Below are 71609 nucleotides of genomic sequence, written 5' to 3'. Positions count from 1 at the left end.
TACAGTTAGTAGGGTACAGTTAGTAGGATACAGTTAGTAGGGTACAGTTATTTGGGTACAGTTAGTAGGTTATAGTTATTTGGGTACAGTTAGTAGGTTACAGTTAGTAGGGTACAGTTAGTCGGGTACAGTTAGTAGGATACAGTTAGTAGGATACAGTTAGTAGGATACAGTTAGTAGGTTACAATTATTTGGGTACAGTTAGTAGGATACAGTTAGTAGGATACAGTTAGTAGGTTACAGTTAGTAGGGTACAGTTAGTAGGTTACAGTTAGTAGGTTACAGTTAGTAGCATACAGTTAGTAGGTTACAGTTAGTAGGATACAGGTAGTAGGATACAGGTAGTAGGATACAGTTAGTAGGTTACAGTTAGTAGGACACAGTTAGTAGATTACAGTTAGTAGGATACAGTTAGTAGATTACATTTAGTTGGGTACAGTTAGTAGGGTACAGTTAGTAGATTACATTTAGTAGGGTACAGTTAGTAGGATACAGGTCGTAGGATACAGTTAGTAGGTTACAGTTATTTGGGTACAGTTAGTAGGTTACAGTCAGTAGGGTACAGTTAGTAGGATACAGTTAGTAGGGTACAGTTATTTGGGTACAGTTAGTAGGTTACAGTTAGTAGGTTACAGTTAGTAGGTTACAGTTATTTGGGTACAGTTAGTAGGATACAGTTAGTAGGTTACAGTTAGTATGTTACAGTTAGTAGGTTACAGTTAGTAGGATACAGTTAGTACGATACAGTTAGTAGGGTACAGTTAGTAGGGTACAGTTATTATGGTACAGTTAGTAGGGTACAGTTAGTAGGATACAGTTAGTAGGGTACAGTTAGTGGGTTACAGTTAGTAGGGTACAGTTAGTAGGATACAGTTAATAGGGTACAGTTAGTAGGATACAGTTAGTAGGATACAGTTAGTAGGTTACAGTTAGTAGGTTACAGTTAGTAGGGTACAGTTAGTAGGATACAGTTAGTAGGATACAGTTAGTAGGTTACAGTTAGTAGGTTACAGTTAGTAGGTTACAGTTAGTAGCATAGAGTTAGTAGGGTACAGTTAGTAGGTTACAGTTAGTAGGTTACAGTTAGTAGGTTACAGTTAGTAGGCTACAGTTAGTAGGCTACAGTTAGTAGGTTACAGTTATTTGGGTACAGTTAGTAGGTTACAGTTAGTAGGGTACAGTTAGTAGGATACAGTTAGTAGGATACAGTTAGTAGGTTACAGTTAGTAGGATACAGTTAGTAGGTTACAGTTAGTAGGTTACAGTTAGTAGGTTACAGTTAGTAGGATACAGTTAGTAGGTTACAGTTAGTAGGTTACAGTTAGTAGGTTACAGTTAGTAGGATACAGTTAGGTGGTTACAGTTAGTAGGTTACAGTTAGTAGGGTACAGTTAGTAGGATACAGTTAGTAGGTTACAGTTAGTAGGATACCGTTAGTAGGTTACAGTTAGTAGGTTACAGTTAGTAGGTTACAGTTATTTGGGTACAGTTAGTAGGATACAGTTAGTAGGTTACAGTTAGTAGGATACAGTTAGTAGGATACAGTTAGTAGGGTACAGTTAGTAGGATACAGTTAGTAGGGTACAGTTATTTGGGTACAGTTAGTAGGTTACAGTTATTTGGGTACAGTTAGTAGGTTACAGTTAGTAGGGTACAGTTAGTAGGGTACAGTTAGTAGGGTACAGTTAGTAGGATACAGTTAGTAGGATACAGTTAGTAGGTTACAGTTATTTGGGTACAGTTAGTAGGATACAGTTAGTAGGATACAGTTAGTAGGGTACAGTTAGTAGGATACAGATAGTAGGATACAGTTAGTAGGTTACAGTTAGTAGGATACAGTTAGTAGGTTACAGTTATTTGGGTACAGTTTGTAGGTTACAGTTAGTAGGATACAGTTGGTAGGATACATTTAGTAGGTTACAGTTAGTAGGTTACAGTTATTTGGGTACAGTTAGTAGGTTACAGTTAGTAGGTTACAGTTATTTGGGTACAGTTAGTAGGTTGTAAGTTAGTAGGGTACAGTTAGTAGGGTACAGTTAGTAGGATACAGTTAGTAGGTTACAGTTAGTAGGTTACAGTTAGTAGGATACAGTTAGTAGGTTACAGTTAGTAGGTTACAGTTAGTAGGATACAGTTAGTAGGATACAGTTAGTAGGTTACAGTTAGTAGGATACAGTTAGTAGGTTACAGTTATTTGGGTACAGTTAGTAGGATACAGTTAGTAGGTTACAGTTAGTAGGTTACAGTTATTTGGGTACAGTTAGTAGGATACAGTTAGTAGGTTACAGTTAGTAGGTTACAGTTAGTAGGATACAGTTAGTAGGGTACAGTTAGTAGGATACAGTTAGTAGGTTACAGTTAGTAGGTTACAGTTAGTAGGTTACAGTTAGTAGCATAGAGTTAGTAGGGTACAGTTAGTAGGTTACAGTTAGTAGGTTACAGTTAGTAGGTTACAGTTAGTAGGTTACAGTTAGTAGGCTACAGTTAGTAGGCTACAGTTAGTAGGTTACAGTTATTTGGGTACAGTTAGTAGGTTACAGTTAGTAGGGTACAGTTAGTAGGATACAGTTAGTAGGATACAGTTAGTAGGTTACAGTTAGTAGGATACAGTTAGTAGGTTACAGTTAGTAGGTTACAGTTAGTAGGTTACAGTTAGTAGGATACAGTTAGTAGGTTACAGTTAGTAGGTTACAGTTAGTAGGATACAGTTAGGTGGTTACAGTTAGTAGGTTACAGTTAGTAGGGTACAGTTAGTAGGATACAGTTAGTAGGTTACAGTTAGTAGGATACCGTTAGTAGGTTACAGTTAGTAGGTTACAGTTAGTAGGTTACAGTTATTTGGGTACAGTTAGTAGGATACAGTTAGTAGGTTACAGTTAGTAGGATACAGTTAGTAGGATACAGTTAGTAGGGTACAGTTAGTAGGGTACAGTTAGTAGGATACAGTTAGTAGGGTACAGTTAGTAGGTTACAGTTATTTGGGTACAGTTAGTAGGTTACAGTTAGTAGGGTACAGTTAGTAGGGTACAGTTAGTAGGGTACAGTTAGTAGGATACAGTTAGTAGGATACAGTTAGTAGGTTACAGTTATTTGGGTACAGTTAGTAGGATACAGTTAGTAGGATACAGTTAGTAGGGTACAGTTAGTAGGATACAGATAGTAGGATACAGTTAGTAGGTTACAGTTAGTAGGATACAGTTAGTAGGTTACAGTTATTTGGGTACAGTTTGTAGGTTACAGTTAGTAGGATACAGTTGGTAGGATACATTTAGTAGGTTACAGTTAGTAGGTTACAGTTATTTGGGTACAGTTAGTAGGTTACAGTTAGTAGGTTACAGTTATTTGGGTACAGTTAGTAGGTTGTAAGTTAGTAGGGTACAGTTAGTAGGGTACAGTTAGTAGGTTACAGTTAGTAGGTTACAGTTAGTAGGATACAGTTAGTAGGTTACAGTTAGTAGGTTACAGTTAGTAGGATACAGTTAGTAGGATACAGTTAGTAGGTTACAGTTAGTAGGATACAGTTAGTAGGTTACAGTTATTTGGGTACAGTTAGTAGGATACAGTTAGTAGGTTACAGTTAGTAGGTTACAGTTATTTGGGTACAGTTAGTAGGATACAGTTAGTAGGTTACAGTTAGTAGGTTACAGTTAGTAGGATACAGTTAGTAGGTTACAGTTAGTAGGATACAGTTAGTAGGTTACAGTTAGTAGGTTACAGTTAGTAGGGTACAGTTAGTAGGATACCGTTAGTAGGTTACAGTTAGTAGGTTACAGTTAGTAGGTTAGAGTTAGTAGGTTAGAGTTATTTGGGTACAGTTAGTAGGATACAGTTAGTAGGTTACAGTTAGTAGGGTACAGTTAGTAGGATACAGTTAGTAGGATACAGTTAGTAGGTTACAGTTAGTAGGTTACAGTTAGTAGGTTACAGTTAGTAGCATAGAGTTAGTAGGGTACAGTTAGTAGGTTACAGTTAGTAGGTTACAGTTAGTAGGTTACAGTTAGTAGGCTACAGTTAGTAGGCTACAGTTAGTAGGTTACAGTTATTTGGGTACAGTTAGTAGGTTACAGTTAGTAGGATACAGTTAGTAGGTTACAGTTAGTAGGTTACAGTTAGTAGGTTACAGTTAGTAGGTTACAGTTAGTAGGATACAGTTAGGTGGTTACAGTTAGTAGGTTACAGTTAGTAGGGTACAGTTAGTAGGATACAGTTAGTAGGTTACAGTTAGTAGGATACCGTTAGTAGGTTACAGTTAGTAGGTTACAGTTAGTAGGTTACAGTTATTTGGGTACAGTTAGTAGGATACAGTTAGTAGGTTACAGTTAGTAGGATACAGTTAGTAGGATACAGTTAGTAGGGTACAGTTAGTAGGATACAGTTAGTAGGGTACAGTTATTTGGGTACAGTTAGTAGGTTACAGTTATTTGGGTACAGTTAGTAGGTTACAGTTAGTAGGGTACAGTTAGTAGGGTACAGTTAGTAGGGTACAGTTAGTAGGATACAGTTAGTAGGATACAGTTAGTAGGTTACAGTTATTTGGGTACAGTTAGTAGGATACAGTTAGTAGGATACAGTTAGTAGGGTACAGTTAGTAGGATACAGATAGTAGGATACAGTTAGTAGGTTACAGTTAGTAGGATACAGTTAGTAGGTTACAGTTATTTGGGTACAGTTTGTAGGTTACAGTTAGTAGGATACAGTTGGTAGGATACATTTAGTAGGTTACAGTTAGTAGGTTACAGTTATTTGGGTACAGTTAGTAGGTTACAGTTAGTAGGTTACAGTTATTTGGGTACAGTTAGTAGGTTGTAAGTTAGTAGGGTACAGTTAGTAGGGTACAGTTAGTAGGATACAGTTAGTAGGTTACAGTTAGTAGGTTACAGTTAGTAGGATACAGTTAGTAGGTTACAGTTAGTAGGTTACAGTTAGTAGGATACAGTTAGTAGGATACAGTTAGTAGGTTACAGTTAGTAGGATACAGTTAGTAGGCTACAGTTAGTAGGTTACAGTTATTTGGGTACAGTTAGTAGGTTACAGTTAGTAGGGTACAGTTAGTAGGATACAGTTAGTAGGATACAGTTAGTAGGTTACAGTTAGTAGGATACAGTTAGTAGGTTACAGTTAGTAGGTTACAGTTAGTAGGTTACAGTTAGTAGGATACAGTTAGTAGGTTACAGTTAGTAGGTTACAGTTAGTAGGTTACAGTTAGTAGGATACAGTTAGGTGGTTACAGTTAGTAGGTTACAGTTAGTAGGGTACAGTTAGTAGGATACAGTTAGTAGGTTACAGTTAGTAGGATACCGTTAGTAGGTTACAGTTAGTAGGTTACAGTTAGTAGGTTACAGTTATTTGGGTACAGTTAGTAGGATACAGTTAGTAGGTTACAGTTAGTAGGATACAGTTAGTAGGATACAGTTAGTAGGGTACAGTTAGTAGGATACAGTTAGTAGGGTACAGTTATTTGGGTACAGTTAGTAGGTTACAGTTATTTGGGTACAGTTAGTAGGTTACAGTTAGTAGGGTACAGTTAGTAGGGTACAGTTAGTAGGGTACAGTTAGTAGGATACAGTTAGTAGGATACAGTTAGTAGGTTACAGTTATTTGGGTACAGTTAGTAGGATACAGTTAGTAGGATACAGTTAGTAGGGTACAGTTAGTAGGATACAGATAGTAGGATACAGTTAGTAGGTTACAGTTAGTAGGATACAGTTAGTAGGTTACAGTTATTTGGGTACAGTTTGTAGGTTACAGTTAGTAGGATACAGTTGGTAGGATACATTTAGTAGGTTACAGTTAGTAGGTTACAGTTATTTGGGTACAGTTAGTAGGTTACAGTTAGTAGGTTACAGTTATTTGGGTACAGTTAGTAGGTTGTAAGTTAGTAGGGTACAGTTAGTAGGGTACAGTTAGTAGGATACAGTTAGTAGGTTACAGTTAGTAGGTTACAGTTAGTAGGATACAGTTAGTAGGTTACAGTTAGTAGGTTACAGTTAGTAGGATACAGTTAGTAGGATACAGTTAGTAGGTTACAGTTAGTAGGATACAGTTAGTAGGTTACAGTTATTTGGGTACAGTTAGTAGGATACAGTTAGTAGGTTACAGTTAGTAGGTTACAGTTATTTGGGTACAGTTAGTAGGATACAGTTAGTAGGTTACAGTTAGTAGGTTACAGTTAGTAGGATACAGTTAGTAGGGTACAGTTAGTAGGATACAGTTAGTAGGTTACAGTTAGTAGGTTACAGTTAGTAGGTTACAGTTAGTAGCATAGAGTTAGTAGGGTACAGTTAGTAGGTTACAGTTAGTAGGTTACAGTTAGTAGGTTACAGTTAGTAGGTTACAGTTAGTAGGCTACAGTTAGTAGGCTACAGTTAGTAGGTTACAGTTATTTGGGTACAGTTAGTAGGTTACAGTTAGTAGGGTACAGTTAGTAGGATACAGTTAGTAGGATACAGTTAGTAGGTTACAGTTAGTAGGATACAGTTAGTAGGTTACAGTTAGTAGGTTACAGTTAGTAGGTTACAGTTAGTATGATACAGTTAGTAGGTTACAGTTAGTAGGTTACAGTTAGTAGGATACAGTTAGGTGGTTACAGTTAGTAGGTTACAGTTAGTAGGGTACAGTTAGTAGGATACAGTTAGTAGGTTACAGTTAGTAGGATACCGTTAGTAGGTTACAGTTAGTAGGTTACAGTTAGTAGGTTACAGTTATTTGGGTACAGTTAGTAGGATACAGTTAGTAGGTTACAGTTAGTAGGATACAGTTAGTAGGATACAGTTAGTAGGGTACAGTTAGTAGGGTACAGTTAGTAGGATACAGTTAGTAGGGTACAGTTAGTAGGTTACAGTTATTTGGGTACAGTTAGTAGGTTACAGTTAGTAGGGTACAGTTAGTAGGGTACAGTTAGTAGGGTACAGTTAGTAGGATACAGTTAGTAGGATACAGTTAGTAGGTTACAGTTATTTGGGTACAGTTAGTAGGATACAGTTAGTAGGATACAGTTAGTAGGGTACAGTTAGTAGGATACAGATAGTAGGATACAGTTAGTAGGTTACAGTTAGTAGGATACAGTTAGTAGGTTACAGTTATTTGGGTACAGTTTGTAGGTTACAGTTAGTAGGATACAGTTGGTAGGATACATTTAGTAGGTTACAGTTAGTAGGTTACAGTTATTTGGGTACAGTTAGTAGGTTACAGTTAGTAGGTTACAGTTATTTGGGTACAGTTAGTAGGTTGTAAGTTAGTAGGGTACAGTTAGTAGGGTACAGTTAGTAGGTTACAGTTAGTAGGTTACAGTTAGTAGGATACAGTTAGTAGGTTACAGTTAGTAGGTTACAGTTAGTAGGATACAGTTAGTAGGATACAGTTAGTAGGTTACAGTTAGTAGGATACAGTTAGTAGGTTACAGTTATTTGGGTACAGTTAGTAGGATACAGTTAGTAGGTTACAGTTAGTAGGTTACAGTTATTTGGGTACAGTTAGTAGGATACAGTTAGTAGGTTACAGTTAGTAGGTTACAGTTAGTAGGATACAGTTAGTAGGTTACAGTTAGTAGGATACAGTTAGTAGGTTACAGTTAGTAGGTTACAGTTAGTAGGGTACAGTTAGTAGGATACCGTTAGTAGGTTACAGTTAGTAGGTTACAGTTAGTAGTTTAGAGTTAGTAGGTTAGAGTTATTTGGGTACAGTTTGTAGGATACAGTTAGTAGGTTACAGTTAGTAGGGTACAGTTAGTAGGATACAGTTAGTAGGATACAGTTAGTAGGTTACAGTTAGTAGGTTACAGTTAGTAGGTTACAGTTAGTAGCATAGAGTTAGTAGGGTACAGTTAGTAGGTTACAGTTAGTAGGTTACAGTTAGTAGGTTACAGTTAGTAGGCTACAGTTAGTAGGCTACAGTTAGTAGGTTACAGTTATTTGGGTACAGTTAGTAGGTTACAGTTAGTAGGATACAGTTAGTAGGTTACAGTTAGTAGGTTACAGTTAGTAGGTTACAGTTAGTAGGATACAGTTAGTAGGTTACAGTTAGTAGGTTACAGTTAGTAGGTTACAGTTAGTAGGATACAGTTAGGTGGTTACAGTTAGTAGGTTACAGTTAGTAGGGTACAGTTAGTAGGATACAGTTAGTAGGTTACAGTTAGTAGGATACCGTTAGTAGGTTACAGTTAGTAGGTTACAGTTAGTAGGTTACAGTTATTTGGGTACAGTTAGTAGGATACAGTTAGTAGGTTACAGTTAGTAGGATACAGTTAGTAGGATACAGTTAGTAGGGTACAGTTAGTAGGATACAGTTAGTAGGGTACAGTTATTTGGGTACAGTTAGTAGGTTACAGTTATTTGGGTACAGTTAGTAGGTTACAGTTAGTAGGGTACAGTTAGTAGGGTACAGTTAGTAGGGTACAGTTAGTAGGATACAGTTAGTAGGATACAGTTAGTAGGTTACAGTTATTTGGGTACAGTTAGTAGGATACAGTTAGTAGGATACAGTTAGTAGGGTACAGTTAGTAGGATACAGATAGTAGGATACAGTTAGTAGGTTACAGTTAGTAGGATACAGTTAGTAGGTTACAGTTATTTGGGTACAGTTTGTAGGTTACAGTTAGTAGGATACAGTTGGTAGGATACATTTAGTAGGTTACAGTTAGTAGGTTACAGTTATTTGGGTACAGTTAGTAGGTTACAGTTAGTAGGTTACAGTTATTTGGGTACAGTTAGTAGGTTGTAAGTTAGTAGGGTACAGTTAGTAGGGTACAGTTAGTAGGATACAGTTAGTAGGTTACAGTTAGTAGGTTACAGTTAGTAGGATACAGTTAGTAGGTTACAGTTAGTAGGTTACAGTTAGTAGGATACAGTTAGTAGGATACAGTTAGTAGGTTACAGTTAGTAGGATACAGTTAGTAGGTTACAGTTATTTGGGTACAGTTAGTAGGATACAGTTAGTAGGTTACAGTTAGTAGGTTACAGTTATTTGGGTACAGTTAGTAGGATACAGTTAGTAGGTTACAGTTAGTAGGTTACAGTTAGTAGGATACAGTTAGTAGGGTACAGTTAGTAGGATACAGTTAGTAGGTTACAGTTAGTAGGTTACAGTTAGTAGGTTACAGTTAGTAGCATAGAGTTAGTAGGGTACAGTTAGTAGGTTACAGTTAGTAGGTTACAGTTAGTAGGTTACAGTTAGTAGGTTACAGTTAGTAGGCTACAGTTAGTAGGCTACAGTTAGTAGGTTACAGTTATTTGGGTACAGTTAGTAGGTTACAGTTACTAGGGTACAGTTAGTAGGATACAGTTAGTAGGATACAGTTAGTAGGTTACAGTTAGTAGGATACAGTTAGTAGGTTACAGTTAGTAGGTTACAGTTAGTAGGTTACAGTTAGTAGGATACAGTTAGTAGGTTACAGTTAGTAGGTTACAGTTAGTAGGATACAGTTAGGTGGTTACAGTTAGTAGGTTACAGTTAGTAGGGTACAGTTAGTAGGATACAGTTAGTAGGTTACAGTTAGTAGGATACCGTTAGTAGGTTACAGTTAGTAGGTTACAGTTAGTAGGTTACAGTTATTTGGGTACAGTTAGTAGGATACAGTTAGTAGGTTACAGTTAGTAGGATACAGTTAGTAGGATACAGTTAGTAGGGTACAGTTAGTAGGGTACAGTTAGTAGGATACAGTTAGTAGGGTACAGTTAGTAGGTTACAGTTATTTGGGTACAGTTAGTAGGTTACAGTTAGTAGGGTACAGTTAGTAGGGTACAGTTAGTAGGGTACAGTTAGTAGGATACAGTTAGTAGGATACAGTTAGTAGGTTACAGTTATTTGGGTACAGTTAGTAGGATACAGTTAGTAGGATACAGTTAGTAGGGTACAGTTAGTAGGATACAGATAGTAGGATACAGTTAGTAGGTTACAGTTAGTAGGATACAGTTAGTAGGTTACAGTTATTTGGGTACAGTTTGTAGGTTACAGTTAGTAGGATACAGTTGGTAGGATACATTTAGTAGGTTACAGTTAGTAGGTTACAGTTATTTGGGTACAGTTAGTAGGTTACAGTTAGTAGGTTACAGTTATTTGGGTACAGTTAGTAGGTTGTAAGTTAGTAGGGTACAGTTAGTAGGGTACAGTTAGTAGGATACAGTTAGTAGGTTACAGTTAGTAGGTTACAGTTAGTAGGATACAGTTAGTAGGTTACAGTTAGTAGGTTACAGTTAGTAGGATACAGTTAGTAGGATACAGTTAGTAGGTTACAGTTAGTAGGATACAGTTAGTAGGTTACAGTTATTTGGGTACAGTTAGTAGGATACAGTTAGTAGGTTACAGTTAGTAGGTTACAGTTATTTGGGTACAGTTAGTAGGATACAGTTAGTAGGTTACAGTTAGTAGGTTACAGTTAGTAGGATACAGTTAGTAGGTTACAGTTAGTAGGATACAGTTAGTAGGTTACAGTTAGTAGGTTACAGTTAGTAGGGTACAGTTAGTAGGATACCGTTAGTAGGTTACAGTTAGTAGGTTACAGTTAGTAGGTTAGAGTTAGTAGGTTAGAGTTATTTGGGTACAGTTAGTAGGATACAGTTAGTAGGTTACAGTTAGTAGGGTACAGTTAGTAGGATACAGTTAGTAGGATACAGTTAGTAGGTTACAGTTAGTAGGTTACAGTTAGTAGGTTACAGTTAGTAGCATAGAGTTAGTAGGGTACAGTTAGTAGGTTACAGTTAGTAGGTTACAGTTAGTAGGTTACAGTTAGTAGGCTACAGTTAGTAGGCTACAGTTAGTAGGTTACAGTTATTTGGGTACAGTTAGTAGGTTACAGTTAGTAGGGTACAGTTAGTAGGATACAGTTAGTAGGATACAGTTAGTAGGTTACAGTTAGTAGGATACAGTTAGTAGGTTACAGTTAGTAGGTTACAGTTAGTAGGTTACAGTTAGTAGGATACAGTTAGTAGGTTACAGTTAGTAGGTTACAGTTAGTAGGTTACAGTTAGTAGGATACAGTTAGGTGGTTACAGTTAGTAGGTTACAGTTAGTAGGGTACAGTTAGTAGGATACAGTTAGTAGGTTACAGTTAGTAGGTTACAGTTAGTAGGTTACAGTTAGTAGGTTACAGTTATTTGGGTACAGTTAGTAGGATACAGTTAGTAGGTTACAGTTAGTAGGATACAGTTAGTAGGATACAGTTAGTAGGGTACAGTTAGTAGGATACAGTTAGTAGGGTACAGTTATTTGGGTACAGTTAGTAGGTTACAGTTATTTGGGTACAGTTAGTAGGTTACAGTTAGTAGGGTACAGTTAGTAGGGTACAGTTAGTAGGGTACAGTTAGTAGGATACAGTTAGTAGGATACAGTTAGTAGGTTACAGTTATTTGGGTACAGTTAGTAGGATACAGTTAGTAGGATACAGTTAGTAGGGTACAGTTAGTAGGATACAGATAGTAGGATACAGTTAGTAGGTTACAGTTAGTAGGATACAGTTAGTAGGTTACAGTTATTTGGGTACAGTTTGTAGGTTACAGTTAGTAGGATACAGTTGGTAGGATACATTTAGTAGGTTACAGTTAGTAGGTTACAGTTATTTGGGTACAGTTAGTAGGTTACAGTTAGTAGGTTACAGTTATTTGGGTACAGTTAGTAGGTTGTAAGTTAGTAGGGTACAGTTAGTAGGGTACAGTTAGTAGGATACAGTTAGTAGGTTACAGTTAGTAGGTTACAGTTAGTAGGATACAGTTAGTAGGTTACAGTTAGTAGGTTAAAGTTAGTAGGATACAGTTAGTAGGATACAGTTAGTAGGTTACAGTTAGTAGGATACAGTTAGTAGGTTACAGTTATTTGGGTACAGTTAGTAGGATACAGTTAGTAGGTTACAGTTAGTAGGTTACTGTTATTTGGGTACAGTTAGTAGGATACAGTTAGTAGGTTACAGTTAGTAGGTTACAGTTAGTAGGATAGAGTTAGTAGGTTACAGTTAGTAGGATACAGTTAGTAGGATACAGTTAGTAGGTTACAGTTAGTAGGTTACAGTTAGTAGTATACCGTTAGTAGGTTACAGTTAGTAGGTTACAGTTAGTAGGTTAGAGTTAGTAGGTTAGAGTTATTTGGGTACAGTTAGTAGGATACAGTTAGTAGGTTACAGTTAGTAGGTTACAGTTAGTAGGTTACAGTTATTTGGTTACAGTTAGTAGGTTACAGTTAGTAGGTTACAGTTATTTGGGTACAGTTAGTAGGTTACAGTTAGTAGGGTACAGTTAGTAGGATACAGTTAGTAGGATGCATTTAGTAGGATACAGTTAGTAGGTTACAGTTAGTAGGATACAGTTAGTAGGGTATAGTTAGTGAGTTAGAGATAGTAGGGTACAGTTAGTAGGTTACAGTTGTTTGGGTACAGTTAGTAGGATACAGTTAGTAGGATACAGTTAGTAGGATACAGTTAGTAGGGTACAGTTAGTAGGTTACAGTTAGTAGGTAACAGTAGGATACAGTTAGTAGGGTACAGTTAGTAGGTTACAGTAATTTGGGTACAGTTAGTAGGATACAGTTAGTAGGATACAGTTAGTAGGTTACAGTTAGTAGGTTACAGTTAGTAGGATACAGTTAGTAGGATACAGTTAGTAGGGTACAGTCAGTAGGATACAGTTAGTAGGGTACAGTTATTTGGGTACAGTTAGTAGGTTACAGTTATTTGGGTACAGTTAGTAGGTTACAGTTAGTAGGGTACAGTTAGTAGGGTACAGTTAGTAGGACACAGTTAGTAGGTTACAGTTATTTGGGTACAGTTAGTAGGATACAGTTAGTAAGTTACAGTTAGTAGGATACAGTTAGTATGTTACAGTTAGTAGGTTACAGTTAGTAGGATACAGTTAGTAGGATACAGTTAGTAGGTTACAGTTAGTAGGATACAGTTAGTAGGTTACAGTTATTTGGGTACAGTTAGTAGGATACAGTTAGTAGGTTACAGTTAGTAGGTTACAGTTAGTAGGTTACAGTTCTTTGGGTACAGTTAGTAGGATACAGTTAGTAGGTTACAGTTAGTAGGTTACAGTTAGTAGGATACAGTTAGTAGGTTACAGTTAGTAGGTTACAGTTAGTAGGATACAGTTAGTAGGTTACAGTTAGTAGGTTACAGTTAGTAGGGTACAGTTAGTAGGATACCGTTAGTAGGTTACAGTTAGTAGGATACAGTTAGTAGGTTACAGTTATTTGGGTACAGTTAGTAGGTTACAGTTAGTAGGGTACAGTTAGTAGGATACAGTTAGTAGGTTACAGTTATTTGGGTACAGTTATTTGGGTACAGTTAGTAGGTTACAGTTAGTAGGTTACAGTTATTTGGGTACAGTTAGTAGGTTACAGTTAGTAGGATACAGTTAGTAGGATACAGTTAGTAGGTTACAGTTAGTAGGTTACAGTTAGTAGGTTACAGTTAGTAGGGTACAGTTAGTAGGATACAGTTAGTAGGTTACAGTTAGTAGGATACAGTTAGTAGGGTACAGTTAGTAGGTTACAGTTAGTAGGATACAGTCAGTAGGGTACAGTTAGTAGGGTACAGTTAGTAGGGTACAGTTAGTGGGTTACAGTTAGTAGGGTACAGTTAGTAGGATACAGTTAATAGGGTACAGTTAGTAGCGTACAGTTAGTGGGTTACAGTTAGTAGGGTACAGTTGGTAGGGTACAGTTGGTAGGGTACAGTTGGTAGGATACAGTTAGTAGGATACAGTTAGTAGGTTACAGTTAGTAGGATAGAGTTAGTAGGTTACAGTTAGTAGGTTACAGTTAGTAGGTTACAGTTAGTAGGTTACAGTTAGTAGGGTACAGTTAGTAGGATACAGTTAGTAGGGTACAGTTAGTAGGGTACAGTTAGTAGGGTACAGTTAGTAGGTTACAGTTAGTAGCGTACAGTTAGTAGGTTACAGTTAGTAGGTTACAGTTAGTAGGTTACAGTTAGTAGGATACAGTTAGTAGGATACAGTTAGTAGGGTACAGTTAGTAGGGTAGAGTTAGTAGGATACAGTTAGTAGGGTACAGTTAGTAGGTTACAGTTATTTGGGTACAGTTAGTAGGTTACAGTTAGTAGGGTACAGTTAGTAGGGTACAGTTAGTAGGGTACAGTTAGTAGGATACAGTTAGTAGGATACAGTTAGTAGGTTACAGTTATTTGGGTACAGTTAGTAGGATACAGTTAGTAGGATACAGTTAGTAGGGTACAGTTAGTAGGATACAGATAGTAGGATACAGTTAGTAGGTTACAGTTAGTAGGATACAGTTAGTAGGTTACAGTTATTTGGGTACAGTTTGTAGGTTACAGTTAGTAGGATACAGTTGGTAGGATACATTTAGTAGGTTACAGTTAGTAGGTTACAGTTATTTGGGTACAGTTAGTAGGTTACAGTTAGTAGGTTACAGTTATTTGGGTACAGTTAGTAGGTTGTAAGTTAGTAGGGTACAGTTAGTAGGGTACAGTTAGTAGGATACAGTTAGTAGGTTACAGTTAGTAGGTTACAGTTAGTAGGATACAGTTAGTAGGTTACAGTTAGTAGGTTACAGTTAGTAGGATACAGTTAGTAGGATACAGTTAGTAGGTTACAGTTAGTAGGATACAGTTAGTAGGTTACAGTTATTTGGGTACAGTTAGTAGGATACAGTTAGTAGGTTACAGTTAGTAGGTTACAGTTATTTGGGTACAGTTAGTAGGATACAGTTAGTAGGTTACAGTTAGTAGGTTACAGTTAGTAGGATACAGTTAGTAGGTTACAGTTAGTAGGATACAGTTAGTAGGTTACAGTTAGTAGGTTACAGTTAGTAGGGTACAGTTAGTAGGATACCGTTAGTAGGTTACAGTTAGTAGGTTACAGTTAGTAGGTTAGAGTTAGTAGGTTAGAGTTATTTGGGTACAGTTAGTAGGATACAGTTAGTAGGTTACAGTTAGTAGGGTACAGTTAGTAGGATACAGTTAGTAGGATACAGTTAGTAGGTTACAGTTAGTAGGTTACAGTTAGTAGGTTACAGTTAGTAGCATAGAGTTAGTAGGGTACAGTTAGTAGGTTACAGTTAGTAGGTTACAGTTAGTAGGTTACAGTTAGTAGGCTACAGTTAGTAGGCTACAGTTAGTAGGTTACAGTTATTTGGGTACAGTTAGTAGGTTACAGTTAGTAGGGTACAGTTAGTAGGATACAGTTAGTAGGATACAGTTAGTAGGTTACAGTTAGTAGGATACAGTTAGTAGGTTACAGTTAGTAGGTTACAGTTAGTAGGTTACAGTTAGTAGGATACAGTTAGTAGGTTACAGTTAGTAGGTTACAGTTAGTAGGTTACAGTTAGTAGGATACAGTTAGGTGGTTACAGTTAGTAGGTTACAGTTAGTAGGGTACAGTTAGTAGGATACAGTTAGTAGGTTACAGTTAGTAGGTTACAGTTAGTAGGTTACAGTTAGTAGGTTACAGTTATTTGGGTACAGTTAGTAGGATACAGTTAGTAGGTTACAGTTAGTAGGATACAGTTAGTAGGATACAGTTAGTAGGGTACAGTTAGTAGGATACAGTTAGTAGGGTACAGTTATTTGGGTACAGTTAGTAGGTTACAGTTATTTGGGTACAGTTAGTAGGTTACAGTTAGTAGGGTACAGTTAGTAGGGTACAGTTAGTAGGGTACAGTTAGTAGGATACAGTTAGTAGGATACAGTTAGTAGGTTACAGTTATTTGGGTACAGTTAGTAGGATACAGTTAGTAGGATACAGTTAGTAGGGTACAGTTAGTAGGATACAGATAGTAGGATACAGTTAGTAGGTTACCGTTAGTAGGATACAGTTAGTAGGTTACAGTTATTTGGGTACAGTTTGTAGGTTACAGTTAGTAGGATACAGTTGGTAGGATACATTTAGTAGGTTACAGTTAGTAGGTTACAGTTATTTGGGTACAGTTAGTAGGTTACAGTTAGTAGGTTACAGTTATTTGGGTACAGTTAGTAGGTTGTAAGTTAGTAGGGTACAGTTAGTAGGGTACAGTTAGTAGGATACAGTTAGTAGGTTACAGTTAGTAGGTTACAGTTAGTAGGATACAGTTAGTAGGTTACAGTTAGTAGGTTAAAGTTAGTAGGATACAGTTAGTACGATACAGTTAGTAGGTTACAGTTAGTAGGATACAGTTAGTAGGTTACAGTTATTTGGGTACAGTTAGTAGGATACAGTTAGTAGGTTACAGTTAGTAGGTTACTGTTATTTGGGTACAGTTAGTAGGATACAGTTAGTAGGTTACAGTTAGTAGGTTACAGTTAGTAGGATAGAGTTAGTAGGTTACAGTTAGTAGGATACAGTTAGTAGGATACAGTTAGTAGGTTACAGTTAGTAGGTTACAGTTAGTAGTATACCGTTAGTAGGTTACAGTTAGTAGGTTACAGTTAGTAGGTTAGAGTTAGTAGGTTAGAGTTATTTGGGTACAGTTAGTAGGATACAGTTAGTAGGTTACAGTTAGTAGGTTACAGTTAGTAGGTTACAGTTATTTGGTTACAGTTAGTAGGTTACAGTTAGTAGGTTACAGTTATTTGGGTACAGTTAGTAGGTTACAGTTAGTAGGGTACAGTTAGTAGGATACAGTTAGTAGGATGCATTTAGTAGGATACAGTTAGTAGGTTACAGTTAGTAGGATACAGTTAGTAGGGTATAGTTAGTGAGTTAGAGATAGTAGGGTACAGTTAGTAGGTTACAGTTGTTTGGGTACAGTTAGTAGGATACAGTTAGTAGGATACAGTTAGTAGGATACAGTTAGTAGGGTACAGTTAGTAGGTTACAGTTAGTAGGTAACAGTAGGATACAGTTAGTAGGGTACAGTTAGTAGGTTACAGTAATTTGGGTACAGTTAGTAGGATACAGTTAGTAGGATACAGTTAGTAGGTTACAGTTAGTAGGTTACAGTTAGTAGGATACAGTTAGTAGGATACAGTTAGTAGGGTACAGTTAGTAGGATACAGTTAGTAGGGTACAGTTATTTGGGTACAGTTAGTAGGTTACAGTTATTTGGGTACAGTTAGTAGGTTACAGTTAGTAGGGTACAGTTAGTAGGGTACAGTTAGTAGGGTACAGTTAGTAGGACACAGTTAGTAGGTTACAGTTATTTGGGTACAGTTAGTAGGATACAGTTAGTAAGTTACAGTTAGTAGGATACAGTTAGTATGTTACAGTTAGTAGGTTACAGTTAGTAGGATACAGTTAGTAGGATACAGTTAGTAGGTTACAGTTAGTAGGATACAGTTAGTAGGTTACAGTTATTTGGGTACAGTTAGTAGGATACAGTTAGTAGGTTACAGTTAGTAGGTTACAGTTAGTAGGTTACAGTTCTTTGGGTACAGTTAGTAGGATACAGTTAGTAGGTTACAGTTAGTAGGTTACAGTTAGTAGGATACAGTTAGTAGGTTACAGTTAGTAGGTTACAGTTAGTAGGGTACAGTTAGTAGGATACCGTTAGTAGGTTACAGTTAGTAGGATACAGTTAGTAGGTTACAGTTATTTGGGTACAGTTAGTAGGTTACAGTTAGTAGGGTACAGTTAGTAGGATACAGTTAGTAGGTTACAGTTATTTGGGTACAGTTATTTGGGTACAGTTAGTAGGTTACAGTTAGTAGGTTACAGTTATTTGGGTACAGTTAGTAGGTTACAGTTAGTAGGATACAGTTAGTAGGATACAGTTAGTAGGTTACAGTTAGTAGGTTACAGTTAGTAGGTTACAGTTAGTAGGGTACAGTTAGTAGGATACAGTTAGTAGGTTACAGTTAGTAGGATACAGTTAGTAGGGTACAGTTAGTAGGTTACAGTTAGTAGGATACAGTCAGTAGGGTACAGTTAGTAGGGTACAGTTAGTAGGGTACAGTTAGTGGGTTACAGTTAGTAGGGTACAGTTAGTAGGATACAGTTAATAGGGTACAGTTAGTAGCGTACAGTTAGTGGGTTACAGTTAGTAGGGTACAGTTGGTAGGGTACAGTTGGTAGGGTACAGTTGGTAGGATACAGTTAGTAGGATACAGTTAGTAGGTTACAGTTAGTAGGATAGAGTTAGTAGGTTACAGTTAGTAGGTTACAGTTAGTAGGTTACAGTTAGTAGGTTACAGTTAGTAGGGTACAGTTAGTAGGATACAGTTAGTAGGGTACAGTTAGTAGGGTACAGTTAGTAGGGTACAGTTAGTAGGTTACAGTTAGTAGCGTACAGTTAGTAGGTTACAGTTAGTAGGTTACAGTTAGTAGGTTACAGTTAGTAGGGTACAGTTAGTAGGGTACAGTTAGTAGGGTACAGTTAGTAGGATACAGTTAGTAGGATACAGTTAGTAGGTTACAGTTATTTGGGTACAGTTAGTAGGATACAGTTAGTAGGATACAGTTAGTAGGGTACAGTTAGTAGGATACAGATAGTAGGATACAGTTAGTAGGTTACAGTTAGTAGGATACAGTTAGTAGGTTACAGTTATTTGGGTACAGTTTGTAGGTTACAGTTAGTAGGATACAGTTGGTAGGATACATTTAGTAGGTTACAGTTAGTAGGTTACAGTTATTTGGGTACAGTTAGTAGGTTACAGTTAGTAGGTTACAGTTATTTGGGTACAGTTAGTAGGTTGTAAGTTAGTAGGGTACAGTTAGTAGGGTACAGTTAGTAGGATACAGTTAGTAGGTTACAGTTAGTAGGTTACAGTTAGTAGGATACAGTTAGTAGGTTACAGTTAGTAGGTTAAAGTTAGTAGGATACAGTTAGTAGGTTACAGTTAGTAGGATACAGTTAGTAGGTTACAGTTATTTGGGTACAGTTAGTAGGATACAGTTAGTAGGTTACAGTTAGTAGGTTACTGTTATTTGGGTACAGTTAGTAGGATACAGTTAGTAGGGTACAGTTAGTAGGTTACAGTTAGTAGGATACAGTTAGTAGGTTACAGTTAGTAGGATACAGTTAGTAGGTTACAGTTAGTAGGTTACAGTTAGTAGGGTACAGTTAGTAGTATACCGTTAGTAGGTTACAGTTAGTAGGTTACAGTTAGTAGGTTAGAGTTAGTAGGTTAGAGTTATTTGGGTACAGTTAGTAGGATACAGTTAGTAGGTTACAGTTAGTAGGTTACAGTTAGAAGGTTACAGTTATTTGGTTACAGTTAGTTGGTTACAGTTAGTAGGTTACAGTTATTTGGGTACAGTTAGTAGGTTACAGTTAGTAGGGTACAGTTAGTAGGATACAGTTAGTAGGATGCATTTAGTAGGATACAGTTAGTAGGTTACAGTTAGTAGGATACAGTTAGTAGGGTATAGTTAGTGAGTTAGAGATAGTAGGGTACAGTTAGTAGGTTACAGTTATTTGGGTACAGTTAGTAGGATACAGTTAGTAGGATACAGTTAGTAGGATACAGTTAGTAGGGTACAGTTAGTAGGTTACAGTTAGTAGGTAACAGTAGGTTACAGTTAGTAGGGTACAGTTAGTAGGTTACAGTAATTTGGGTACAGTTAGTAGGATACAGTTAGTAGGATACAGTTAGTAGGTTACAGTTAGTAGGTTACAGTTAGTAGGATACAGTTAGTAGGATACAGTTAGTAGGGTACAGTTAGTAGGATACAGTTAGTAGGGTACAGTTATTTGGGTACAGTTAGTAGGTTACAGTTATTTGGGTACAGTTAGTAGGTTCCAGTTAGTAGGGTACAGTTAGTAGGGTACAGTTAGTAGGGTACAGTTAGTAGGACACAGTTAGTAGGTTACAGTTATTTGGGTACAGTTAGTAGGATACAGTTAGTAAGTTACAGTTAGTAGGATACAGTTAGTATGTTACAGTTAGTAGGTTACAGTTAGTAGGATACAGTTAGTAGGATACAGTTAGTAGGTTACAGTTAGTAGGATACAGTTAGTAGGTTACAGTTATTTGGGTACAGTTAGTAGGATACAGTTAGTAGGTTACAGTTAGTAGGTTACAGTTATTTGGGTACAGTTAGTAGGATACAGTTAGTAGGTTACAGTTAGTAGGTTACAGTTAGTAGGATACAGTTAGTAGGTTACAGTTAGTAGGTTACAGTTAGTAGGATACAGTTAGTAGGTTACAGTTAGTAGGTTACAGTTAGTAGGGTACAGTTAGTAGGATACCGTTAGTAGGTTACAGTTAGTAGGATACAGTTAGTAGGTTACAGTTATTTGGGTACAGTTAGTAGGTTACAGTTAGTAGGGTACAGTTAGTAGGATACAGTTAGTAGGTTACAGTTATTTGGGTACAGTTATTTGGGTACAGTTAGTAGGTTACAGTTAGTAGGTTACAGTTATTTGGGTACAGTTAGTAGGTTACAGTTAGTAGGATACAGTTAGTAGGATACAGTTAGTAGGTTACAGTTAGTAGGTTACAGTTAGTAGGTTACAGTTAGTAGGGTACAGTTAGTAGGATACAGTTAGTAGGTTACAGTTAGTAGGATACAGTTAGTAGGGTACAGTTAGTAGGTTACAGTTAGTAGGATACAGTTAGTAGGGTACAGTTAGTAGGGTACAGTTAGTAGGGTACAGTTAGTGGGTTACAGTTAGTAGGGTACAGTTAGTAGGATACAGTTAATAGGGTACAGTTAGTAGCGTACAGTTAGTGGGTTACAGTTAGTAGGGTACAGTTGGTAGGGTACAGTTGGTAGGGTACAGTTGGTAGGATACAGTTAGTAGGATACAGTTAGTAGGTTACAGTTAGTAGGATAGAGTTAGTAGGTTACAGTTAGTAGGTTACAGTTAGTAGGTTACAGTTAGTAGGATAGAGTTAGTAGGTTACAGTTAGTAGGGTACAGTTAGTAGGATACAGTTAGTAGGGTACAGTTAGTAGGGTACAGTTAGTAGGGTACAGTTAGTAGGTTACAGTTAGTAGCGTACAGTTAGTAGGTTACAGTTAGTAGGTTACAGTTAGTAGGTTACAGGTAGTAGGATACAGTTAGTAGGTTACAGTTAGTAGAACACAGTTAGTAGATTACAGTTAGTAGGATACAGTTAGTAGATTACATTTAGTTGGGTACAGTTAGTAGGGTACAGTTAGTAGATTACATTTAGTAGGGTACAGTTAGTAGGATACAGGTCGTAGTATACAGTTAGTAGGTTACAGTTAGTAGGATACAGTTAGTAGGATACAGTTAGTAGGATACAGTTAGTAGGTTACAGTTAGGTTACAGTTAGTAGGGTACAGTTAGTAGGGTACAGTTAGTAGGTTACAGTTAGTAGCGTACAGTTAGTAGGATACAGTTAGTAGGTTACAGTAAGTAGGGTACAGTTAGTAGGATACAGTTAGTAGGTTACAGTTAGTAGGGTACAGTTAGTAGGTTACAGTTAGTAGGGTACAGTTAGTAGGATACAGTTAGTAGGTTAATGTTATTTGGGTAAATGTAGTAGGTTACAGTCAGTAGGGTACAGTTAGTAGGGTAGAGTTAGTAGGTTACAGTTAGTAGGATACAGTTAGTAGGGTACAGTAGGTGGGTTACAGTTAGTAGGGTACAGTTAGTAGGATACAGTTAGTAGGATACAGTTAATAGGGTACAGTTAGTAGCATACAGTTAGTGGGTTACAGTTAGTAGGGTACAGTTGGTAGGGTACAGTTGGTAGGATACAGTTAGTAGGATACAGTTAGTAGGATACAGTTAGTAGGTTACAGTTAGTAGGTTACAGTTAGTAGGATACAGTTAGTAGGTTACAGTTAGTAGGTTACAGTTAGTAGGTTACAGTTAGTAGCATAGAGTTAGTAGGGTACAGTTAGTAGGTTACAGTTAGTAGGTTACAGTTAGTAGGTTACAGTTAGTAGGCTACAGTTAGTAGGCAACAGTTAGTAGGTTACAGTTATTTGGGTACAGTTAGTAGGTTACAGTTAGTAGGGTACAGTTAGTAGGATACAGTTAGTAGGATACAGTTAGTAGGTTACAGTTAGTAGGATACAGTTAGTAGGTTACAGTTATTTGGGTACAGTTAGTAGGATACAGTTAGTAGGATACAGTTAGTAGGGTACAGTTAGTAGGATACAGATAGTAGGATACAGTTAGTAGGTTACAGTTAGTAGGATACAGTTAGTAGGTTACAGTTATTTGGGTACAGTTTGTAGGTTACAGTTATTTGGGTACAGTTAGTAGGTTACAGTTAGTAGGTTACAGTTATTTGGGTACAGTTAGTAGGTTGTAAGTTAGTAGGGTACAGTTAGTAGGGTACAGTTAGTAGGAAACAGTTAGTAGGATACAGTTAGTAGGTTACAGTTAGTAGGTTACAGTTAGTAGGATACAGTTAGTAGGTTACAGTTAGTAGGTTACAGTTAGTAGGATACAGTTAGTAGGATACAGTTAGTAGGTTACAGTTAGTAGGATACAGTTAGTAGGTTACAGTTATTTGGGTACAGTTAGTAGGATACAGTTAGTAGGTTACAGTTAGTAGGTTACAGTTAGTAGGATACAGTTAGTAGGTTACAGTTAGTAGGATACAGTTAGTAGGTTACAGTTAGTAGGTTACAGTTAGTAGGATACAGTTAGTAGGATACCGTTAGTAGGTTACAGTTAGTAGGTTACAGTTAGTAGGTTAGAGTTAGTAGGTTACAGTTAGTAGGATACAGTTAGTAGGTTACAGTTAGTAGGTTACAGTTAGTAGGTTACAGTTATTTGGGTACAGTTAGTAGGTTACAGTTAGTAGGTTACAGTTATTTGGGTGCAGTTAGTAGGTTATAGTTAGTAGGATACAGTTAGTAGGATACACTTAGTAGGTTACAGTTAGTAGGATACAGTTAGTAGGGTATAGTTAGTGAGTTACAGTTAGTAGGGTACAGTTAGTAGGTTACAGTTATTTGGGTACAGTTAGTAGGATACAGTTAGTAGGATACAGTTAGTCGGATACAGTTAGTAGGGTACAGTTAGTAGGTTACAGTTAGTAGGTAACAGTAGGTTACAGTTAGTAGGTTACAGTTATTTGGGTACAGTTAGTAGGTTGCAGTTAGTAGGGTACAGTTAGTAGGGTACAGTTAGTAGGATACAGTTAGTAGGATACAGTTAGTAGGGTATAGTTAGTAGGGTACAGTTAGTAGGTTGCAGTTAGTAGGGTACAGTTAATAGGGTACAGTTAGTAGGATACAGTTAGTAGGTTACAGTTAGTAGGTTACAGTTAGTAGGTTACAGTTAGTAGGATACAGTTATTTGGGTACAGTTTGTAGGTTACAGTTAGTAGGATACAGTTAGTAGGTTACAGTTAGTAGGTTACAGTTATTTGGGTACAGTTAGTAGGTTACAGTTAGTAGGATACAGTTAGTAGGATACAGTTAGTAGGATACAGTTAGTAGGTTACAGTTAGTAGGATACAGTTAGTAGGGTATAGTTAGTGAGTTACAGTTAGTAGGGTACAGTTAATAGGTTACAGTTATTTGGGTACAGTTATTTGGGTACAGTTAGTAGGATACAGTTAGTAGGGTACAGTTAGTAGGATACAGATAGTAGGATACAGTTAGTAGGTTACAGTTAGTAGGATACAGTTAGTAGGTTACAGTTATTTGGGTACAGTTTGTAGGTTACAGTTAGTAGGATACAGTTGGTAGGATACATTTAGTAGGTTACAGTTAGTAGGTTACAGTTATTTGGGTACAGTTAGTAGGTTACAGTTAGTAGGTTACAGTTATTTGGGTACAGTTAGTAGGTTGTAAGTTAGTAGGGTACAGTTAGTAGGGTACAGTTAGTAGGATACAGTTAGTAGGTTACAGTTAGTAGGTTACAGTTAGTAGGATACAGTTAGTAGGTTACAGTTAGTAGGTTACAGTTAGTAGGATACAGTTAGTAGGATACAGTTAGTAGGTTACAGTTAGTAGGATACAGTTAGTAGGTTACAGTTATTTGGGTACAGTTAGTAGGATACAGTTAGTAGGTTACAGTTAGTAGGTTACAGTTATTTGGGTACAGTTAGTAGGATACAGTTAGTAGGTTACAGTTAGTAGGTTACAGTTAGTAGGATACAGTTAGTAGGTTACAGTTAGTAGGATACAGTTAGTAGGTTACAGTTAGTAGGTTACAGTTAGTAGGGTACAGTTAGTAGGACACAGTTAGTAGGTTACAGTTATTTGGGTACAGTTAGTAGGATACAGTTAGTAAGTTACAGTTAGTAGGATACAGTTAGTATGTTACAGTTAGTAGGTTACAGTTAGTAGGATACAGTTAGTAGGATACAGTTAGTAGGTTACAGTTAGTAGGTTACAGTTAGTAGGATACAGTTAGTAGGTTACAGTTATTTGGGTACAGTTAGTAGGATACAGTTAGTAGGTTACAGTTAGTAGGTTACAGTTAGTAGGTTACAGTTATTTGGGTACAGTTAGTAGGATACAGTTAGTAGGTTACAGTTAGTAGGTTACAGTTAGTAGGATACAGTTAGTAGGTTACAGTTAGTAGGTTACAGTTAGTAGGATACAGTTAGTAGGTTACAGTTAGTAGGTTACAGTTAGTAGGGTACAGTTAGTAGGATACCGTTAGTAGGTTACAGTTAGTAGGATACAGTTAGTAGGTTACAGTTATTTGGGTACAGTTAGTAGGTTACAGTTAGTAGGGTACAGTTAGTAGGATACAGTTAGTAGGTTACAGTTATTTGGGTACAGTTATTTGGGTACAGTTAGTAGGTTACAGTTAGTAGGTTACAGTTATTTGGGTACAGTTAGTAGGTTACAGTTAGTAGGATACAGTTAGTAGGATACAGTTAGTAGGTTACAGTTAGTAGGTTACAGTTAGTAGGTTACAGTTAGTAGGGTACAGTTAGTAGGATACAGTTAGTAGGTTACAGTTAGTAGGATACAGTTAGTAGGGTACAGTTAGTAGGTTACAGTTAGTAGGATACAGTTAGTAGGGTACAGTTAGTAGGGTACAGTTAGTAGGGTACAGTTAGTGGGTTACAGTTAGTAGGGTACAGTTAGTAGGATACAGTTAATAGGGTACAGTTAGTAGCGTACAGTTAGTGGGTTACAGTTAGTAGGGTACAGTTGGTAGGGTACAGTTGGTAGGGTACAGTTGGTAGGATACAGTTAGTAGGATACAGTTAGTAGGTTACAGTTAGTAGGATAGAGTTAGTAGGTTACAGTTATTTGGGTACAGTTAGTAGGATACAGTTAGTAGGTTACAGTTAGTAGGTTACAGTTAGTAGGTTACAGTTATTTGGGTACAGTTAGTAGGATACAGTTAGTAGGTTACAGTTAGTAGGTTACAGTTAGTAGGATACAGTTAGTAGGTTACAGTTAGTAGGTTACAGTTAGTAGGATACAGTTAGTAGGTTACAGTTAGTAGGTTACAGTTAGTAGGGTACAGTTAGTAGGATACCGTTAGTAGGTTACAGTTAGTAGGATACAGTTAGTAGGTTACAGTTATTTGGGTACAGTTAGTAGGTTACAGTTAGTAGGGTACAGTTAGTAGGATACAGTTAGTAGGTTACAGTTATTTGGGTACAGTTATTTGGGTACAGTTAGTAGGTTACAGTTAGTAGGTTACAGTTATTTGGGTACAGTTAGTAGGTTACAGTTAGTAGGATACAGTTAGTAGGATACAGTTAGTAGGTTACAGTTAGTAGGTTACAGTTAGTAGGTTACAGTTAGTAGGGTACAGTTAGTAGGATACAGTTAGTAGGTTACAGTTAGTAGGATACAGTTAGTAGGGTACAGTTAGTAGGTTACAGTTAGTAGGATACAGTTAGTAGGGTACAGTTAGTAGGGTACAGTTAGTAGGGTACAGTTAGTGGGTTACAGTTAGTAGGGTACAGTTAGTAGGATACAGTTAATAGGGTACAGTTAGTAGCGTACAGTTAGTGGGTTACAGTTAGTAGGGTACAGTTGGTAGGGTACAGTTGGTAGGGTACAGTTGGTAGGATACAGTTAGTAGGATACAGTTAGTAGGTTACAGTTAGTAGGATAGAGTTAGTAGGTTACAGTTAGTAGGTTACAGTTAGTAGGTTACAGTTAGTAGGATAGAGTTAGTAGGTTACAGTTAGTAGGGTACAGTTAGTAGGATACAGTTAGTAGGGTACAGTTAGTAGGGTACAGTTAGTAGGGTACAGTTAGTAGGTTACAGTTAGTAGCGTACAGTTAGTAGGTTACAGTTAGTAGGTTACAGTTAGTAGGTTACAGGTAGTAGGATACAGTTAGTAGGTTACAGTTAGTAGAACACAGTTAGTAGATTACAGTTAGTAGGATACAGTTAGTAGATTACATTTAGTTGGGTACAGTTAGTAGGGTACAGTTAGTAGATTACATTTAGTAGGGTACAGTTAGTAGGATACAGGTCGTAGTATACAGTTAGTAGGTTACAGTTAGTAGGATACAGTTAGTAGGATACAGTTAGTAGGATACAGTTAGTAGGTTACAGTTAGGTTACAGTTAGTAGGGTACAGTTAGTAGGGTACAGTTAGTAGGTTACAGTTAGTAGCGTACAGTTAGTAGGATACAGTTAGTAGGTTACAGTAAGTAGGGTACAGTTAGTAGGATACAGTTAGTAGGATACAGTTAGTAGGTTACAGTTAGTAGGGTACAGTTAGTAGGTTACAGTTAGTAGGGTACAGTTAGTAGGATACAGTTAGTAGGTTAATGTTATTTGGGTAAATGTAGTAGGTTACAGTCAGTAGGGTACAGTTAGTAGGATACAGTTAGTAGGGTACAGTTATTTGGTTACAGTTAGTAGGTTACAGTTAGTAGGTTACAGTTAGTAGGTTACAGTTATTTGGGTACAGTTAGTAGGATACAGTTAGTAGGTTACAGTTAGTAGGTTACAGTTAGTAGGTTACAGTTAGTAGGGTACAGTTAGTAGGGTAGAGTTAGTAGGTTACAGTTAGTAGGATACAGTTAGTAGGGTACAGTTAGTGGGTTACAGTTAGTAGGGTACAGTTAGTAGGATACAGTTAGTAGGATACAGTTAATAGGGTACAGTTAGTAGGTTACAGTTAGTAGGTTACAGTTAGTAGCATAGAGTTAGTAGGGTACAGTTAGTAGGTTACAGTTAGTAGGTTACAGTTAGTAGGTTACAGTTAGTAGGCTACAGTTAGTAGGCAACAGTTAGTAGGTTACAGTTATTTGGGTACAGTTAGTAGGTTACAGTTAGTAGGGTACAGTTAGTAGGATACAGTTAGTAGGATACAGTTAGTAGGTTACAGTTAGTAGGTTACAGTTAGTAGGTTACAGTTAGTAGGTTACAGTTATTTGGGTACAGTTAGTAGGATACAGTTAGTAGGTTACAGTTAGTAGGTTACAGTTAGTAGGATACAGTTAGTAGGTTACAGTTAGTAGGTTACAGTTAGTAGGATACAGTTAGTAGGTTACAGTTAGTAGGTTACAGTTAGTAGGGTACAGTTAGTAGGATACCGTTAGTAGGTTACAGTTAGTAGGATACAGTTAGTAGGTTACAGTTATTTGGGTACAGTTAGTAGGTTACAGTTAGTAGGGTACAGTTAGTAGGATACAGTTAGTAGGTTACAGTTATTTGGGTACAGTTATTTGGGTACAGTTAGTAGGTTACAGTTAGTAGGTTACAGTTATTTGGGTACAGTTAGTAGGTTACAGTTAGTAGGATACAGTTAGTAGGATACAGTTAGTAGGTTACAGTTAGTAGGTTACAGTTAGTAGGTTACAGTTAGTAGGGTACAGTTAGTAGGATACAGTTAGTAGGTTACAGTTAGTAGGATACAGTTAGTAGGGTACAGTTAGTAGGTTACAGTTAGTAGGATACAGTTAGTAGGGTACAGTTAGTAGGGTACAGTTAGTAGGGTACAGTTAGTGGGTTACAGTTAGTAGGGTACAGTTAGTAGGATACAGTTAGTAGGATACAGTTAGTAGCGTACAGTTAGTGGGTTACAGTTAGTGGGTTACAGTTAGTAGGGTACAGTTGGTAGGGTACAGTTGGTAGGGTACAGTTGGTAGGGTACAGTTGGTAGGATACAGTTAGTAGGATACAGTTAGTAGGTTACAGTTAGTAGGATAGAGTTAGTAGGTTACAGTTAGTAGGATAGAGTTAGTAGGTTACAGTTAGTAGGTTACAGTTAGTAGGTTACAGTTAGTAGGATAGAGTTAGTAGGTTACAGTTAGTAGGGTACAGTTAGTAGGGTACAGTTAGTAGGGTACAGTTAGTAGGGTACAGTTAGTAGGTTACAGTTAGTAGCGTACAGTTAGTAGGGTACAGTTAGTAGGTTACAGTTAGTAGGTTACAGGTAGTAGGATACAGTTAGTAGGTTACAGTTAGTAGGTTACAGTTAGTAGGTTACAGTTAGTAGGGTACAGTTAGTAGGATACAGTTAGTAGGTTACAGTTAGTAGGATACAGTTAGTAGGGTACAGTTAGTAGGTTACAGTTAGTAGGATACAGTTAGTAGGGTACAGTTAGTAGGGTACAGTTAGTAGGGTACAGTTAGTGGGTTACAGTTAGTAGGGTACAGTTAGTAGGATACAGTTAATAGGGTACAGTTAGTAGCGTACAGTTAGTGGGTTACAGTTAGTAGGGTACAGTTGGTAGGGTACAGTTGGTAGGGTACAGTTGGTAGGATACAGTTAGTAGGATACAGTTAGTAGGTTACAGTTAGTAGGATAGAGTTAGTAGGTTACAGTTAGTAGGTTACAGTTAGTAGGTTACAGTTAGTAGGATAGAGTTAGTAGGTTACAGTTAGTAGGGTACAGTTAGTAGGATACAGTTAGTAGGGTACAGTTAGTAGGGTACAGTTAGTAGGGTACAGTTAGTAGGTTACAGTTAGTAGCGTACAGTTAGTAGGTTACAGTTAGTAGGTTACAGTTAGTAGGTTACAGGTAGTAGGATACAGTTAGTAGGTTACAGTTAGTAGAACACAGTTAGTAGATTACAGTTAGTAGGATACAGTTAGTAGATTACATTTAGTTGGGTACAGTTAGTAGGGTACAGTTAGTAGATTACATTTAGTAGGGTACAGTTAGTAGGATACAGGTCGTAGTATACAGTTAGTAGGTTACAGTTAGTAGGATACAGTTAGTAGGATACAGTTAGTAGGATACAGTTAGTAGGTTACAGTTAGGTTACAGTTAGTAGGGTACAGTTAGTAGGGTACAGTTAGTAGGTTACAGTTAGTAGCGTACAGTTAGTAGGATACAGTTAGTAGGTTACAGTAAGTAGGGTACAGTTAGTAGGATACAGTTAGTAGGATACAGTTAGTAGGTTACAGTTAGTGGGTTACAGTTAGTAGGGTACAGTTAGTAGGATACAGTTAGTAGGATACAGTTAATAGGTTACAGTTAGTAGCGTACAGTTAGTAGGATACAGTTAGTAGGTTACAGTAAGTAGGGTAGAGTTAGTAGGTTACAGTTAGTAGGATACAGTTAGTAGGGTACAGTTAGTGGGTTACAGTTAGTAGGGTACAGTTAGTAGGATACAGTTAGTAGGATACAGTTAATAGGGTACAGTTAGTAGGTTACAGTTAGTAGGTTACAGTTAGTAGCATAGAGTTAGTAGGGTACAGTTAGTAGGTTACAGTTAGTAGGTTACAGTTAGTAGGTTACAGTTAGTAGGCTACAGTTAGTAGGCAACAGTTAGTAGGTTACAGTTATTTGGGTACAGTTAGTAGGTTACAGTTAGTAGGGTACAGTTAGTAGGATACAGTTAGTAGGATACAGTTAGTAGGTTACAGTTAGTAGGTTACAGTTAGTAGGTTACAGTTAGTAGGTTACAGTTATTTGGGTACAGTTAGTAGGATACAGTTAGTAGGTTACAGTTAGTAGGTTACAGTTAGTAGGATACAGTTAGTAGGTTACAGTTAGTAGGTTACAGTTAGTAGGATACAGTTAGTAGGTTACAGTTAGTAGGTTACAGTTAGTAGGGTACAGTTAGTAGGATACCGTTAGTAGGTTACAGTTAGTAGGATACAGTTAGTAGGTTACAGTTATTTGGGTACAGTTAGTAGGTTACAGTTAGTAGGGTACAGTTAGTAGGATACAGTTAGTAGGTTACAGTTATTTGGGTACAGTTATTTGGGTACAGTTAGTAGGTTACAGTTAGTAGGTTACAGTTATTTGGGTACAGTTAGTAGGTTACAGTTAGTAGGATACAGTTAGTAGGATACAGTTAGTAGGTTACAGTTAGTAGGTTACAGTTAGTAGGTTACAGTTAGTAGGGTACAGTTAGTAGGATACAGTTAGTAGGTTACAGTTAGTAGGATACAGTTAGTAGGGTACAGTTAGTAGGTTACAGTTAGTAGGATACAGTTAGTAGGGTACAGTTAGTAGGGTACAGTTAGTAGGGTACAGTTAGTGGGTTACAGTTAGTAGGGTACAGTTAGTAGGATACAGTTAGTAGGATACAGTTAGTAGCGTACAGTTAGTGGGTTACAGTTAGTGGGTTACAGTTAGTAGGGTACAGTTGGTAGGGTACAGTTGGTAGGGTACAGTTGGTAGGGTACAGTTGGTAGGATACAGTTAGTAGGATACAGTTAGTAGGTTACAGTTAGTAGGATAGAGTTAGTAGGTTACAGTTAGTAGGATAGAGTTAGTAGGTTACAGTTAGTAGGTTACAGTTAGTAGGTTACAGTTAGTAGGATAGAGTTAGTAGGTTACAGTTAGTAGGGTACAGTTAGTAGGGTACAGTTAGTAGGGTACAGTTAGTAGGGTACAGTTAGTAGGTTACAGTTAGTAGCGTACAGTTATTTGGGTACAGTTAGTAGGTTACAGTTAGTAGGATACAGTTAGTAGGATACAGTTAGTAGGTTACAGTTAGTAGAACACAGTTAGTAGATTACAGTTAGTAGGATACAGTTAGTAGATTACATTTAGTTGGGTACAGTTAGTAGGGTACAGTTAGTAGATTACATTTAGTAGGGTACAGTTAGTAGGATACAGGTCGTAGTATACAGTTAGTAGGTTACAGTTAGTAGGATACAGTTAGTAGGATACAGTTAGTAGGATACAGTTAGTAGGTTACAGTTAGGTTACAGTTAGTAGGGTACAGTTAGTAGGGTACAGTTAGTAGGTTACAGTTAGTAGCGTACAGTTAGTAGGATACAGTTAGTAGGTTACAGTAAGTAGGGTACAGTTAGTAGGATACAGTTAGTAGGATACAGTTAGTAGGTTACAGTTAGTAGGGTACAGTTAGTAGGTTACAGTTAGTAGGATACAGTTAGTAGGATACAGTTAGTAGGTTAATGTTATTTGGGTAAATGTAGTAGGTTACAGTCAGTAGGGTACAGTTAGTAGGATACAGTTAGTAGGGTACAGTTATTTGGTTACAGTTAGTAGGTTACAGTTAGTAGGTTACAGTTAGTAGGTTACAGTTATTTGGGTACAGTTAGTAGGATACAGTTAGTAGGTTACAGTTAGTAGGTTACAGTTAGTAGGTTACAGTTAGTAGGGTACAGTTAGTAGGATACAGTTAGTAGGATACAGTTAGTAGGGTACAGTTAGTAGGGTAGAGTTAGTAGGTTACAGTTAGTAGGATACAGTTAGTAGGGTACAGTTAGTGGGTTACAGTTAGTAGGGTACAGTTAGTAGGATACAGTTAGTAGGTTACAGTTAGTAGGTTACAGTTATTTGGGTACAGTTAGTAGGATACAGTTAGTAGGTTACAGTTAGTAGGTTACAGTTAGTAGGATACAGTTAGTAGGTTACAGTTAGTAGGATACAGTTAGTAGGATACAGTTAGTAGGTTACAGTTAGTAGGTTACAGTTAGTAGGTTACAGTTAGTAGGCTACAGTTAGTAGGCAACAGTTAGTAGGTTACAGTTATTTGGGTACAGTTAGTAGGTTACAGTTAGTAGGGTACAGTTAGTAGGATACAGTTAGTAGGATACAGTTAGTAGGTTACAGTTAGTAGGTTACAGTTAGTAGGTTACAGTTAGTAGGCTACAGTTAGTAGGCAACAGTTAGTAGGTTACAGTTATTTGGGTACAGTTAGTAGGTTACAGTTAGTAGGGTACAGTTAGTAGGATACAGTTAGTAGGATACAGTTAGTAGGTTACAGTTAGTAGGATACAGTTAGTAGGTTACAGTTATTTGGGTACAGTTAGTAGGATACAGTTAGTAGGATACAGTTAGTAGGGTACAGTTAGTAGGATACAGATAGTAGGATACAGTTAGTAGGTTACAGTTAGTAGGATACAGTTAGTAGGTTACAGTTATTTGGGTACAGTTTGTAGGTTACAGTTATTTGGGTACAGTTAGTAGGTTACAGTTAGTAGGTTACAGTTATTTGGGTACAGTTAGTAGGTTGTAAGTTAGTAGGCTACAGTTAGTAGGGTACAGTTAGTAGGATACAGTTAGTAGGATACAGTTAGTAGGTTACAGTTAGTAGGTTACAGTTAGTAGGATACAGTTAGTAGGTTACAGTTAGTAGGTTACAGTTAGTAGGATACAGTTAGTAGGATACAGTTAGTAGGTTACAGTTAGTAGGATACAGTTAGTAGGTTACAGTTATTTGGGTACAGTTAGTAGGATACAGTTAGTAGGTTACAGTTAGTAGGTTACAGTTAGTAGGATACAGTTAGTAGGTTACAGTTAGTAGGATACAGTTAGTAGGTTACAGTTAGTAGGTTACAGTTAGTAGGGTACAGTTAGTAGGATACCGTTAGTAGGTTACAGTTAGTAGGTTACAGTTAGTAGGTTAGAGTTAGTAGGTTACAGTTAGTAGGATACAGTTAGTAGGTTACAGTTAGTAGGTTACAGTTAGTAGGTTACAGTTATTTGGGTACAGTTAGTAGGTTACAGTTAGTAGGTTACAGTTATTTGGGTGCAGTTAGTAGGTTACAGTTAGTAGGATACAGTTAGTAGGATACACTTAGTAGGTTACAGTTAGTAGGATACAGTTAGTAGGGTATAGTTAGTGAGTTACAGTTAGTAGGGTACAGTTAGTAGGTTACAGTTATTTGGGTACAGTTAGTAGGATACAGTTAGTAGGATACAGTTAGTCGGATACAGTTAGTAGGGTACAGTTAGTAGGTTACAGTTAGTAGGTAACAGTAGGTTACAGTTAGTAGGTTACAGTTATTTGGGTACAGTTAGTAGGTTGCAGTTAGTAGGGTACAGTTAGTAGGGTACAGTTAGTAGGATACAGTTAGTAGGATACAGTTAGTAGGGTATAGTTAGTAGGGTACAGTTAGTAGGTTGCAGTTAGTAGGGTACAGTTAATAGGGTACAGTTAGTAGGATACAGTTAGTAGGTTACAGTTAGTAGGTTACAGTTAGTAGGTTACAGTTAGTAGGATACAGTTATTTGGGTACAGTTTGTAGGTTACAGTTAGTAGGATACAGTTAGTAGGTTACAGTTAGTAGGTTACAGTTATTTGGGTACAGTTAGTAGGTTACAGTTAGTAGGATACAGTTAGTAGGATACAGTTAGTAGGATACAGTTAGTAGGTTACAGTTAGTAGGATACAGTTAGTAGGGTATAGTTAGTGAGTTACAGTTAGTAGGGTACAGTTAGTAGGTTACAGTTATTTGGGTACAGTTATTTGGGTACAGTTAGTAGGATACAGTTAGTAGGATACAGTTAGTAGGGTACAGTTAGTAGGATACAGATAGTAGGATACAGTTAGTAGGTTACAGTTAGTAGGATACAGTTAGTAGGTTACAGTTATTTGGGTACAGTTTGTAGGTTACAGTTAGTAGGATACAGTTGGTAGGATACATTTAGTAGGTTACAGTTAGTAGGTTACAGTTATTTGGGTACAGTTAGTAGGTTACAGTTAGTAGGTTACAGTTATTTGGGTACAGTTAGTAGGTTGTAAGTTAGTAGGGTACAGTTAGTAGGGTACAGTTAGTAGGATACAGTTAGTAGGTTACAGTTAGTAGGTTACAGTTAGTAGGATACAGTTAGTAGGTTACAGTTAGTAGGTTACAGTTAGTAGGTTACAGTTAGTAGGATACAGTTAGTAGGTTACAGTTAGTAGGATACAGTTAGTAGGTTACAGTTATTTGGGTACAGTTAGTAGGATACAGTTAGTAGGTTACAGTTAGTAGGTTACAGTTATTTGGGTACAGTTAGTAGGATACAGTTAGTAGGTTACAGTTAGTAGGTTACAGTTAGTAGGATACAGTTAGTAGGTTACAGTTAGTAGGATACAGTTAGTAGGTTACAGTTAGTAGGTTACAGTTAGTAGGGTACAGTTAGTAGGATACCGTTAGTAGGTTACAGTTAGTAGGTTACAGTTAGTAGGTTAGAGTTAGTAGGTTAGAGTTATTTGGGTACAGTTAGTAGGATACAGTTAGTAGGTTACAGTTAGTAGGGTACAGTTAGTAGGATACAGTTAGTAGGATACAGTTAGTAGGTTACAGTTAGTAGGTTACAGTTAGTAGGTTACAGTTAGTAGCATAGAGTTAGTAGGGTACAGTTAGTAGGTTACAGTTAGTAGGTTACAGTTAGTAGGTTACAGTTAGTAGGCTACAGTTAGTAGGCTACAGTTAGTAGGTTACAGTTATTTGGGTACAGTTAGTAGGTTACAGTTAGTAGGGTACAGTTAGTAGGATACAGTTAGTAGGATACAGTTAGTAGGTTACAGTTAGTAGGATACAGTTAGTAGGTTACAGTTAGTAGGTTACAGTTAGTAGGTTACAGTTAGTAGGATACAGTTAGTAGGTTACAGTTAGTAGGTTACAGTTAGTAGGTTACAGTTAGTAGGATACAGTTAGGTGGTTACAGTTAGTAGGTTACAGTTAGTAGGGTACAGTTAGTAGGATACAGTTAGTAGGTTACAGTTAGTAGGATACCGTTAGTAGGTTACAGTTAGTAGGTTACAGTTAGTAGGTTACAGTTATTTGGGTACAGTTAGTAGGATACAGTTAGTAGGTTACAGTTAGTAGGATACAGTTAGAAGGATACAGTTAGTAGGGTACAGTTAGTAGGATACAGTTAGTAGGGTACAGTTATTTGGGTACAGTTAGTAGGTTACAGTTATTTGGGTACAGTTAGTAGGTTACAGTTAGTAGGGTACAGTTAGTAGGGTACAGTTAGTAGGGTACAGTTAGTAGGATACAGTTAGTAGGATACAGTTAGTAGGTTACAGTTATTTGGGTACAGTTAGTAGGATACAGTTAGTAGGATACAGTTAGTAGGGTACAGTTAGTAGGATACAGATAGTAGGATACAGTTAGTAGGTTACAGTTAGTAGGATACAGTTAGTAGGTTACAGTTATTTGGGTACAGTTTGTAGGTTACAGTTAGTAGGATACAGTTGGTAGGATACATTTAGTAGGTTACAGTTAGTAGGTTACAGTTATTTGGGTACAGTTAGTAGGTTACAGTTAGTAGGTTACAGTTATTTGGGTACAGTTAGTAGGTTGTAAGTTAGTAGGGTACAGTTAGTAGGGTACAGTTAGTAGGATACAGTTAGTAGGTTACAGTTAGTAGGTTACAGTTAGTAGGATACAGTTAGTAGGTTACAGTTAGTAGGTTACAGTTAGTAGGATACAGTTAGTAGGATACAGTTAGTAGGTTACAGTTAGTAGGATACAGTTAGTAGGTTACAGTTATTTGGGTACAGTTAGTAGGATACAGTTAGTAGGTTACAGTTAGTAGGTTACTGTTATTTGGGTACAGTTAGTAGGATACAGTTAGTAGGTTACAGTTAGTAGGTTACAGTTAGTAGGATACAGTTAGTAGGTTACCGTTAGTAGGATACAGTTAGTAGGTTACAGTTAGTAGGTTACAGTTAGTAGGGTACAGTTAGTAGTATACCGTTAGTAGGTTACAGTTAGTAGGATACAGTTAGAAGGATACAGTTAGTAGGGTACAGTTAGTAGGATACAGTTAGTAGGGTACAGTTATTTGGGTACAGTTAGTAGGTTACAGTTATTTGGGTACAGTTAGTAGGGTACAGTTAGTAGGGTACAGTTAGTAGGATACAGTTAGTAGGATACAGTTAGTAGGTTACAGTTATTTGGGTACAGTTAGTAGGATACAGTTAGTAGGATACAGTTAGTAGGGTACAGTTAGTAGGATACAGATAGTAGGATACAGTTAGTAGGTTACAGTTAGTAGGATACAGTTAGTAGGTTACAGTTATTTGGGTACAGTTTGTAGGTTACAGTTAGTAGGATACAGTTGGTAGGATACATTTAGTAGGTTACAGTTAGTAGGTTACAGTTATTTGGGTACAGTTAGTAGGTTACAGTTAGTAGGTTACAGTTATTTGGGTACAGTTAGTAGGTTGTAAGTTAGTAGGGTACAGTTAGTAGGGTACAGTTAGTAGGATACAGTTAGTAGGTTACAGTTAGTAGGTTACAGTTAGTAGGATACAGTTAGTAGGTTACAGTTAGTAGGTTACAGTTAGTAGGATACAGTTAGTAGGATACAGTTAGTAGGTTACAGTTAGTAGGATACAGTTAGTAGGTTACAGTTATTTGGGTACAGTTAGTAGGATACAGTTAGTAGGTTACAGTTAGTAGGTTACTGTTATTTGGGTACAGTTAGTAGGATACAGTTAGTAGGTTACAGTTAGTAGGTTACAGTTAGTAGGATACAGTTAGTAGGTTACAGTTAGTAGGATACAGTTAGTAGGTTACAGTTAGTAGGTTACAGTTAGTAGGGTACAGTTAGTAGTATACCGTTAGTAGGTTACAGTTAGTAGGTTACAGTTAGTAGGTTAGAGTTAGTAGGTTAGAGTTATTTGGGTACAGTTAGTAGGATACAGTTAGTAGGTTACAGTTAGTAGGTTACAGTTAGTAGGTTACAGTTATTTGGTTACAGTTAGTAGGTTACAGTTAGTAGGTTACAGTTATTTGGGTACAGTTAGTAGCTTACAGTTAGTAGGGTACAGTTAGTAGGATACAGTTAGTAGGATGCATTTAGTAGGATACAGTTAGTAGGTTACAGTTAGTAGGATACAGATAGTAGGGTATAGTTAGTGAGTTAGAGATAGTAGGGTACAGTTAGTAGGTTACAGTTATTTGGGTACAGTTAGTAGGATACAGTTAGTAGGATACAGTTAATAGGATACAGTTAGTAGGGTACAGTTAGTAGGTAACAGTAGGTTACAGTTAGTAGGATACAGTTAGTAGGTTACAGTTAGTAGGTTACTGTTATTTGGGTACAGTTAGTAGGATACAGTTAGTAGGTTACAGTTAGTAGGTTACAGTTAGTAGGATACAGTTAGTAGGTTACAGTTAGTAGGATACAGTTAGTAGGTTACAGTTAGTAGGTTACAGTTAGTAGGGTACAGTTAGTAGTATACCGTTAGTAGGTTACAGTTAGTAGGTTACAGTTAGTAGGTTAGAGTTAGTAGGTTAGAGTTATTTGGGTACAGTTAGTAGGATACAGTTAGTAGGTTACAGTTAGTAGGTTACAGTTAGTAGGTTACAGTTATTTGGTTACAGTTAGTAGGTTACAGTTAGTAGGTTACAGTTATTTGGGTACAGTTAGTAGGTTACAGTTAGTAGGGTACAGTTAGTAGGATACAGTTAGTAGGATGCATTTAGTAGGATACAGTTAGTAGGTTACAGTTAGTAGGATACAGATAGTAGGGTATAGTTAGTGAGTTAGAGATAGTAGGGTACAGTTAGTAGGTTACAGTTATTTGGGTACAGTTAGTAGGATACAGTTAGTAGGATACAGTTAGTAGGATACAGTTAGTAGGGTACAGTTAGTAGGTAACAGTAGGTTACAGTTAGTAGGGTACAGTTAGTAGGTTACAGTAATTTGGGTACAGTTAGTAGGATACAGTTAGTAGGATACAGTTAGTAGGTTACAGTTAGTAGGTTACAGTTAGTAGGATACAGTTAGTAGGATACAGTTAGTAGGGTACAGTTAGTAGGATACAGTTAGTAGGGTACAGTTATTTGGGTACAGTTAGTAGGTTACAGTTATTTGGGTACAGTTAGTAGGTTACAGTTAGTAGGGTACAGTTAGTAGGGTACAGTTAGTAGGACACAGTTAGTAGGTTACAGTTATTTGGGTACAGTTAGTAGGATACAGTTAGTAAGTTACAGTTAGTAGGATACAGTTAGTATGTTACAGTTAGTAGGTTACAGTTAGTAGGATACAGTTAGTAGGATACAGTTAGTAGGTTACAGTTAGTAGGATACAGTTAGTAGGTTACAGTTATTTGGGTACAGTTAGTAGGATACAGTTAGTAGGTTACAGTTATTTGGGTACAGTTAGTAGGATACAGTTAGTAGGTTACAGTTAGTAGGTTACAGTTAGTAGGATACAGTTAGTAGGTTACAGTTAGTAGGTTACAGTTAGTAGGATACACTTAGTAGGGTACAGTTAGTAGGATACAGTTAGTAGGTTACAGTTATTTGGGTACAGTTATTTGGGTACAGTTAGTAGGTTACAGTTAGTAGGTTACAGTTATTTGGGTACAGTTAGTAGGTTACAGTTAGTAGGATACAGTTAGTAGGATACAGTTAGTAGGTTACAGTTAGTAGGTTACAGTTAGTAGGTTACAGTTAGTAGGGTACAGTTAGTAGGATACAGTTAGTAGGTTACAGTTAGTAGGATACAGTTAGTAGGGTACAGTTAGTAGGATACAGTTAGTAGGGTACAGTTAGTAGGGTACAGTTAGTGGGTTACAGTTAGTAGGGTACAGTTAGTAGGATACAGTTAATAGGGTACAGTTAGTAGCGTACAGTTAGTGGGTTACAGTTAGTAGGGTACAGTTGGTAGGGTACAGTTGGTAGGGTACAGTTGGTAGGATACAGTTAGTAGGATACAGTTAGTAGGTTACAGTTAGTAGGATAGAGTTAGTAGGTTACAGTTAGTAGGTTACAGTTAGTAGGATAGAGTTAGTAGGTTACAGTTAGTAGGGTACAGTTAGTAGGATACAGTTAGTAGGGTACAGTTAGTAGGGTACAGTTAGTAGGGTACAGTTAGTAGGTTACAGTTAGTAGCGTACAGTTAGTAGGTTACAGTTAGTAGGTTACAGTTAGTAGGTTACAGGTAGTAGGATACAGTTAGTAGGTTACAGTTAGTAGAACACAGTTAGTAGATTACAGTTAGTAGGATAGAGTTAGTAGATTACATTTAGTTGGGTACAGTTAGTAGGGTACAGTTAGTAGATTACATTTAGTAGGGTACAGTTAGTAGGATACAGGTCGTAGTATACAGTTAGTAGGTTACAGTTAGTAGGATACAGTTAGTAGGATACAGTTAGTAGGATACAGTTAGTAGGTTACAGTTAGGTTACAGTTAGTAGGGTACAGTTAGTAGGGTACAGTTAGTAGGTTACAGTTAGTAGCGTACAGTTAGTAGGATACAGTTAGTAGGTTACAGTAAGTATGGTACAGTTAGTAGGATACAGTTAGTAGGATACAGTTAGTAGGTTACAGTTAGTAGGGTACAGTTAGTAGGGTACAGTTAGTAGGTTACAGTTAGTAGGGTACAGTTAGTAGGATACAGTTAGTAGGTTAATGTTATTTGGGTAAATGTAGTAGGATACAGTTAGTAGGTTACAGTTAGTAGGTTACAGTTATTTGGGTACAGTTAGTAGGTTACAGTTAGTAGGGTACAGTTAGTAGGGTACAGTTAGTAGGGTACAGTTAGTAGGATACAGTTAGTAGGATACAGTTAGTAGGTTACAGTTATTTGGGTACAGTTAGTAGGATACAGTTAGTAGGATACAGTTAGTAGGGTACAGTTAGTAGGATACAGATAGTAGGATACAGTTAGTAGGTTACAGTTAGTAGGATACAGTTAGTAGGTTACAGTTATTTGGGTACAGTTTGTAGGTTACAGTTAGTAGGATACAGTTGGTAGGATACATTTAGTAGGTTACAGTTAGTAGGTTACAGTTATTTGGGTACAGTTAGTAGGTTACAGTTAGTAGGTTACAGTTATTTGGGTACAGTTAGTAGGTTGTAAGTTAGTAGGGTACAGTTAGTAGGGTACAGTTAGTAGGATACAGTTAGTAGGTTACAGTTAGTAGGTTACAGTTAGTAGGATACAGTTAGTAGGTTACAGTTAGTAGGTTACAGTTAGTAGGATACAGTTAGTAGGATACAGTTAGTAGGTTACAGTTAGTAGGATACAGTTAGTAGGTTACAGTTATTTGGGTACAGTTAGTAGGATACAGTTAGTAGGTTACAGTTAGTAGGTTACTGTTATTTGGGTACAGTTAGTAGGATACAGTTAGTAGGTTACAGTTAGTAGGTTACAGTTAGTAGGATACAGTTAGTAGGTTACCGTTAGTAGGATACAGTTAGTAGGTTACAGTTAGTAGGTTACAGTTAGTAGGGTACAGTTAGTAGTATACCGTTAGTAGGTTACAGTTAGTAGGATACAGTTAGAAGGATACAGTTAGTAGGGTACAGTTAGTAGGATACAGTTAGTAGGGTACAGTTATTTGGGTACAGTTAGTAGGTTACAGTTATTTGGGTACAGTTAGTAGGGTACAGTTAGTAGGGTACAGTTAGTAGGATACAGTTAGTAGGATACAGTTAGTAGGTTACAGTTATTTGGGTACAGTTAGTAGGATACAGTTAGTAGGATACAGTTAGTAGGGTACAGTTAGTAGGATACAGATAGTAGGATACAGTTAGTAGGTTACAGTTAGTAGGATACAGTTAGTAGGTTACAGTTATTTGGGTACAGTTTGTAGGTTACAGTTAGTAGGATACAGTTGGTAGGATACATTTAGTAGGTTACAGTTAGTAGGTTACAGTTATTTGGGTACAGTTAGTAGGTTACAGTTAGTAGGTTACAGTTATTTGGGTACAGTTAGTAGGTTGTAAGTTAGTAGGGTACAGTTAGTAGGGTACAGTTAGTAGGATACAGTTAGTAGGTTACAGTTAGTAGGTTACAGTTAGTAGGATACAGTTAGTAGGTTACAGTTAGTAGGTTACAGTTAGTAGGATACAGTTAGTAGGATACAGTTAGTAGGTTACAGTTAGTAGGATACAGTTAGTAGGTTACAGTTATTTGGGTACAGTTAGTAGGATACAGTTAGTAGGTTACAGTTAGTAGGTTACTGTTATTTGGGTACAGTTAGTAGGATACAGTTAGTAGGTTACAGTTAGTAGGTTACAGTTAGTAGGATACAGTTAGTAGGTTACAGTTAGTAGGATACAGTTAGTAGGTTACAGTTAGTAGGTTACAGTTAGTAGGGTACAGTTAGTAGTATACCGTTAGTAGGTTACAGTTAGTAGGTTACAGTTAGTAGGTTAGAGTTAGTAGGTTAGAGTTATTTGGGTACAGTTAGTAGGATACAGTTAGTAGGTTACAGTTAGTAGGTTACAGTTAGTAGGTTACAGTTATTTGGTTACAGTTAGTAGGTTACAGTTAGTAGGTTACAGTTATTTGGGTACAGTTAGTAGCTTACAGTTAGTAGGGTACAGTTAGTAGGATACAGTTAGTAGGATGCATTTAGTAGGATACAGTTAGTAGGTTACAGTTAGTAGGATACAGATAGTAGGGTATAGTTAGTGAGTTAGAGATAGTAGGGTACAGTTAGTAGGTTACAGTTATTTGGGTACAGTTAGTAGGATACAGTTAGTAGGATACAGTTAATAGGATACAGTTAGTAGGGTACAGTTAGTAGGTAACAGTAGGTTACAGTTAGTAGGATACAGTTAGTAGGTTACAGTTAGTAGGTTACTGTTATTTGGGTACAGTTAGTAGGATACAGTTAGTAGGTTACAGTTAGTAGGTTACAGTTAGTAGGATACAGTTAGTAGGTTACAGTTAGTAGGATACAGTTAGTAGGTTACAGTTAGTAGGTTACAGTTAGTAGGGTACAGTTAGTAGTATACCGTTAGTAGGTTACAGTTAGTAGGTTACAGTTAGTAGGTTAGAGTTAGTAGGTTAGAGTTATTTGGGTACAGTTAGTAGGATACAGTTAGTAGGTTACAGTTAGTAGGTTACAGTTAGTAGGTTACAGTTATTTGGTTACAGTTAGTAGGTTACAGTTAGTAGGTTACAGTTATTTGGGTACAGTTAGTAGGTTACAGTTAGTAGGGTACAGTTAGTAGGATACAGTTAGTAGGATGCATTTAGTAGGATACAGTTAGTAGGTTACAGTTAGTAGGATACAGATAGTAGGGTATAGTTAGTGAGTTAGAGATAGTAGGGTACAGTTAGTAGGTTACAGTTATTTGGGTACAGTTAGTAGGATACAGTTAGTAGGATACAGTTAGTAGGATACAGTTAGTAGGGTACAGTTAGTAGGTAACAGTAGGTTACAGTTAGTAGGGTACAGTTAGTAGGTTACAGTAATTTGGGTACAGTTAGTAGGATACAGTTAGTAGGATACAGTTAGTAGGTTACAGTTAGTAGGTTACAGTTAGTAGGATACAGTTAGTAGGATACAGTTAGTAGGGTACAGTTAGTAGGATACAGTTAGTAGGGTACAGTTATTTGGGTACAGTTAGTAGGTTACAGTTATTTGGGTACAGTTAGTAGGTTACAGTTAGTAGGGTACAGTTAGTAGGGTACAGTTAGTAGGACACAGTTAGTAGGTTACAGTTATTTGGGTACAGTTAGTAGGATACAGTTAGTAAGTTACAGTTAGTAGGATACAGTTAGTATGTTACAGTTAGTAGGTTACAGTTAGTAGGATACAGTTAGTAGGATACAGTTAGTAGGTTACAGTTAGTAGGATACAGTTAGTAGGTTACAGTTATTTGGGTACAGTTAGTAGGATACAGTTAGTAGGTTACAGTTATTTGGGTACAGTTAGTAGGATACAGTTAGTAGGTTACAGTTAGTAGGTTACAGTTAGTAGGATACAGTTAGTAGGTTACAGTTAGTAGGTTACAGTTAGTAGGATACACTTAGTAGGGTACAGTTAGTAGGATACAGTTAGTAGGTTACAGTTATTTGGGTACAGTTATTTGGGTACAGTTAGTAGGTTACAGTTAGTAGGTTACAGTTATTTGGGTACAGTTAGTAGGTTACAGTTAGTAGGATACAGTTAGTAGGATACAGTTAGTAGGTTACAGTTAGTAGGTTACAGTTAGTAGGTTACAGTTAGTAGGGTACAGTTAGTAGGATACAGTTAGTAGGTTACAGTTAGTAGGATACAGTTAGTAGGGTACAGTTAGTAGGATACAGTTAGTAGGGTACAGTTAGTAGGGTACAGTTAGTGGGTTACAGTTAGTAGGGTACAGTTAGTAGGATACAGTTAATAGGGTACAGTTAGTAGCGTACAGTTAGTGGGTTACAGTTAGTAGGGTACAGTTGGTAGGGTACAGTTGGTAGGGTACAGTTGGTAGGATACAGTTAGTAGGATACAGTTAGTAGGTTACAGTTAGTAGGATAGAGTTAGTAGGTTACAGTTAGTAGGTTACAGTTAGTAGGATAGAGTTAGTAGGTTACAGTTAGTAGGGTACAGTTAGTAGGATACAGTTAGTAGGGTACAGTTAGTAGGGTACAGTTAGTAGGGTACAGTTAGTAGGTTACAGTTAGTAGCGTACAGTTAGTAGGTTACAGTTAGTAGGTTACAGTTAGTAGGTTACAGGTAGTAGGATACAGTTAGTAGGTTACAGTTAGTAGAACACAGTTAGTAGATTACAGTTAGTAGGATAGAGTTAGTAGATTACATTTAGTTGGGTACAGTTAGTAGGGTACAGTTAGTAGATTACATTTAGTAGGGTACAGTTAGTAGGATACAGGTCGTAGTATACAGTTAGTAGGTTACAGTTAGTAGGATACAGTTAGTAGGATACAGTTAGTAGGATACAGTTAGTAGGTTACAGTTAGGTTACAGTTAGTAGGGTACAGTTAGTAGGGTACAGTTAGTAGGTTACAGTTAGTAGCGTACAGTTAGTAGGATACAGTTAGTAGGTTACAGTAAGTATGGTACAGTTAGTAGGATACAGTTAGTAGGATACAGTTAGTAGGTTACAGTTAGTAGGGTACAGTTAGTAGGGTACAGTTAGTAGGTTACAGTTAGTAGGGTACAGTTAGTAGGATACAGTTAGTAGGTTAATGTTATTTGGGTAAATGTAGTAGGTTACAGTCAGTAGGGTACAGTTAGTAGGATACAGTTAGTAGGGTACAGTTATTTGGTTACAGTTAGTAGGTTACAGTTAGTAGGTTACAGTTAGTAGGTTACAGTTATTTGGGTACAGTTAGTAGGATACAGTTAGTAGGTTACAGTTAGTAGGTTACAGTTAGTAGGGTACAGTTAGTAGGATACAGTTAGTAGGATACAGTTAGTAGGGTACAGTTAGTAGGGTAGAGTTAGTAGGTTACAGTTAGTAGGATACAGTTAGTAGGGTACAGTTAGTGGGTTACAGTTAGTAGGGTACAGTTAGTAGGATACAGTTAGTAGGATACAGTTAATAGGGTACAGTTAGTAGGATACAGTTAGTGGGTTACAGTTAGTAGGGTACAGTTGGTAGGGTACAGTTGGTAGGATACAGTTAGTAGGATACAGTTAGTAGGATACAGTTAGTAGGATACAGTTAGTAGGTTACAGTTAGTAGGTTACAGTTAGTAGGATACAGTTAGTAGGTTACAGTTAGTAGGTTACAGTTAGTAGGTTACAGTTAGTAGCATAGAGTTAGTAGGGTACAGTTAGTAGGTTACAGTTAGTAGGTTACAGTTAGTAGGTTACAGTTAGTAGGCTACAGTTAGTAGGCAACAGTTAGTAGGTTACAGTTATTTGGGTACAGTTAGTAGGTTACAGTTAGTAGGGTACAGTTAGTAGGATACAGTTAGTAGGATACAGTTAGTAGGTTACAGTTAGTAGGATACAGTTAGTAGGTTACAGTTATTTGGGTACAGTTAGTAGGATACAGTTAGTAGGATACAGTTAGTAGGGTACAGTTAGTAGGATACAGATAGTAGGATACAGTTAGTAGGTTACAGTTAGTAGGATACAGTTAGTAGGTTACAGTTATTTGGGTACAGTTTGTAGGTTACAGTTATTTGGGTACAGTTAGTAGGTTACAGTTAGTAGGTTACAGTTATTTGGGTACAGTTAGTAGGTTGTAAGTTAGTAGGGTACAGTTAGTAGGGTACAGTTAGTAGGATACAGTTAGTAGGATACAGTTAGTAGGTTACAGTTAGTAGGTTACAGTTAGTAGGATACAGTTAGTAGGTTACAGTTAGTAGGTTACAGTTAGTAGGATACAGTTAGTAGGATACAGTTAGTAGGTTACAGTTAGTAGGATACAGTTAGTAGGTTACAGTTATTTGGGTACAGTTAGTAGGATACAGTTAGTAGGTTACAGTTAGTAGGTTACAGTTAGTAGGATACAGTTAGTAGGTTACAGTTAGTAGGATACAGTTAGTAGGTTACAGTTAGTAGGTTACAGTTAGTAGGGTACCGTTAGTAGGATACCGTTAGTAGGTTACAGTTAGTAGGTTACAGTTAGTAGGTTAGAGTTAGTAGGTTACAGTTAGTAGGATACAGTTAGTAGGTTACAGTTAGTAGGTTACAGTTAGTAGGTTACAGTTATTTGGGTACAGTTAGTAGGTTACAGTTAGTAGGTTACAGTTATTTGGGTGCAGTTAGTAGGTTACAGTTAGTAGGATACAGTTAGTAGGATACACTTAGTAGGTTACAGTTAGTAGGATACAGTTAGTAGGGTATAGTTAGTGAGTTACAGTTAGTAGGGTACAGTTAGTAGGTTACAGTTATTTGGGTACAGTTAGTAGGATACAGTTAGTAGGATACAGTTAGTCGGATACAGTTAGTAGGGTACAGTTAGTAGGTTACAGTTAGTAGGTAACAGTAGGTTACAGTTAGTAGGTTACAGTTATTTGGGTACAGTTAGTAGGTTGCAGTTAGTAGGGTACAGTTAGTAGGGTACAGTTAGTAGGATACAGTTAGTAGGATACAGTTAGTAGGGTATAGTTAGTAGGGTACAGTTAGTAGGTTGCAGTTAGTAGGGTACAGTTAATAGGGTACAGTTAGTAGGATACAGTTAGTAGGTTACAGTTAGTAGGTTACAGTTAGTAGGTTACAGTTAGTAGGATACAGTTATTTGGGTACAGTTTGTAGGTTACAGTTAGTAGGATACAGTTAGTAGGTTACAGTTAGTAGGTTACAGTTATTTGGGTACAGTTAGTAGGTTACAGTTAGTAGGATACAGTTAGTAGGATACAGTTAGTAGGTTACAGTTAGTAGGATACAGTTAGTAGGGTATAGTTAGTGAGTTACAGTTAGTAGGGTACAGTTAGTAGGTTACAGTTATTTGGGTACAGTTATTTGGGTACAGTTAGTAGGATACAGTTAGTAGGTTACAGTTAGTAGGGTACAGTTAGTAGGGTCCAGTTAGTAGGATACAGTTATTTGGGTACAGTTAGTAGGTTACAGTTAGTAGGATACAGTTAGTAGGTTACAGTTATTTCGGTACAGTAATTAGGTTACAGTTAGTAGGGTACAGTTAGTAGGATACAGTTAGTAGGATACAGTTAGTAGGTTACAGTTAGTAGGTTAGAGTTATTTGGGTACAGTTAGTAGGTTATAGTTAGTAGGTTACAGTTAGTAGGTTACAGTTATTTGGGTACAGTTAGTAGGTTGCAGTTAGTAGGTTGCAGTTAGTAGGGTACAGTTAGTAGGATACAGTTAGTAGGATACAGTTAGTAGGGTATAGTTAGTAGGGTATAGTTAGTAGGGTACAGTTAGTAGGTTGCAGTTTGTAGGGTACAGTTAATAGGGTACAGTTAGTAGGATACAGTTAGTAGGTTACAGTTAGTAGGATACAGTTAGTAGGGTACAGTTTGTAGGATACAGTTTGTAGGATACAGTTTGTAGGATACAGCTAGTAGGATACAGTTGGTAGGATAACGTTAGTAGGATACAGTTAGTAGGATACAGTTGGTAGGATAACTTTAGTAGGATAACGTTAGTAGGATACAGTTAGTAGGATAACGTTAGTAGGATACAGTTAGTATGGTACAGTTAGTAGGGTACAGTTAGTAGAGTACAGTTAGTTGGATACAGTTAGTAGGTTAAAAGGCAATATGCTGTAATACACCTGGCTGGGAACTGGACCTTTATACTGTGACAGTAGTTACATATTTTTATTGTTGTGATGGATCAGAGTAGTTCCTTTTCAGATGTGGTTGGGTTTTAGACATTCTCTCTGTCTCTGTCTCTGTCTCTCTATGTCTATGTCTATGTCTATGTCTCTGTCTCTCTGTCTCTCTGTCTCTGTCTCTCTATGTCTATGTCTATGTCTCTGTCTCTCTGTCTCTGTCTCTCTATGTCTATGTCTATGTCTCTGTCTCTCTGTCTCTGTCTCTCTATGTCTATGTCTATGTCTCTCTGTCTCTCTGTATCTCTCTCTCTCTCTCTCTCTTTCTCTGTCTCTCTCTGTCTCTCCCTCTCTCTCTGTCTCTCTCTGTCTCTTTCTCTCTTTCGTTCTCTCAATTTCAATTCAATTCAATTGAAGGGTTTTATTGGCGTGGGAAACGTATGTTTACATTGCCAAAGCAAGTGAAATAAATAATAAACAAAACTAAGGAGCACATCTGGTGCTCCTTAGTGGCGCAGAGGTTTAAGGCATTGTAACATCACAGTGCTAGAGGCATCACTACAGACCCTGGTTTGATTACAGGCTGTATCACAACCGGCCGTGATTGGGAGTCCCATAATTGGGCACAGTTGGCCCAGCGACGTCGGGGTTTGGCCCGGGGTAGGCCGTCTTTGTAAATAAGAATTTGTTCTTAACTGACTTGCCTAGTTAAATAAAGGTTGAAATAAATAAATTATAAAATAAATAAACAAAAATGTACAGTAAACATTACACTCACAAAATGTCCAAAAGAATAAGTGAAAGGGGGATACCTAGTCAGTTGTACAACTGAATGTATTCAACTGAAACGTGTCTTCAGCATTTAACCCAACCCCTCTGAATCAGAGAGGTGCGGAGGGCTTCCTTAATCAATATCTATGTCATCGGTGTCCGGAGAATAAACACATTTCAAATGTCATATTATGTGCAAATAGTTAAAGTACAAAAGGGAAAATAAATAAACATAAATATGGGTTGTATTTACAATGGTGTTTGTTCTTCACTGGTTGACCTTTTCTTGTGGCAACAGGTCACAAATCTTGCTGCTGTGATGTCACACTGTGGTATTTCACCCAGTAGGTATTGGAGTTTATCAAAATTGGGTTCGTTTTCAAATTCTTTGTGGGTCTGTGTAATCTGAGGGAAATATGTGTCTCTAATATGGTCATACATTTGGCAGGAGGTTAGGAAGTGCAGCTCAGTGTCCACCTCATTTTGTGGGCAGTATGCACAGCGACATTTCTCAATAGCAAGGCTATACTCACCGAGTCTCTCTCTGAACACAAGTAATTTAAAATGACATGGTGAGATGATAAATATTTTAATAAAGTAGTCCATCATGATCTGAGCTGTTTGAATGGAGGCCTACGGAGGGCGCCATCACACACTGAGCATACGATCACCACTCTCCCGACCACGCAGGTCTCCACATAACCCTGCAACACTTTCAGCACGTGGAGAGAGAGGGGAGGGACTACTCCACTGGCTCATGGTCTCGGTATAAATACCGTCAAAAAGTCCCGTTCACGTTGTAGTCGACACCAGACACAGTACTGACAAAGGACGCAGACATCAGAGAGGAGAAACGGATTTATTACGCTCCGATTATCTGCTGTTTTATATTATTGATGTGTGTGCGCACTCTCTTCTAACAACGTGGAGCTCTCTATAGCGGACTGTCCGTCAACTGACTTCAATGAAGGAGAGAATATCTAGTCAGAAAGTATCTGTTAAATCCGGGATGGATCCTAGTCAGATTGTGAAGTGTAAAATAGTTGTGGTCGGGGACAGTCAATGTGGGAAGACTGCTCTACTACACGTTTTTGCAAAGGATATCTTCCCAGAAGTGAGTTCAAAGAAATGGATGCTTGATAGCTAAATGTAACACAAGTTTGTTATAACTAATTAATACCACTACTAATAATAATAATTGTTATTACTTGTCTATAATTATCTATGATTGTCTCTTTTTTATTTAGAGTTACATGCCCACAGTGTTCGAGAATTACACGGCCAGTTTTGAAATAGACACGAAAAGAATAGAGCTCAGCCTATGGGACACGTCAGGTAATGATCCATTTCATTTCTTCAATCTGCAGATCTATGTTTACTATAGCTCTATGACCCAGTCTCCCCTATTATAATATTTAGCTTAGATATATATAACCTGGGTAAATGTATATAACCTGGGTAAATATATATAACCTGGGTAAATGTATATAACCTGGGTACATGTATATAACCTGGGTAAATGTATATAACCTGGGTAAATGCAGGATAAATGATTTATTTATTGTTTGCCTTTGACTTCCATGATGCCCATTGATCACAGTTGCTGTCCATTAGAAATGCAGCTGCCAGGCATGTCAGGACCTGATGGTCTCACAGTGTCATGGAGGAATGCATGTCATGGATGTCATGGAATACATCTGTTGACAGGGATGAATATTTCATTTTAATGAAACTAAATGATCTATTATTTATTATCAAGTTCTGATTTGTTACATTCTTAGAAGAAGTCATGATGCTACTGTGGAATGCTAGGGATGGACCAGCTGGTTGAACCATTCAGATAGACACCGCTGACCAAATGTTCTATGCTTCTCCAGCCCTCTCCCCTCAACAAAGACACCATGCAGCCAATCAGTAACAGTGAGAAGACTGTCCTCCCTCCAGACAAACTGCTACTTCTGTACCTGGTGCAGTTTATTAGTCTTCTACTGGCCTCTTCCAGGAGACTGGTTTCTAGTGTTGAGGAGTTAACCTCATGGGATCTCCATCCATGCTGGAAGTCTGGAAGTAATTATGTGTTGTACCCCCACTCTCCTCCAGCCTGATCCCCAGCCCTCTCCCTTCCGTACCCCCACTCTCCCCCAGCCCAATGCCCAGCTCTCTCCCTTCCTTAGCTCCACTCTCCTCCAGCCTGATCCCCAGCCCTCTCCCTTCCGTACCCCCACTCTCCCCCAGCCCAATCCCCAGCCCTCTCCCTTCCGTAGCTCCACTCTCCCCTAGCCCTCTCCCTTCCGTACCCCCACACTCCCCTAGCCCAATCCCCAGCCCTCTCCCTTTCTTAGCCCCACTCTCCCCCAGCCCTCTCCCATTCTTAGCCCCACTCTCCCCCAGCCCAATCCCCAGCCTTCTCCCTTTCTTAGCCCCACTCTCCCCCAGCCCTCTCCCTTTCTTAGCCCCACTCTCCCCCAGCCCTCTCCCTTTCTTAGCCCCACTCTCCCCCAGCCCTCTCCCTTTCTTAGCCCCACTCTCCCCCAGCCCTCTCCCTTCTGTAGCTCCAATCTCCCCTAGCCCTCTCTATTTCGTTGCTCCACACTCCCTCAGCCCTCTCCCTGCTTTAGCCCAGGTCTGCAAACCTTTAGCCTCTATGCTTCCCCCTCAGCTGTCCCCTGCCTGGACTGTGCTTGTAACCTGGGGGTGGAGGTGGTGGAGGTGGTAGTGCAAGCTGGGGCTCTGTTGCCGAGTGGGTCTGTTTGTCTGTCTGGTTGGCTGTAGACGGACTGGGTGTCTGCCTAATTGGCTGTAGAGACACTGTCTTCCTGTCCGGTTGGCTGTAGAGGGACTGTCTGTCTGCCTGGTTGGCTGTAAAAGGACTGTCTTCCTGTCTGGTTGGCTGTAGAGGGACTGTCTGCCTGTAGTGTAGTTTAAAAGCACTGTCTGCCTGTTTGTCTGTCTGCATGTAATGTGGAGGGACTGTTTCTGCCTGTAGTGTAGTGTAGAGGGACTGTCTATCTGCCTGTAGTGTAGTGTAGAGGGACTGTCTGCCTGCCTGTAGTGTAGAGGGGCTGTCTGTCTGTCTGCCTGTTTGTCTGTCCGTCTGCCTGTAGTGTAGAGGGACTTTATCTCTGCCTGTAGTGTAGTGTAGAGGGACTGTCTGTCTGTAGTGTAGTGTAGAGGGACTGTCTGTCTGTAGTGTAGTGTAGAGGGACTGTCTGTCTGTAGTGTAGTGTAAAAGGACTGTCTGTCTGTAGTGTAGTGTAGAGGGACTGTCTGTCTGTAGTGTAGTGTAGAAGGACTGTCTGCCTGTAGTGTAGTGTAGTGTAGAGGGACTGTCTGTCTGTAGTGTAGTGTAGAAGGACTGTCTGCCTGTAGTGTAGAGGGACTGTCTGTCTGTAGTGTAGTGTAGAGGGACTGTCTGTCTGTAGTGTAGTGTAGAGGGACTGTCTGTCTGTAGTGTAGTGTAGAAGGACTGTCTGTCTGTAGTGTAGTGTAGAGGGACTGTCTGTCTGTAGTGTAGTGTTGAGGGACTGTCTGTCTGTAGTGTAGTGTTGAGGGACTGTCTGTCTGTAGTGTAGTGTTGAGGGACTGTCTGTCTGTAGTGTTGAGGGACTGTCTGTCTGTAGTGTAGAGGGACTGTCTGTCTGTAGTGTAGTGTAGTGTAGAGGGACTGTCTGTAGTGTAGTGTAGAGGGACTGTCTGTCTGCCTGTAGTGTAGAGGGACTGTCTGTCTGTAGTGTAGTGTAGAGGGACTGTCTGTCTGTAGTGTAGTGTAGTGTAGAGTAGAGGGACTGTCTGTAGTGTAGTGTAGTGTAGAGGGACTGTCTGTCTGTAGTGTAGTGTAGAGGGACTGTCTGTCTGTAATGTAGTGTAGAGGGACTGTCTGTCTGTAGTGTAGTGTAGAGGGACTGTCTGTCTGTAGTGTAGTGTAGAGGGACTGTCTGTCTGTAGTGTAGTGTTGAGGAACTGTCTGTAGTGTAGTGTAGTGTAGAGGGACTTTATCTCTGCCTGTAGTGTAGTGTAGAGGGACTGTCTGTCTGTAGTGTAGTGTAGAGGGACTGTCTGTCTGTAGTGTAGTGTAAAAGGACTGTCTGTCTGTAGTGTAGTGTAGAGGGACTGTCTGTCTGTAGTGTAGTGTAGAAGGACTGTCTGCCTGTAGTGTAGTGTAGAGGGACTGTCTGTCTGTAGTGTAGTGTAGAAGGACTGTCTGCCTGTAGTGTAGAGGGACTGTCTGTCTGTAGTGTAGTGTAGAGGGACTGTCTGTCTGTAGTGTAGTGTAGAGGGACTGTCTGTCTGTAGTGTAGTGTAGAGGGACTGTCTGTCTGTAGTGTAGTGTAGAGGGACTGTCTGTCTGTAGTGTAGTGTAGAAGGACTGTCTGCCTGTAGTGTAGTGTAGTGTAGAGGGACTGTCTGTCTGTAGTGTAGTGTAGAAGGACTGTCTGCCTGTAGTGTAGAGGGACTGTCTGTCTGTAGTGTAGTGTAGAGGGACTGTCTGTCTGTAGTGTAGTGTAGAGGGACTGTCTGTCTGTAGTGTAGTGTAGAGGGACTGTCTGTCTGTAGTGTAGTGTTGAGGGACTGTCTGTCTGTAGTGTAGTGTTGAGGGACTGTCTGTCTGTAGTGTAGTGTTGAGGGACTGTCTGTCTGTAGTGTTGAGGGACTGTCTGTCTGTAGTGTAGAGGGACTGTCTGTCTGTAGTGTAGTGTAGTGTAGAGGGACTGTCTGTCTGTAGTGTAGTGTAAAGGGACTGTCTGTCTGTAGTGTAGTGTAGTGTAGAGGGACTGTCTGTAGTGTAGTGTAGAGGGACTGTCTGTCTGCCTGTAGTGTAGAGGGACTGTCTGTCTGTAGTGTAGTGTAGAGGGACTGTCTGTCTGTAGTGTAGTGTAGTGTAGAGTAGAGGGACTGTCTGTAGTGTAGTGTAGTGTAGAGGGACTGTCTGTCTGTAGTGTAGTGTAGTGTAGAGGGACTGTCTGTCTGTAGTGTAGTGTAGAGGGACTGTCTGTCTGTAGTGTAGTGTAGAGGGACTGTCTGTCTGTAGTGTAGTGTAGAGGGACTGTCTGTCTGTAGTGTAGTGTAGAGGGACTGTCTGTCTGTAGTGTAGTGTTGAGGAACTGTCTGTAGTGTAGTGTAGAGGGACTGTCTGTCTGTAGTGTAGTGTAGAGGGACTGTCTGTCTGCCTGTATTGTAGAGGGACTGTCTGTAGTGTAGTGTAGTGTAGTGTAGAGGGACTGTCTGTAGTGTAGTGTAGAGGGACTGTCTGTCTGCCTGTAGTGTAGAGGGACTGTCTGTCTGTAGTGTAGTGTAGAGGGACTGTCTGTCTGTAGTGTAGTGTAGAGGGACTGTTTGTCTGTAGTGTAGTGTAGAGGGACTGTCTGTCTGCCTGTAGTGTAGAGGGACTGTCTGTCTGTAGTGTAGTGTAGAGGGACTGTCTGTCTGCCTGTAGTGTAGAGGGACTGTCTGTCTGTAGTGTAGTGTAGAGGGACTGTCTGCCTGCCTGTAGTGTAGAGGGACTGTTTGTCTGTAGTGTAGAGGGACTGTCTGTCTGTAGTGTAGAGGGACTGTCTGTCTGTCTGTAGTGTAGAGGGACTGTCTGTCTGTAGTGTAGAGGGACTGTCTGTCTGTAGTGTAGTGTAGAAGGACTGTCTGTCTGTAATGTAGTGTAGAGGAACTGTCTGTAGTGTAGTGTAGAGGGACTGTCTGTCTGTAGTGTCGTGTAGAGGGACTGTCTGTCTGTAGTGTAGAGGGACTGTCTGTCTGTAGTGTAGAGGGACTGTCTGTAGTGTAGTGTAGAGGGACTGTCTGTCTGTAGTGTAGTGTAGTGTAGAGGGACTGTCTGTCTGCCTGTAGTGTAGAGGGACTGTCTGTCTGTAGTGTAGTGTAGAGGGACTGTCTGCCTGCCTGTAGTGTAGAGGGACTGTTTGTCTGTAGTGTAGAGGGACTGTCTGTCTGTAGTGTAGAGGGACTGTCTGTCTGTCTGTAGTGTAGAGGGACTGTCTGTCTGTAGTGTAGAGGGACTGTCTGTCTGTAGTGTAGTGTAGAAGGACTGTCTGTCTGTAATGTAGTGTAGAGGAACTGTCTGTAGTGTAGTGTAGAGGGACTGTCTGTCTGTAGTGTCGTGTAGAGGGACTGTCTGTCTGTAGTGTAGAGGGACTGTCTGTCTGTAGTGTAGAGGGACTGTCTGTAGTGTAGTGTAGAGGGACTGTCTGTCTGTAGTGTAGTGTAGAGGGACTGTCTGTCTGCCTGTAGTGTAGAGGGACTGTTTGTCTGCCTGTCGTGTAGAGGGACTGTCTGTAGTGTAGTGTAGAGGGACTGTCTGTCTGTAGTGTCGTGTAGAGGGACTATCTGCCTGTAGTGTAGAGGGACTGTTTGTCTGTAGTGTAGAGGGACTGTCTGTCTGTAGTGTAGAGGGACTGTCTGTCTGTCTGTAGTGTAGAGGGACTGTCTGTCTGTAGTGTAGTGTAGAGGGACTGTCTGTCTGTAGTGTAGTGAAGAAGGACTGTCTGTCTGTAATGTAGTGTAGAGGAACTGTCTGTAGTGTAGTGTAGAGGGACTGTCTGTCTGTAGTGTCGTGTAGAGGGACTGTCTGTCTGTAGTATAGAGGGACTGTCTGTCTGTAGTGTAGAGGGACTGTCTGTAGTGTAGTGTAGAGGGACTGTCTGTCTGTAGTGTAGTGTAGAGGGACTGTCTGTCTGCCTGTAGTGTAGAGGGACTGTCTGTCTGCCTAGTGTAGTGTAGAGGGACTGTCTGTCTGTAGTGTAGTGTAGAGGGACTGTCTGTCTGTAGTGTAGTGTAGAGGGACTGTCTGTCTGTAGTGTAGTGTAGAGGGACTGTCTGTAGTGTAGTGTAGTGTAGTGTAGAGGGACTGTCTGTCTGTCTGTCTTTCTGCTAATTTCTTCAGTAGGTCTCCTGAGCCTTTCCTAGGCACGACTCTGTGATTGGCTCAGCTTCAGTGGGCAAACACAGAGCTGGTCTGAGACTGTGTGTGTGTGTGTGTGTGTGTGTGTGTGTGTGTGTGTGTGTGTGTGTGTGTGTGTGTGTGTGTGTGTGTGTGTATCCCCTAATGGGAACCCCTCTTTTATTCAGTAGGGCCTCTTAGCTACTGGCTTATCCCATGCCTCTATCCAGGCTTTAACAAGGTAGAGACACCTGAGCTCTGCTCATTACCAGGACTGAGCTGCACATTGATGGGCTCTGCCTCCCTGTCCGCTTTGTTTTCAAGCAGGAATAGAGGAAGGGAAGGAGCATAGCCAAACAGGAGTGGAGGTGCAGCAGACTAACACAAATTCTCACAGTAAAAATGAAAAAGTAAGCTACTGGATATATAATATAGTATAGTACACAACCCAGTAATACAGTATAGAACACAACCCAGTAATATAGTATAGAACACAACCCAGTAATACAGTATAGAGCACAACCCAGTAATATAGTATAGAACACAACCCAGTAATATAGTATAGAACACAACCCAGTAATATAGTATAGAACACAACCCAGTAATAAGTATAGTATAGAACACAACCCAGTAATACAGTATAGAACACAACCCAGTAATACAGTATAGTATAGAACACAACCCAGTAATATACTATAGTATAGAACACAACCCAGTAATACAGTATAGTATAGAACACAACCCAGTAATACAGTATAGTATAGAACACAACCCAGTAATATAGTATAGAACACAACCCAGTAATATAGTATAGTATAGAACACAACCCAGTAATATAGTATAGAACACAACCCAGTACTATAGTATAGTATAGAACACAACCCAGTAATATAGTATAGTATAGAACACAACCCAGTAATACAGTATAGTATATAACACAACCTAGTAATACAGTATAGTATAGAACACAACCCAGTAATACAGTATAGTATATAACACAACCCAGTAATACAGTATAGTATATAACAACCCAGTAATACAGTATAGTATAGAACACAACCCAGTAATATAGTATAGAACACAACCCAGTACTATAGTATAGTATAGAACACAACCCAGTAATATAGTATAGTATAGAACACAACCCAGTAATACAGTATAGTATATGACACAACCCAGTAATACAGTATAGTATATAACACAACCTAGTAATACAGTATAGTATAGAACACAACCCAGTAATACAGTATAGTATATAACACAACCCAGTAATACAGTATAGTATATAACACAACCCAGTAATACAGTATAGTATAGAACACAACCCAGTAATACAGTATAGTATATAACACAACCCAGTAATACAGTATAGTATAGAACACAACCCAGTAATACAGTATAGTATATAACAACCCAGTAATACAGTATAGTATAGAACACAACCCAGTAATGCAGTATAGTATACAACACAATACAGTATAGTAAATCACATAAAATGTTATTAGTCACATGCGCCGAATACAACATGTGTAGACCTTACAGTGAAATGTTTACTTACGAGCCCCCAACCAACAATGCAGTTTCTTATAATACGGACAAGAATAAGAGATAAAAGTAACAAGTAATTAAAGAGCAGCCATTTGATTAGATGTTCAGGAGTCTTATGGCTTGGGGGTAGAAGCTGTTTAGAAGCCTCTTGGACCTAGACTTGGCGCTCCAGTACCGCTCCAGTACCACCCTATGACTAGGGTGGCTGGAGTCTTTGATAATTTTTAGGGCCTTCCTCTGACACCGCCTGGTATAGATGTCCTGGATGGCAGGAAGCTTGGCCCCAGTGATGTACTGGGCCGTTCGCACTTATCTCTGTAGTGCCTTGTGGTCAGAGGCCGAGCAGTTGCCATACCAGGCAGTGATGCAACCAGTCAGGATGCTCTCGATGGTGCAGCTGTAAAACCTTTTGAGGAGATCCATGCCAAATCTTTCTAGTATCCTGAGGGGGAATAGGTTTTGTCGTGTCCTCTTCACGATTGTCTTGGTGTGCTTGGACCATGTTAGTTTGTTGGTGATGTGGACACCAAGGAACTTGAAGCTCTCAACCTGCTCCACTGCAGCCCCGTCGATGAGAATGGGGGCGTGCTCGGTCCTCTTTTTCCTGTAGTCCACAATCATCTCCTTTGTCTTGATCACGTTCTGGGAGAGGTTGTTGTCCTGGCACCACACGGCCAGGTCTCTGATCTCCTCCCTATAGGCTGTCTCATCGTTGTCAGTGATCAGGCCTACCACGCACCCCTGAGGGGCCCCTGTGTTGAGGATCAGCATGGCGGATGTGTTACCTACCCTTACCACCTGGGGGCGGCCGGTCAGGAAGTCCAGGATCCAGTTGCAGAGGGAGGTGTTTAGTCCCAGAGTCCTTAGCTTATTGATGAGCTTTCAGGGCACTATGGTATTAAACGCTGAGCTGTAGTCAATGAATAGCATTCTCACGTAGGTGTTCCTTTTGTCCAGGTGGAAAAGGGCAGTGTGGAGTGCAATAGAGATTGCATCATCTGTGGTTCTGTTGGGGCGGTATGCAAATTGGAGTGGGTCTAGGGTTTCTGGGATAATGGTGTTGATGTGAGCCATGACCAGCCTTTCAAAGCACTTCAGGCTACAGACGTGAGTGCTACGGGTCTGTAGTCATTTAGGCAGGTTACCTTAGTGTTCTTGGGCACAGGCACTATGGTGGTCTGCTTAAAACATGTTGGTATTACAGACTCGGACAGGGAGGGGTTGAAAATGTAAGTGAAGACACTTGCCAGTTGGTCAGCACATGCTCACAGTACACGTCCTGGTAATCCATCTAGTATAGAACACAACCCAGTAATACAGCATAGTATAGTATAGAACACAGCCCAGTAATACAGCATAGTATAGAACACAACCTAGTAATACAGCATAGTATGGTATATAACACAACTCAGTAATACAATATAGTATAGTAAAGAACACAACCCAGTAAAATAGTATAGAACACAACCCAGTAATACAATATAGTATAGTATACAACACAACCCAGTAATACAATATAGTATAGTATAGTATAGAACACAGCCCAGTAATACACTATAGTATAGAACTCAACCCAGTGTAACGGCTGTTGTAGAGAGGGGACCAAAGCGCAGCGTGTTGATTGCTCATGATTAATATTTATTTTAAGTCAGAACACTAAAGAAAAAATAACAAAGAGAAAATAAAAGCGCACAGTTCTGTCAGGTACATAAACTTAACAGAAGACAACTACCCACAAACACAGGTGGGAAAAAAAACCTACCTAAGTATGATCTCCAATTAGAGACAACGAGGACCAGCTGCCTCTAATTGGAGATCATCCCAAAAAACAACAACATAGAAATAGAAAACTAGAACCCAAAACATAGAAATACAAAACATAGAAAAACAGAAAACACCCCCTGTCACGCCCTGACCTACTCTACCATAGAAAATAACATTGTACTATGGTCAGGACGTGACACCCAGTAATAAAATATAGTATAGAACACAGCCCAGTAATACAGTATAGTATAGTATATAACACAACCCAGTAAAACAATATAGTATAGTATAGAACACAGCCCGGTAATACAGTATAGTATATAACACAACCCAGTAAAACAATATAGTATAGTATAGTATAGAACACAGCCCAGTAATACAATATAGTATTGTATAGAACACAACCCAGTAATACAGTATAGTATAGTATAGAACACAACCCAGTAACAGGCCTTCCACTCACATATGGATATAAAGCAGTGGTATTCAAAGTCAGGTTCACGACCCCTAGTGGGGGAATTTCAGTTGGGTCGCCAAATAAAAGGATTACAAAAATTAGAAGTACAAATTATTTTGCTGCCTTGCTCAAGGGCAGAACGGCACATTTGTACACAAGCAACATTTTGGTTACTGTCCCAACGCTTTAACCGCTAGGCTACCTGCTGCCCTCCTAGAAAATTGACAGATTTTAAAGGTTTGTCATTAGATATGTGGTGGGGGTAAAATGGGTGCCCCAGAAATGCTGATGAAAAAAATGGGGTCCCTGCTGAAAAAATGTAAATACCACTGACATAAAGCTATTGAACCCATATCAACTCACTAGCCTAACTCTTAAATAAAGGGGGCAGGCAGACAGCCAATCACCTTAGCAAACTGCCTCAGACACACACCTCCACTTTCAACATCCAAGGAGAGACGCAATGAAAGAAACGTTGCAAAGAAACATTTCAACACCCCGTAGCCCAGCCGACAGGCCTCTAACCTTTACCCCTGAAGGTGAAGGAGCACAAAGAGGACAAATGGGAGTTAATAACTTCCCAGGACATTACCTTAATGACCTCCATTTGGTTGTTACCCCCTGACTGTGTCTGTGGTTCATTAACTGCATCACAGATAAACAGAGAACAAATGCGCCAGGGTCAGTCCACCACCACCTCTTACTGTAGGGAGTCCTGGGAGGGGCAGGGGGATGTGGGTTCCTTCCTGGGAGGGTCAGGGGTCAGTGGGATGTGGGTTCCTTCCTGGGAGGGGCAGGGGGATGTGGGTTCCTTCCTGGGAGGGGCAGGGGGGATGTGGGTTCCTTCCTGGGAGGGGCAGGTGGATGTGGGTTCCTTCCTGGGAGGGTCAGGGGGTTGTGCGTTTCAGTCTGGGAGGGTCAGGGGTCAGTGGGATGTGGGTTCCTTCCTGGGAGGGTCAGGGGGTTGTGCGTTTCAGTCTGTGAGGGTCAGGGGTCAGTGGGATGTGGGTTCCTTCCTGGGAGGGTCAAAGGGTTGTGGGTTTTGGTTTGGAAGGGTCAGCGGGGGCTCCAGTTCCACAGATGCCTGAGTTCCTGTCCCCCTACTGCTCCCTGGCAAGACAAACGGCAGAGGGAAACAAATTGATTAGTGCTGGGGCTGCTGAGTTAGTTAGGGAGATTTCAAAGGGGGGAGTGAATCCCACAGCTGCTAGCCTGCAGGCTCCTCCATATCAATCACATGCTGAGAAGAAGAGGGAGGATGGGGAGGAGGACAGGGGATGAGGAGGGGTGCTAGATACCGGGGATAAAACTAGAGCTGAGCTGGGCTTATCTGCAGGAGCCATTTTCCCCAGGGCCGGATTTGGGAGCACCTACCTCCAGGGGGCCTTTCCTGCAATTGAAAACATTTTGCCATGGGACAGAGAGAAACATTTGCAGTTTTATCATGAGGCTAAGAGAAAATGTTGCAGTTTTCAAGCGAATTTCCTGCAATTCTACACATTTTGCCATGGCTCCTGTCATGTTCATATGCCATATGAGGGGCCCCTCCCCTTGAGGTAGCGGGACCCAGGGCACGTGCCCTGCGTTCCCGTTCGGAGATCCGTCCCTCATTCTCCCCCATTGGTATATTGACCCATCTGGGAGGTTTGGAGGAAGTGGTCCTCAAGGTGTTTGTTGCTTTGTACCTGAGGCATCGATTCAGATGAGACTTATTTCAACAATATTACCTGTTCATTTTCTAAAGGAATACAGTGGGAGACTGTTTAGAAATGAAGGGCAATCAAAGATCCTCAGGGCCAGCTGGTTGCCATCCTGTCTCCTCCCTCTCTCCCTGCCTCCACACACGCCTCCCGCATGACTGCTGTGTGATTCAGCGGCTGAGACAGGATGATGGATTGACTACTAGCGCGTTTGTTGACACTGTTGTAGGCCGGCCGTGCTCCGTGCACGCTGAACGCTTTGAGCCAGCCTATAGGAGGGAGACAGCAGCTGGTTCAGCTCGACACAAAGAGGCCAGTGACACTCAGAGAGACAACCATCAGGGTGATTGACCTTTCAGACGTTACACAGGCACCACTGACATTCCTCCACTGACTTGAATGCAAAGCATCTATTCTGAATCCCAACCTGGATCCTGTGTGTTTCTGCAGTCAGTTGTTCAGGGGCTGCTGCCTGTCCACTCTGGCTTCTAGACAGCTGAGATGGGCTCTGCTTTAGCAAGCCCCCGTGCCTTCCCTTCTACACACCACGGTCAGCAGCCAGCCTTTGTTGCCTGGATCGGATCAATTTCTGGAGCTCGGCGAATTGGAGCCGCATGTTTCACATTCCGGGGACGGAAGGTTGCTACTTGCTACTGAACAAAGAGCCCTTTTGTAAACGCTGAGATCTTTCGGCAAACTTAAGAGGAGTGGTGCATATTTCCGTAAGGTCTTACGTTGTTAACCTGAAAGAAAACTCAATCAAATTAGTTTTTGCATGACTGTGAGGACTTGCCTTAGATCAGCTGTACTGTGTACTTATTTACACTGTGTGACCTGGGTAACTGAATCATTTACACTGTGTGACCTGGGTAACTGAATCATATAGACTGTGTGACCTGGGTAACTGAATCATTTACACTGTGTGACCTGGGGTAACTGAATCATATACACTGTGTGACCTGGGTAACTGAATCATTTACACTGTGTGACCTGGGGTAACTGAATCATATAGACTGTGTGACCTGGGTAACTGAATCATTTACACTGTGTGACCTGGGTAACTGAATCATTTACACTGTGTGACCTGGGTAACTGAATCATTTACACTGTGTGACCTGGGTAACTGAATCATATAGACTGTGTGACCTGGGGTAACTGAATCATATAGACTGTGTGACCTGGGGTAACTGAATCATTTACACTGTGTGACCTGGGTAACTGAATCATTTACACTGTGTGACCTGGGTAACTGAATCATTTACACTGTGTGACCTGGGTAACTGAATCATATAGACTGTGTGACCTGGGTAACTGAATCATATAGACTGTGTGACCTGGAGTAACTGAATCATTTACACTGTGTGACCTGGGGTAACTGAATCATTTACACTGTGTGACCTGGGGAACTTAATCATTTACACTGTGTGACCTGGGTAACTGAATCATATAGACTGTGTGACCTGGAGTAACTGAATCATATAGACTCGTGTGACCTGGGGTAACTGAATCATTTACACTGTGTGACCTGGGGAACTGAATCATTTACACTGTGTGACCTGGGGTAACTGAATCATTTACACTGTGTGACCTGGGTAACTGAATCATTTACACTGTGTGACCTGGCTAACTGAATCATCTCTCTCTCTCTCTCTCTCTCTCTCTCTCTCTCTCTCTCTGTCGTTGTTCACCTCTCACATTGACACACACTCCTTGCATTAGGGCCTTTTTCTTAAGTGGCATGCTTGAGGTTGATGGGATTCAGAGGTCTGGCAGCAGGACTTGAGGTTGATGGGATTCAGAGGTCTGGCAGCAGGACTTGAGGTTGATGGGATTCAGAGGTCTGGCAGCAGGACTTGAGGTTGATGGGATTCAGAGGTCTGGCAGCAGGACGAGGTTGGGGCAGAGGTCTGGCAGCAGGACTTGAGGTTGATGGGATTCAGAGGTCTGGCAGCAGGACTTGAGGTTGATGGGATTCAGAGGTCTGGCAGCAGGACTGAGGGAGGCGGGTCGGCGCGGCTGGGGAGGGATCGAGGCGGCAGCGGCTGGGTTGGGGCAGAGGTCGGCAGCGGCTCGGAAGGGCGTGGGCTGCTGTGGGTCCACACAGGGCTCCACTCAGCTGTCAGCTCAGCTGGCACCCTATTCCCTATGAAGTGCACTCGAGGTCCATCAGCAAATGGGGTACCATTTGGGACGCACACTAAGACTTAGAGCTCTGTGGTCAGGCCTCTCTCTCTCTGCTTCGTCTGTCACTGAGGGCTGAAGAGAGAGACAGGGAGCATGTTTCAGCAGCTGCCTACTCCCCTAATCTGTCTGTCTGTCTGTCTGTCTGTCTGTCTGTCTGTCTGTCTGTCTGTCTGTCTGTCTGTCTGTCTGTCTGTCTGTCTGTCTGTCTGTCTGTCTGTCTGTCTGTCTGTGAGATGTATTGAAAAATAGAGATGAAGGGAGCAAGAGAAAAGGAGAGAGACAGAGAAGGAGAGAGAGAAGAGAACAAAAGAGGTAGAACAGTGGGTGTCTGCCTTCCTCTCAGATTAATGTCCTGAGGGGAACAAGGACGGAGCAGAAACTAATGAGGTGATAGTCAACAGGACTTTGTCCTTGGGGGGGGGGGGGGGGGGGGGGGAATGGGCACCAGCTGGGCACCAGCTGGGCACCAGGAGATGTCCTCACAGGGGTTCAGATCCATCTGGGATGAAACAGACACATAGCAGCATCCTCCTAATACACTTCCATAAGGAAGGAACAGCTATTTATGGCTGAGGAAAACACCCAAATACACTCCACTGATTGTCCTGGGATAGCCATGAACTTATTGTGAAGTTTTGAATCTGTCTTCTATAGAACTACTAACAGCATGACCCTTAGCAGCAACCTCATCCTCTATGAAATAACATTGAAAATTGCCCCCAGATTTCCTGTGGAGGGAGGTTTTGTCAGTATTCTGAATGTTGCCCCCAGATTTCCTGTGGAGGGAGGGTTTGTCAGCATTCTGAATGTTGCCCCCAGATTTCCTGTGGAGGGAGGGTTTGTCAGCATTCTGAATGTTGCCCCCAGATTTCCTGTGGAGGGAGGGTTTGTCAGTATTCTGAATGTTGCCCCCAGATTTCCTGTGGAGGGAGGGTTTGTCAGTATTCTGAATGTTGCCCCCAGATTTCCTGTGGAGGGAGGGTTTGTCAGTATTCTGAATGTTGCCCCCAGATTTCCTGTGGAGGGAGGGTTTGTCAGTATTCTGAATGTTGCCCCCAGATTTGCTGTGGAGGGAGGGTTTGTCAGTATTCTGAATGTTGCCCCCAGATTTGCTGTGGAGGGAGGGTTTGTCAGTATTCTGAATGTTGCCCCCAGATTTCCAGTGGAGGGAGGGTTTGTCAGTATTCTGAATGTTGCCCCCAGATTTCCTGTGGAGGGAGGGTTTGTCAGTATTCTGAATGTCTGCCCCAGATGTGGCTGTGTGTCAGGGAGTGATTATAGGACTTCCAGTAAATATGTGAAACATGTCCTGTCTGCAGTTCCTCTCCATTGTGGACTGAGCAGCAGACTTCCTGTACAGTAACTGATGTTCCCCATCCTCAATGTCCTCTAATGATCCTTACCGGATCCTCAACATCCTCTAACTGATCCTTACCCCCATCCTCAACATCCTCTAACTGATCCTTAACCCCATCCTCAACATCCTCTAACTGATCCTTACCCCATCCTCAACATCCTCTAACTGATCCTTACCCCCATCCTCAACATCCTCTAACTGATCCTTACCCTCATCCTCAACATCCTCTAACTGATCCTTACCCTCATCCTCAACATCCTCTAACTGATCCTTACCCCCATCCTCAACATCCTCTAACTGATCCTTACCCTCATCCTCAACATCCTCTAACTGATCCTTACCCTCATCCTCAACATCCTCTAACTGATCCTTACCCCCATCCTCAACATCCTCTAACTGATCCTTACCCCCATCCTCAACATCCTCTAACTGATCCTTAACCCCATCCTCAACATCCTCTAACTGATCCTTACCCCATCCTCAACATCCTCTAACTGATCCTTACCCCCATCCTCAACATCCTCTAACTGATCCTTAACCCCATCCTCAACATCCTCTAACTGATCCTTACCCCATCCTCAACATCCTCTAACTGATCCTTACCCCCATCCTCAACATCCTCTAACTGATCCTTACCCTCATCCTCAACATCCTCTAACTGATCCTTACCCCATCCTCAACATCCTCTAACTGATCCTTAACCCCATCCTCAACATCCTCTAACTGATCCTTACCCCATCCTCAACATCCTCTAACTGATCCTTACCCCCATCCTCAACATCCTCTAACTGATCCTTACCCCCATCCTCAACATCCTCTAACTGATCCTTACCCTCATCCTCAACATCCTCTAACTGATCCTTAACCCCATCCTCAACATCCTCTAACTGATCCTTACCCCATCCTCAACATCCTCTAACTGATCCTTACCCTCATCCTCAACATCCTCTAACTGATCCTTACCCTCATCCTCAACATCCTCTAACTGATCCTTACCCTCATCCTCAACATCCTCTAACTGATCCTTACCCTCATCCTGCCCTCTTAAGGCCAGCTTTGCAGTAGCTATAGAGAGAAACCCTGGCCTGGGTGCGTCTGAAATTACACACTATTCCCTGTATAGTGCACCTATAGAGAGCACTCTGGTCAAAAGTAGTGCACGATATATGGAATAGGGTGTGTGGCAGGGCAGGAGGACGATGAATGGATGTTGATCCAGCTAGATCGGCTTCTTCCAGATACTGCATTCCTTCCTGTGTGTGGGTGGGTGTGTGTGGTGGCTTCCTCCGGGCATGTGGGAAAAGACCTCCCAAGAGTCCCAGCCACTTTAGACATGAAAATCTAAATTCCCCGGATTCTTTGGCAGCGGGGCTTTGTTACATGTGGGTAGCCCTAGACTTTAGTTTCCACAGCTGCTCACGTGACCCGGTCTCTCACCTTGATGTAAGCCTAAACCCCTCACCACTAAGCTGTCACAGAGATAGGGGAGGAGGGAGGGAGAGAGGGATGAAGGGAGGTTGGGATGGAGAGAGTGAAAGAGAGAGGCGTTTTCCTACACATGGTCTCAGTTTAAGGGGTTGGCATGGTTTTCTAGGTTTCTGCTTTCTCTGGCACTCTGGTCTGTCTCAAGAGAGAAGTAACCTAGTCCTCAAACTCAAAAACAACATATTGCTGCAGTCAGTTGATGTTCTTCCAGTGTGTATTATCTTGATGCTAATGACTGTGTCCTTCGCTGTTGAGAAATGGTCTTTCATCACCAAAACATCTTCTTCTCAATGACTATTGGATTTCCTGTGTGACTTTCAGGCAAAATCTGTCAATTTCTGGTTTGGACAGGTTTGGTTGGCCCATAGAATGCTCAATGTATCCATGTGTGTTTTTTTACTCTGTCTCAATCTCTTACATCCACAGGAGGAGTGTTAGTTCTCTGTGTATTGTGTGAGTTGTAGTTCTCTGTGTATTGTGTGAGTTGTATTGTGTGAGTTGTAGTTCTCTGTGTATTGTGTGAGTTGTAGATTTCTGTGTATTATGTGAGTTGCATTGTGTGAGTTGTCGTTTTCTGTGTATTGTGTGAGTTGTAGTTCTCTGTGTATTCTGTGAGTTGTAGTTCTATGTGTATTGTGTGAGTTGTAGTTCTCTGTGTATTGTGTGAGTTGTAGTTGTCCGTGTGCTGACCTGTGCTTTGTCCTGTTGTTTCAGGGTCTCCATACTATGACAACGTGAGGCCTCTCTCCTACCCAGACTCAGACGCTGTCCTTATCTGTTTTGATGTCAGCCGTCCTGACACACTCGACAGTGTAATAAAGAAGGTGTGTACCACAGGAGGTTGGTGGCACCTTAATTGGGGAGGACAGGCTTGTGATAATGGTTGGAGTGGAATGGGTGGAACGGTATCAAATACATCAAGCACATGGTTTCCAGGTGTTTGATACCATTCTATTGGCTCAGTTCCAGCCATTTTTATGGTCCGTCCTCCACTTGTGTACCTACCATTCGTCAACCTCTACAGCCTTTAGAATATGGACCTTCATGTGTTTTGTCTTTTACCTCACTTGAAAACTACATGTCCAGTTTTCATTCAATGAATTCATTTAATATCCTTTTCACTTGACCTCCCCCAGAACGTTTTCCCAGTAATTTCCAGTTTTTCCCAGTAATTTCCTGTTTTTTCCACTTAGCCCACTTAAACATCTAGAGAGTTGAGGTACAGACAGAGGTCGTAATGGGTTAGGGGGCGTGGGTGGGGGGGCGGGGGGGGGGGCTGGCCTCGATGTGACTCTGCTATGGAAAAAAAAAACATGAGAAGGTTCCGTTCCAAAACAGAGTTCCTTCCTTCCTCTTGGCCAGTTCAAACAATCACCTGTCTGTACAACACTGAACATGATCCCTCAATGTCCAGTCAGCCAGTCAGCCAGCCAGCCAGCCAAACACTCCTTGTTCTACAGACTGCATTAGTAGCAGATTATATCCACTGATTAAAGGCCATTGATCCCAGAGTGTTTATTGTGTTTGAGAGGAAACGTGAAGGATTATCTCTGGCCTTAAAGCCTCCGATACTGCATTCCTTCCTGGGTTCAACGCCATGTGATGCAGCATGGTGACTGGAAACAGGAAGTGGCTTTGTCCTTCAGAAGGAGAGGGCTCAGGTTCTGTCTGAAAAAAGTGTACAAGCCGTCAAATACTTGATACCTCCAGTCCTTGATTCCTCAATTACTCTCTCTCAAAATCCATTGGAGGAGAGGCTCCAAGGTCCCTCCTCTTGTACCTCCTCCTCCTCCAATGAGCTTTGAGAGGGAGGCGAGGAATTGAGGAATCAAGGACAGGAGGAGGCAAGTATTTGATGGCTAGTCTGGACTAGCTCCCATTCTGTCTGGTCCTGTCCGCCCAGTCTCAATGACTTTCTCTGTCCTCCACAGTGGAAAGGGGAGATCCAGGAGTTCTGTCCTAACACCAAGATGCTCCTGGTGGGCTGCAAATCGGACCTGCGCACCGACCTGTCCACGCTGGTGGAGCTATCCAATCACAGACAGATGCCTGTGTCATATGATCAGGTACGATGGTTGTAGAGTACATTTTCTTCAGATTTTGTGTCACTTCCATTTCAATTCAGTCAATTCAGGAAGTAAACTGAAATTCCAATTCCAATGTGTTTTCTTTCTACAGGGTTCCAACATGGCCAAACAGATCTCAGCCCCCTACATCGAGTGCTCAGCCCAGCAGTCAGAGAACAGCGTCAGGGACATTTTCCACGTGGCCACCTTGGCCTGCGTCAACAAGAACAACAAGAACGTCAAACGCAACAAATCTACCAGAGGCAACAAAAGGATCTCGCACATGCCCACTAGGCCCGACCTCGCGGCGGTAGCGTCAGACCTGCGGAAGGACAAAGCAAAGAGTTGCAGTGTCATGTGACCTGGTGGGCAGGGTCACGACCCTCAGGAGTGGGTTTGTAGGCTGGGATTGAAGCATGCAGTGAGGACAGGGCTTAAAGGTCAGAGCATAGTGCATTTTGGGACATTAGAGGGTGTGGCCCTTCCCTTCCTGCACTTTAAAGCCCTTGGCTTGCTGTCCTGGGGTGGAGTTTTTTATATGCATCATACAATGTAAGTGTAGATGAAATCCACCGTATCAATGACAACACAATAGTCTTTCAGTGTAGCCTGTCTGTCTACCCATCCTCTCCCTTACATATCTTTTACCAGAAGAGGAAGCTATCTCTGCTTTGGGCCAATTAGCTGCCTTCCTTCCGGCGGCTTCCCGGGAGGTAGTAACACTGTTCCTCTTAGAGCTGGACAAGGAAGGGGTCATGGCCTTTCAAAGGAAATTAGCATTTCCACAGGAAGTGATGTCACGTAGGAAAAGTTGAACGAGTCCCGGACGTTTTTCTAAGGACTTCAGAAAGGATGTGAACAAGAGATCCACGCTGTACATGTAACTGTAAAGGATGATGGGCTCACCCCGGTCTGTACAGCTGACTCCATTACCAGGAGAGACTGCAGCGGTGCCCTCTGGAACGCTGAAGACGAGCGGCCATCTTGCACTGGATCAAAGATCTGGAAGTGACATGACACTGCGCACACAGCACATCACTGTGGATTCCATCAGCTTGTTTGTTTCTCTTCCCCCTTCTTGTGGTTGCAAGTCAAGTGTTTCCTGACCTAATGGTCCGGTTGTTCCAGTCATCTCTTTCCTGTATTTTGTAGAATTTACTGTAAGCCCATATCATTTAAACCAATGACCGTTGACATCCTAGGACTTCTGATCTGGTTGGCGTAATGATAGACAGGTTATTGTGATGTGATGCTGAACAGTTTATGGACATGCCCTTTCAGCTATGCAACACCTTCTGAATCTGCTCTCAGCAAGGGAGGGGAAGGAAATAAACAAATGAAGCATGACTTTGGTTGAAGGACGTTGTTCACTGGATATGTCTAAAGTATAAATGCACTTTTTAAAGATCAAGACTTCGCTAAAAAGCGCCATGAATTCTGGTATATTCCAATGCCTTTATTAAACTCGCGATGCTTTTCAAGTGTTTTCAGAACAGCTTCTCCTAGAGCAGTATCATCATCTAGCCTGCTAATGCTTTCTGTTCCTGGAATGAATGAAAAGAAAGAAACGGTTGTTTGTTGTGTCATTAGGTCATCATCTCCCTTTTTTTATGTAAATGTCTGTGTCCCGTTGATGTTGCTACAATATTTATTGAGTTAGATATTTTCCCTTTCAAATAAAATAAAAATTAAGAAAAATAACACAGAACAATTGTTTTTTTTCATCACATTGCATGACATGTTTAAAGTAAAATGTCATTCAGTTCCACAGACAAAGGTCTCTGTCTCGTTGGCTGTTCTTGACTTTCCCCCTGTAGGCATGTTATACATACATTTAATTGATGTCGCAAAACAAAGTTGTGGTAGAAACATATAGGCTTGCTTCAGGAGATGGAGTGAGTGTCATAACTTGAATTAAACCCAATGTCACACAGATGAGCTCAAATCAAATATCCTGGGGGCTGTCAGCCTAGAACACAACAAACTGTTTCCTCTTCAATATACAACCCAGACAAACTGTTTTGTTTCAAATTGCACCCAATAAATCAAAGTGTCATGAGAATGTGGCGGCAGCGTAGCCTAGTGGTTAGAGTGTTGGACTAGTAACTGAAAGGTTGCAAGTTCAAATCCCTGAGCTGACAAGGTACAAATCTGTCGTTCTGCCCCTGAACAAGGCAGTTAGACCCACTGTTCCTAGGCCATCATTGAAAATAAGAATTTGTTCTTAACTGACTTCCATAGTTAAATAAAGGCAAAATTAACATTTTTGTACATAACTCACCCAGAATCTGGGTAAAAAAAAATGTCATTGAGATGTATGATATTATCACCAATATGTCCGTGGTGAGTGATGAATACCTGTGGTGGTTGAGGGAATACAACAACAATAATGCTGCTTGACATTGTGGATGTTTAGGATCAATCAAAGTGCAGATAATGGACTAGCTAGATCATTTGTAGCCTGTAACACCCTGTAGCTCTGCAAATGAACAACAATCTACAGTATTTCATTACAGCCACAAGAAGCAATTGTAGATTAATAATGGTTATAGACATTGGCTCCTTAGTTCCTTCCCAATGCTTGCAATATTTCCATGTCTATCGAAGTCGTAGGGGCCCCAGACTGGGGTAAGGCTGGAACGCCAGACTGGGGTAAGGGTGAAACACCAGACTGGGGTAAGAGTTGAACACCAGACTGGGGTAAGGGTTGAACACCAGACTGGGGTAAGAGTTGAACACCAGACTGGGGTAAGAGTTGAACACCAGACTGGGGTAAGGGTTGAACACCAGACTGGGGTAAGGGTTGAACACCAGAGTGGGGTAAGAGTTGAAACACCAGACTGGGGTAAGGGATGAACACCAGACTGGGGTAAGGGATGAACACCAGACTGGGGAAAGGATGAACATTAGACTGGGGTAAGGATGAACATTAGACTGGGGTAAGGATGAACACCAGACTGGGGTAAGGGATGAACACCAGACTGGGGTAAGGATGAACACCAGACTGGGGAAAGGATGAACACCAGACTGGGGTAAGGCTGAACATTAGACTGGGGTAAGGATGAACACTAGACTGAGGTAAGGATGAACACCAGACTGGGGTAAGGATGAACATTAGACTGGGGTAAGGATGAACACTAGACTGGGGTAAGGATGAACACCAGACTGGGGTAAGGTTGAACACCAGACTGGGGTAAGGGTGAAACACTCAGACTGGGGTAAGAGATGAACACCAGACTGGGGTAAGGGTTGAACACCAGAGTGGGGTAAGGGTTGAACACCAGACTGGGGTAAGGGTTAAACACCAGACTGGGGTAAGGGTGGAACACCAGACTGGGGTAAGGGTGGAACACCAGACTGGGGTAAGGGTTGAACACCAGACTGGGGTAAGGGTTAAACACCAGACTGGGGTAAGGGTTAAACACCAGACTGGGGTAAGGGTTAAACACCAGACTGGGGTAAGAGTTAAACACCAGACTGGGGTAAGGGTTAAACACCAGACTGGGGTAGGGGTTGAACACTAGACTGGGGTAAGAGTTGAACACCAGACTGGGGTAAGAATTAAACACCAGACTGGGGTAAGAGTTAAACACCAGACTGGGGTAAGGGTTGAACACTAGACTGGGGTAAGGGTTGAACACCAGACTGGGGTAAGGGTTGAACACCAGACTGGGCTAAGAGTTAAACACCAGACTGGGGTAAGGGTTAAACACCAGACTGGGGTAAGAGTTAAACACCAGACTGGGGTAAGGATGAACACCAGACTGGGGTAAGAATTGAACACCAGACTGGGGTAAGGTTGAACACCAGACTGGGGTAAGGGTTGAACACCAGACTGGGGTAAGTGTTGAACACCAGACTGGGGTAAGGTTTGAACACCAGACTGGGGTAAGGGTTAAACACCAGACTGGGGTAAGGGTTGAACACTAGACTGGGGTAAGAGTTAAACACCAGACTGGGGTAAGAGTTAAACACCAGACTGGGGTAAGAGTTAAACACCAGACTGGGGTAAGGGTTGAACACCAGACTGGGGTAAGAGTTAAACACCAGACTGGGGTAAGAGTTAAACACCAGACTGGGGTAAGGGTTAAACACCAGACTGGGGTAAGAGTTAAACACCAGACTGGGGTAAGGGTTAAACACCAGACTGGGGTAAGGGTTGAACACTAGACTGGGGTAAGGGTTGAACACCAGACTGGGGTAAGAATTAAACACCAGACTGGGGTAAGAATTAAACACCAGACTGGGGTAAGGGTTAAACACCAGACTGGGGTAAGGGTTGAACACCAGACTGGGGTAAGGGTTGAACACCAGACTGGGGTAAGAGTTAAACACCAGACTGGGGTAAGGATTAAACACCAGACTGGGGTAAGAGTTAAACACCAGACTGGGGTAAGGGTTGAACACCAGACTGGGGTAAGGTTTGAACACCAGACTGGGGTAAGGTTTAAACACCAGACTGGGGTAAGGGTGGAACACCAGACTGGGGTAAGGGTTGAACACCAGACTGGGGTAAGGGATGAACACCAGACTGGGGTAAGGGTTAAACACCAGACTGGGGTAAGGGTTAAACACCAGACTGGGGTAAGAGTTAAACACCAGACTGGGGTAAGGGT

At 40.3% G+C, this 71609-nt stretch overlaps 1 protein-coding gene across 1 annotated transcript; it reads left to right on the top strand.

The window, feature by feature from the left end:
* Nucleotides 1-48360: 48360 nt before the first annotated feature.
* Nucleotides 48361-68694, top strand: LOC100195230 (Rho-related GTP-binding protein RhoE). Its single transcript, NM_001140259.1, is given in 5 exon segments — nucleotides 48361-48660; nucleotides 48794-48881; nucleotides 65642-65751; nucleotides 66859-66993; nucleotides 67106-68694. Coding segments are annotated over 5 exon segments (732 nt in total). The 5' UTR covers nucleotides 48361-48510; the 3' UTR covers nucleotides 67355-68694.
* The last annotated feature ends 2915 nt before the right edge of the window (nucleotides 68695-71609 follow it).

This window comes from Salmo salar, chromosome 16, assembly GCF_965601325.2.
Source record: "Salmo salar chromosome 16, fSalSal1, whole genome shotgun sequence".
Classification (NCBI taxonomy): domain Eukaryota; kingdom Metazoa; phylum Chordata; class Actinopteri; order Salmoniformes; family Salmonidae; genus Salmo; species Salmo salar.
This window is presented reverse-complemented; position numbering and strand designations above follow the sequence as displayed.